Consider the following 72,089-nt stretch of genomic DNA (forward strand, 5'->3'; position numbering starts at 1 on the left):
AAATCATCTCTGCATTTTGCTGCATTTATTTCATTATTTTTCTGTGAGAAAGAGTGTATACACTAAGTGTGTTCATTGAACAAATAAATTGTAGTGCTGCATTTATTTGTTGTTGATCATTTCATCCTGAGAGATAGACGTCCATATTCTGAAAGCACCAAGGAGAGGACAAATCTGTCTTAAGGACACAGTCTCAAACACTGGACTTGATCAGATTATTATTCGAAGAAATTAATCAAATAAGTTGTTTAATTTATTATTATGTTTTATTTGTTTATTAAATCATATTTTAATTTTGGTTTTGTAACAAAATAAAATATGTTTTTATTTATTTAATTTTATTTCTAGTTTGATTTTTGTAATCAAACAAATTTCTCTCATTTCCTTTATTTCTTGTATATTCTGTTTGTTATTAAGTACACAAACATAATTAATTAATTACAGTGAAAATTGTCCAACAGTATCTTGTTAGAAAGAGAGAGTGCTGCAATTGTCAATTTTAATGTTTTATATATTTATTAAATTTATTTTTGATTTCTTCACATTTTGTTTATTGTTGTTAAGTATATCTAGATCATATACATTTAAAATATAAAAAATTATTTGGTCAATACTTGAAAACTAAATAATTTTGTGAAAACTTGAAACCAAACAAGTTTTGAGTTTTAAATTTTGAATTCAAAATGAGGCTTTTAAATGTATTAAAACTTAAAATCAAACCAGCTTTGAGTTTTGAGTTTAAACAATTGATTCTAAAACTAAATCAAACATCTAATAAGATTTTAGTTTGGCAAGATAGCTCCAAGCATGTATTTTTTTATTAGCTTTTTGGTGGTAATGTAATTTTTTTGGTAATGCAACTGGCAACAATATCTTTTTGAAGGCCTAACCACATAGGGATAACTTTTATGGTTAGATCCTATAAGGAGCTAATACCCTAGAGGTCATCTATAGGTCGTTGCGACATAGCAAGACCACTCAACCATGTAGCGGTAAGTCACGAACTCGCACAAAGGCAAGGATTCGAACTCACACTCCTGACACTGGGTATGGTCTATCCAAGCCTGGAATGTTTGTCCTACCAACCATATGTGTTATTGTGTTGTAGTATGTGTGAAGTTAGAGTCTCACATTGGATAAAGAGTAAAAAAGATGGGTCTTAATATATATTAGATGAACTCTTCACTTATAGGCTTAAGCTTTTAAGCGAGTATAAGTTTTAAATAATGTATTTTGGGCCTTGATGTGATATTTGTAGACTCTAGAGTTTTTCCATATGGATTGCACCAATATTGCTGGGCACTTGTGGGCTCTCTAATTACCTAACAACTGGTATCAGAACTGATGACAAGCGATTTATGGGCAAACTCTCCTGACGCATTGATGTTGATAGACTTGGGCTTGCACAAAAAACTCTAAATGGAGTAAAAAAAACCATAATAACTCTTGATGGTGCAAAGAAAATTCCTATGTGGCAAAGGTTAGATCGCGACAAGGTGAGTCTCAATAGAGTATGGTGACTCATGATAGAGTGTGTCAAGGGTTAGATCGCGACACTATTCAACCTTGTATTTGAATTAAATTTTATTTTGGTTGTTATTGTTTCAAGTTAAAGAATGTTAACCTTAAACTTTAAATCTAGTTTAATTTAATCGTGTAGTCTAAATTATTGTCAATTTTTTTCTACGTATACTCATGTGATTGACATATGTTAGAAATCATTAATTTGAACCTTAAGTTTGGACGAAAGGACTAAACGAAACTTACCTTAAAGTTTGGATTAACATTATTCAAATTGGAAAAACTAGAGGAAGTGCAGTCAAACTACAAGGATGAAAAAAAATTAATTTACTTTAAATTTTATATAATAACATGAAATATTTTGATTAAGTCACATTGCAAGGTAATACATTCTACTATAACTCAAACCAATTTAATTTTTTTTTTTTTTTATGTTTCGTGTTCGTATTTTTTTGAGATATTTTTTATTTTTTATTTTTGAAAATGTTATACATTCGTTTAGGACAATTGAGAATAATTATCTTATTTAAATTTGGGTTTGGATTTGGGCTTGGGCAAGCAAATTTAGACAAGGGTCAGGTTTAGGCTTGAACAAATTCTTATACAGTTAAGCATAATAATGAACAGACTCTCATAGTCTTAGTGACTTTTAGTTATATCAATTTTTTCTTTTAATGTTTATTTTTTTAGAAGTAAGATTTGTGATATACCAAATTGAAATGTGTAAACAGATGGGAACATCAATAAAGAAAGTAGTGTTCACTGAGGAAATGGTTAAAGGTCTAAAAAGATGGAGAGCCAAGGCCAAGAAGAACATAGCCAGAAGGAACACCAGCTCGGCACTTCACTCCTTGGATTCTTCCATTACTTCTCTTGACACTTCACTTTCTTTCAACACCCTTGATCGTTCGCTCTCCGTAGACTTCGATAATTTGTCAATTGATGGTGATTTTGTTGCCGCTGAAGTAGAAAATGAAGACAATGTTGTCGGAAAAAGAATAGAACACCATCAAAATTTTGGATCATTCAGGGGTTTTCACTTAAGTGAAGCATTGTAATTTTGCCTTTATTTTTTTTGTATTTATTTTTTCTCCCTAGTTCGGTATAACGGAAGTCTTGTGCATTGGATTGTCATTTTTTTTTTTAATGTTCTTTATTCATTTAAAAGGGGACATTGGTGGGGTAGATTTATATAGAACATGTATAATTATTGAAGCTTCACTTACTATGTTATTTTTTTTATTATTAATTTTAAGTCCAAGCTACCAAATTGTGATTGATTGGTTTCTCTCTGTCATTGTATTTTACTTTAGGAAAAGTCTACATTGTTACATAATTTTTAGAAAATTGGGCACTGAGAGAAAAAAGATAGTGGAGTTGAGTTTCCAGATTTACAATTATGGTAACACAATGTAGAGAATCTATAGAGATTAGAAATGGAAAGAGCAATATGTTAGGCTTACTATTTGGTTTGATAATTTATATTTATTAGCACAATAGATCACATATACATAATATTAATATTTAAAGGTTAATGAAATGTGTTGTATCGAATTGTGAAAGTGTGACCATAACATTTTTGAACTATTAAAACAAAAAACTAGTTTACAATTAACTGACGGTCTGACGTTAGGTGCCGATGACAAAGAGTCACCTGTTGAAAGATCGAACACATTACAAGATCACTCTGCATTTGATACCATGTCAATCATGAAGGAATGAGAAAAAATTGTTATGTGATCTCTAATTATTACGATAGAAGCCTATTTATAGATACGACAATGCTACGTAGCTCAAATGTTGTGATATTTTCCTTATAGATTTATAATGGAGTGCTTAGCAAATAACCAAACTGTTAATTAATCAAGTCATTTAAGAAAAGAAAGAAATAAATAAATAACAAGATACAAATACAATCTTACTTTTGTTGGGAAATAATGGTTTCAACAACCTTAACTCAAAATTAAAATGGAACCTAACTTCCGGTTGAGGTGAGCCTGAGTAGGGTTATATTATCTTAAGTGAGAAAATTATAATATAAAATAATGAGCCGAAACTATTAGGTTGTGAATGAGAATTGTCTCATAAAATGGGCATCAATAAAAGTTGGGCTTAGATTTGGACTTTAGTCTTAGTTTGGACTGGGCCTAAGTTTATGCTTGTGCATGTGCTCAGTTTGGTCTTGGACTTGGATTTGGACTTAGACTTAGACTTAGACTTAATCTTAAGCTTGGGCTGGGTTGTGTTGTGTTGGGCTTAACTTGTGTATGTGTTTAAGATTGGGCTTGGATCGGGTTGTGGCCCAACACCCGTATCTGTTTTGCGACTGATCTAGTTTGATTATTTAAATAGCATTATATATATATATATATTAGGGGTGCTCGCGGTTCGGTTTTAGATGGTTCGGTTTACGGTTTGGACCCGCCCGTATATGTGTGGTTTGGGAAAAATTGAACCTGCAACCGCCTGTAGTCCGGGTTGCGGTTTGTGCGAACAGGGTTTGCAGATGTGCGGGCAGTTTCCGAATTGGACTTTTTTCTTAAAATTTTTTTTTCCTCCAGTTTTCTAAATATTTATTTTGGGCCCTATTCCCCTATTTGCTAAAATGCTCAACATTAATAATTAATAAATTAAAACTTATAAAATTAAAAACACAACAAAATCAATTCCTAACACATGCAAATCATTTGAAATCCTAAACTTTTAAATAAAACCCTAAACTATTACAAGCACATCTTTCAAATCCTAAACTAAATCATCAAAATCATTCACTACCCAACAATAGAATTAAAGTAAAATCATTCAAAATCCTAAACTTACCTAAAAGTAATTATTTATTAACTTTTACATTCATCCAAAATATAATAATAAAATAACAATAAATAGTTGTCAAATTTCATCCAATTCAAACCCATTAAATAAGATAAAAACATTTGCAAACTTGCAAACTCCATCATAAATCACACCCAACTTTCAAAAATTCCAATTCCATGCATATGTTTGATGAACCCTGCACAAAAACAAACTGAAAATATATATAATTTAATCTTCAATCTTCATAATTTCTTTTGACAAAAAAAGTGTAAAAGAATAAAGTAATGAAAAGATAAACAAATGTGTATATATTGCATCTTAATGTAGTAAGCAAATGTGTTGAGTATGTGAAAAATTTACCAATGAGTAAATGGATATATTCTAGGTTAAAAAATTAAAAAAAAAAAAAGTCTAAGTGCGGGTGGGTTATTGCGAGTGCGGGTAAAACCCGCAACTCGCAATAATGCCATATATTCCAAACTGTATCCGCCCGCATTGTGTCTGCGAAACCCCCATTTGTATGCGGATCGATTCAGATTAGGTGGATTGGGCAGTTCAGATAACCCTATGCCTAGGAGATTTTTAACCTTTGTAACTCTCATCTTTTGATGATGGAGTTGATGACCATATTAGTAACTACAGGTTTTGAACCTTTGTAAGTCTAACCCTAATGGCTAGAGTTAATGGCCTTGGTTAATAGAATTTGATGACCCCATTGATATTAGCGCTCATGGCTAAGGCTTTTCTATACTAGTATAAACAGAGGCATTTTCCCTCCAACTTAGTAGGTTGTTTTAGAGAGATTTTTTGTGATGAAAAATGAGATGGTGTTTTGAGATAATAAAGTTGGAGATGATTTTTATACCAAAGAATTTTTTTTCTATATTCTTTGTGCTAACTGCTTTTTTGGTTCTTGTTAGAGAGAGAATGCTGCCATTGTCAAGTTCGCCGAAACTATTTAAAAAGTGTTTCTACATGAGTTGGTTTCGACTGTTGTATCTTGTTAGAGAGAGAGAGAGAGTGCTACCATTGTTAATTTTAATGTTTTATATATTTATTAAATTTATTTTTGATTTCTTCACATTTTGTTTATTGTTGTTAAGTATATCTAGATCATATTCATTTAAAATATAAAAAATTATTTGGTCAATACTTGAAAACTAAATAATTTTGTGAAAACTTGAAACCAAACAAGTTTTGAATTTTAAATTTTGAATTCAAAATGAGGCTTTTAAATGTATTATATGAAAACTCAAAATCAAACCGGCTTTGAGTTTTGAGTTTAAACAATTAATTTTAAAACTCAATCAAACACCCAATATGATTTTAGTTTGGCAAGATAGCACCGATCATGTATTTTTTTATTTTTTTTTTTGGTGGTTTTTGGTAATGCTACCGGCAATAATATCTTTTTGAAGGCCTAACCATATAGGGATAGCTTTCATGGTTAGATCCTATAAGGAGCTAATACCCTAGAGGTCATGTTTAGGTAGTTGCTACATAGCAGAACTGCTCAACCATGTAGCGATAAGTCACGAACTCATACATAGGTGGGGATTCGAACTCACACTCTTGACATTCGGTATGGTTTGTCCAAGCCTGTTTGTGTTGTAGCATGTGTGAAGGTAGAGTCTCACATCAGATAAAGAATAAAAAGATGGCTCTTAATATACATTAGATGAACTCTTCACTTATAGGCTTAAGTTTTTAAGTGGATATAAGTTTTAAATAATGTATTTTGGGCCTTGATGTGATATTTGTAGACTCTAGAGTTTTTCCCTAATGGATTGGACCAATATTGTTGGGCACTTGTGGGCTCTCTAATTACCTAACAATTGGTATTAGAACCGATGACAGAGGATTTATGGGCAAACTCTCCTGAAGCATTGATGTTGATGGACTTGGGCTTACACAAAAAACTCTTAATGGAGTAAAAAAATCTATAATAACTCTTGATGGAGTAAAGAAAATTCCTGGTACACGTGGCAAGGGTTAGATCGTGACAAGGTGACTCTCAATGGAGTATGGTGACTCATGATAGAGTGTATGCAGGTGACACAAGTTAAAATTGATGTTGGAGAGTTATAAATTAAGATTAAGAGAGAGTGTGTAATACCCAAATTACATTCGATGTTGGAGAGTTATAAATTAAGATTAAAGAGAAGTGTATAATGATCTAAGATGAGGTTGAGTTAATATCTGGATTAATAATAATATCTTTTTGATATATTAATATGTTGGAAATTTGTCTATCTTCTCTGACAAGATATAATTGTACACCCATACATAGCTATATAGAGCTATTTATCAGTAATACTATAAAAAAATGTTGTAATAAATTTATGTTTCATAAATATAATAATTTTTTTAATAAATTTAAATTTCACAACTACAATAAAAAATTTATACAGGGAGAAAAAATATTAATAATGAAGTGTCAATGACATTTTTAAAATTATGAAGACAGTGATAGATTGTATTTTGATTGAAAATGAAGTAACCAGAAGAAGTTATACTATTCCATAAATAATTTTTATAAAAATTGTATTGGAAAAATTATTTAAAAAAAAATCCCAGGGTTTGAATCATGTAATAAAATAAATTCTAAATTTTTTATTTGTTTTTAATCTAAATTGTTTGTCTATTTTTGTTAAATAAAACGGGCAAAAAAAATTATATTTAATCATTAAACTCAATGTAAGTATATGGAAAATATCTAAAATATAATTTATGTCGAATTTAATGGCTAAAATATATATATATTTTTTCATATTTTACTTAACAAAAATAGGCAAATGGTTTAGATTGAAAGCAAATCAAAAGTTTATAGTTTAAATTGACAAAATTAAAAATTTAGAATTTATTTTGTTACAAGATTCAAACTCTTGGTTTATTTTATTATAATTTTTCCAATTCTATTTGTATGTCATTACTCTCGAATAAGAATGGGAGATTATTGCATTATGTTTGATAAGGATGCCCTAAAAAAAAGGAATTTATTTTTTACTATTAATTGGATAGAAAGGAAAAATTTGAAGTGGCATAAAAGTATTTTCAACAAATATATTATTTTTTAGGTGACTGCCTAAATAATATTTATTTGACATTTTAAATCTCTAAACACTCCCATAAAATTCTTATTTACTTAAGCAACATTTGGCATTATCCTATCCAAAACTCACTTAAACTTTAACCCCCCCCCCCCTCCCCCCAAAAAAAAAAAAAACATTAATCATTTGTCAAATACATAGGATTTTTTTTAGCACTAATAACCTTATCATAAGAAGTAAAAAATTTAAAACTTTACTATAAGTATTAAAATTAGCTCAAAAAAAAATATTTGGATATTATTTGTCATCATTGAATAAAATATAAATATGAATATGACAAATTTATGGACAATAGTTTATTATCATTTCATGTGTCACAGTTTTAGTAATTTAATGGGTTCCTGCTCATATTTATTATGAATAGAATATTAATAAATAATAACTCAATTTGGTATCACCTGTAATTGAGTTTTTATGATTATAACGCTTTAGATTGTTAGTTTCAAAGAATTAAAATAAGTTCTAAATTTGTTTGGTATAACTTTTTATATTCTATTTAAAAAAATGTTAAACCTGTTATATGCAAATATCTAACATCCACTCAAAAAATATAATTAAGACAAAAGAAATAGAGTTATTTTGTCCATATAAATTATGAGTCTTAAATAAGTTTCAAAAATTATATTTTACAACTTAAAAATATATCATTTTTTTTATTTTTCAAATTAGTTGAAAAAACACAATAAATTATAATCTAAAATTGCAATCAAACACAATTAGTGAATTTTTTTTATTAAAAAATTGATTTGTAAGTGTTATCAAAAGAGACAAAAATTACAAAAAAAAATATAAAATTATGAAATTGTCCAAGCAAAATAGAAAAAAGAAAAAAGAAAGAAAAAGAAAACACAAAACACAAAATAGGGGCAAAAGTGAAAAGAAAAATAAAAGCCATCTTGGCCGGTAAAAAGTAATAAATCCCTCTTAGATATATATAGAAACATGACAGTCATTTTGCATCCCAACAATGTCAAGTATCATAAAAAAAAATTTATGAAAATAATTATAAAAATTTTGTAACTTTTGGATTATATTTAGAATAAAGTATCATACATTAATTAAGATAATCTAAAATTCATAAATCTTTCATGATCATTTTCATAAAAAAAAATTTCATGATCTCTAACTTTTCTCTTCACACTCACTATATACTATATATGTGCGTGAATTTTTTCGAAGATTTCCATTCTTCCTAAGTTGGACAACCTCGGTAATAATTTTGCATCCACAATTTCCTTTTTCTTAATATATATAATACTATATGTGTTTGTATATTTTCAAAGATTTCCATTCTACCTAAGTTGGATAACCACATCATAACTATAGGCCCTGTTTGGAAGAAAGTTTTGAACTAAAATAATTAATAAAAATAAATTAAATTAAAATAATTAACAAAATGAAATATCATATTTAAATTGTAATTATTTTATTTTTCTCACAATTATTATAAAAAATTAAAAAAAAATTATTCAAATATAATTTTTTTAATCAAATTAAAATAATTAAAAAATTAACTAAAATAGCATATTTTCAATCCAGCTGATAGTATTGTCTGTAATATTTTTTTTATAAAATATTTGAGACTCCTTTTTTTGAAACTTTACAATCTCTTTAGATCTTAATTATTAATATATGTGTGAAATCCTCTTAAAATGTAAAGAGATTGTAGGGTCTCCCAAAAAAAAAAGAAAAAAAAGTCCCAATCATTATTGTAATTGTTGTTATTTTTATTTTAAAAATATATAGAGGCGGTCTCAATTTGTAGACATTTCGGGCATGAGAGACATGGGTGAAGAAGAAGACTCCACACATATTGTTCCTGAATCTCCTCTGATTCCAAGATTTGGAATGGGAATTGAATTGATTGGAAAACAAAACAAGGAATGGGACTGGGATGCATCAAAGACCATTGAAGAGCTAAAGAAACAAGTCTGGTTAGGAGGACCTCTAGTTGTGGTTAGTTTTTTGCAGTATAGCTTACAGATGATATCAGTTATGTTCATAGGCCATCTTGGAGAACTCTCTTTATCCAGTGCATCTATGGCTATTTCATTTGCTGAAGTAACTGGCTTCAGCTTCTTGGTAAGGCTTATTCTTACATGCTTTATCCCAATTTGTTGTGCATCTAGCCTCTTAAACCCTCAAGCTTTCATTTGATTTTATTTTTCATCTCTCTCTCTCTCTATTCAATTGAATCAACAATCTTTCTTGAGATACCACTGCTCTAGTGCATAAACCATGATCATTTACCCTTTTTTTTTTCTTTTATTTATTTTAAATTTGAGATAAAAAAATTCAATAATCAATAACAATAATATAATACAATTTTTTTGATTAATAGTAGCACAAAACACAAATTTTTCTTACAATATATATATATTTTGCAAAAATATGAAAGTGAAAAAATAATATTATAAGTTATTGGTTGGTTTAGGGCAGTGCCACGTGGCGCTCAACATATATTGTGATTGGTAGAAATGGTGAGATTTATGATTTTGTGTTAGGTGATTGAGGAATATAAGGGCACGTTGTGATTGGCTCAAGCATATGGCCATGTGGTGTCTCAGACCAATCAATAATTTTTTCAACCTTATATTGTAAACAGACATAAATGATTATACTCATTCAAACAATTTTGTAGTGATAACTTACATGGTATTTCAAATATGATATAAAAATGTAATTGTTGTAGCATTATTGATGTGCAAATTACACACATGGTTTATATATTTTAAATTGTATGTCAATCTCCAAATAACTTTGAGGAGAGTGAATAGATTATTTTTTTTCTTAATTTATTAATAGCCATTACTAATTGTATTAAATTGACATAATGTGAAAAATTAAAGAATAAAATTGACGTAGTTGGAAGTATATAATCAAATTGACAAAATAGACAATCTACAAGGACTACATGTGTAATTTCCCCAACAAGAAAAATAAGAGAAAAGAGAGAGAAGAGAAAAAGTGTCATTTTTGGATCCAAGATTCTTATTCAATTGTAACAAATCAAAAGGTGATACATAACTAGTCATTGTAAGTAAATTGTGAGACTTAAATTGTGAGTCTTAATCTTTTTCCAATTAAGAAGGGCTTTTAAGTATTTATTTTTAAAGGATCTTAAATAAATTAGGGTAGGCACAATTATAATTTTTCAGGGACTAAATAAAAATACTTTACATATATATAGGTAATAGTGTAATTATAAAAAATTGAGGAGGGGCATGTGCCCTCCCTAGTCCTTACTTCCCTCCGTCGCTGGTGGTGTGAGCCACACCCAGAATTAATCCGGTGGGCATTAATTCCTATAGCATTTACCACAAACTACATTTAAGAATGATTCTGTTGTTAGTGTCTATAACCACTATTCTACATATGTGAAATTTTAGTTATTGTCTGTACATGAACAATTGTATGTGGTTGAGCCCATGGCCTCTTCTTTCCGTAAGCATATATTAATATCTCTAAACTTCATGCTGATTAGCTTGGAATGGGTAGCGCTCTAGAAACATTCTGTGGACAAGCCTATGGAGCAAGACAACATCATATGCTTGGTGTACACATGCAGAGAGCTATGCTTGTTCTCCTGCTAATGGGCATTCCTATAGCATTTATCTGGGCCTTCACAGGGTATGTTTTCACACTTTGTGGACAAGACTTGGAAATTTCTACTCAAGCCGGGATATTTGCACGCTGGCTGATCCCTAGCATTTTTCCTTATGGCCTCCTTCAGTGCCAACTCGGATTCTTACAGACTCAAAATAATGTAAAGCCAATGATAATAAGCACTGTGTAAGAAATAGATGTATTATTGATTGATTGTGTTGTTTCTTTAACAATGTTAGAAGCTCCTTATATAGGAGAGGATTACAAACCTGAGTAGGAAAGTAGCCGAAAGTAGCCGAACACTAACTTAAAGTAATGAATAATAAAGACAAGTACTAACCTACTAACATCATTATAAGCACTAATATACACTAACAGCCCCCCTCAAACTCAAGGAGGATAAAATTAACCAACTTGAGTTTGGAGAGAGTAACAAAATAAAATAGGAAAATAAAATAGGATAGGAGACACTGTATGGTCGTGTCGAACCGTTGGTGAAGACACTGTATGGTCGTGTCGGACCGTTGGTGAAGACACTGTATGGTCGTGTCGGACCGTTGTAGCAGATAATGTCTGGACAGTTTACGAGGTCATGCCGGACCGATGTAGAAGCCAATGTTGTGACAGTTGACAGGGTCATGCTAGACCGATGTAAAAGCTGACCGGAATCAATGTCGAGACAGTTTATGGGGTCATGCCAGACCGTTGTAGAAGCTGACCGGAATCAATGTCGGGACAGTTTACGGGGTCATGTCGGACCGATATAGAAGCTTGTGGTGGTGCACCAAGGAGGCGACTTAGGGAGTGCGCTATGGGGGGGTGGCTTGAGTGGTTCGTGGTGGTGCACCAAGGAGGCGACTTAGGGAGTGCGCCATGGGGTGGCTTGAGTGGTTCCCATGGTGTGTAACCATGCTCACCATGATATATGTATAACCCCCCCTCAAACTCAAATAGGTGTGAAGATAGAAACCTATTTGAGGTTGAAATAAAGTGAGATAAAGGGGATCAAGACAGTTTACGGGGTCATGTCGGACCGATGTAGCAGACACTGTGTGGTCGTGTCAGACCGTTGTAAAAAGTCGCACCCTCAAAAGGTGTGCCCAATCTTTCAAAAGGCGTGCCATCAAAAAACGTGCCCAATCCATAAAAAGGTGTGCCGGACATGATGGCGAGGCGCGTGATTACCTTGGCCTGCGCGCCCGTTTTGTCGTCTGGCGTCAAGTGGCGCGCAATGCGCGGATCGGCCCTGGCTATTTAAACCAAGGTTGAGGCGGAGGCTGTGCAAACCAGTCTGAAACCGCTGAACATTTTCATTCTGAAATATCTGAATATTTGTATTCTGAAACATCTGAACAATGGCCTCTTCTTCCCGTTCAGCTACCCAGAATATGGCCTCTTCGTCCCGTGGTCTACTCACTCTCTTTCCCGACCTCAACGAGTCAACAAGAGAGATAACCAGTGCGGTGGCCAGTGAACCTCAACCAAACACCTCTGGTTTTGCTCCGTTGAACTTTCCGATGCGGTCTGTGGAGCAAAAAATGGCGGTGCAAACTGATATTGAGGCCAATCAGTATACTTTGAAGTCATGCGTGGAAACCATGACTGCGGTCACAAACTTGTCGCACCGGCTGTAGAGTAGGACAAATGAGGTGCAGCAGTTAAACGCCCAACTGGCTCTGCTCCAGCGCATGTATAAGGATGCGCGAGCAGAGATAAGTGTGCTAAAGGCAGAAAACAAAGAGCTGAAGCGGAAGGCCACCGTGATGTTCCGATTTGGAGGTCCACCATATGCTGTAGTGGAGGAGCAGGGAGTGAACGTGCTCGGCGGTGTGGGAAACACGGAGGCAACACCGGCAAGGAGCGCCCAGGACGGAGGCAAGAAGAAAAGACCGGCGGCAGAGTAGAGAAGAAAAATCCCGCCTGTGGATGAGGTTGTTGTGTGTGGATTATTATTATTATTTTTTTATTTTTTTATTTTTTTTTTGTGATGTAAAAGTGTGATCGGGGTTGATCCCCTGATATGAATAAAATGACAAGGTTGTGGAATGTGGTTGGTGTTATTTTGTGGTGTTGTTTTGTTTAAGAAGAAAAATAAAATAAAAGAAAACAATGGATAAAGAAAATAGAGAAAAAATATTTGTGGATGGGTGATAAGAAAAAACAGCGGTGCGATTTTTTTTTTTTTTTTTTTGTGGAATATAAAAAAAATAATAATAAGAGAATGGAAAACGGGTGATCCGCACTAACAAGGAATAGGGAAAATATATTATAATAAAAATATATATATATATATATATATATATTAAAATAAAAGAAAAGTTTGAAAGAACATGGGTGGAATAAATTAAGAGAAAGGAGAGATATGATTAAAGTGGGTTTGAAAGTGGGAAAAGATGAGAGAGAGGGATGTCGTGCATGTGTGTGTATGGGGCAGTGTGTTGAGTGTGTGCCCATGTGCATAGTTCAAACTAGTGGGAGCCTTCCCAGTGGATGTTATTCGTATAGATCTATTTTGTTAAATTCTAAATGCTAACCCTAGTCGGTTGAGCATCAAATGGCGACCGAAGAAGCAGTGGTTGTGGCGGTGGAGTCTGTTCCTGATCTGCCGCTGGTGGTGGCGGCGGATGAGGCGGCGGAGGTGGAGCAACCGACTGCAAAGTCGAAGAAGGCGAAGGAGCCCAAAACGAGGAAGCCTAGGAGCCCTCCTTCTCATCCCCCATATGTTGAGATGGTTACGGAGGCAATTGTGACATGGAAGGAGAAAAATGGATCGAGTCAGGACGCGATCACGAAGTTTGCAGAGGAAAAGCATAAGAATCATCCGGCGAACTTCAAGAAATTGTTGTTGTTCCATTTGAAGAAGCTAGTTGTATCTGGTAAACTTGTGAAGGTGAAAGGCTCGTTCAAGCTTCCTGCAACTCGGCCTTCTGTGCCGAAGCCTGTTGCTAGTGCTCTAGTGAAGAAGAAGCCGGCTCCTGCGAAGCCGAAGACTGTGAAAGTGACGTGGCTTTTGTTGGAATTGTACTGAAGAAGCTCATCGTCCTGTGGACTGTGGCACTGTGTCAAAGTGGATTTTGAAGAACAGCGCAGAATCTGAAAACATGAATTGGATACTAGCTAATTCCAAGCCTTGTCCGAAGTGCAAGCGACCAATTGAAAAAAAAAAAAAAACCAAGGCTGTATGCACATGACGTGCACACCCCCTTGCAAATTTGAATTCTGCTGGCTATGCCTTGGTGCGTGGTCTGATCATGGTGAGCGGACAGGCAGTTTCTATGGATGTAATCGATACGAGGCAGCTAAGCAAGAGGGAGCGTATGATGAATCCGAGAGGAAGAGAAGAGAGAGAGCTAGTGTATGCATGTATCTGTGTGTGATCAGGGAGAGAGAGAAAAATCGGAAGTGTGTATTGAGTGATGGCAACAGTGAGGTGCCGAGAGTGAGAGTGAGGTTTGAATTGGTTGAGATCCGGCGGGCGGTCAAGGCAAGGTTGCCGCCCGCCGGAAGGCGAAGAACACCAAGATCTTTAACCTATAGCTCTGATACCATGTAAGAAATAGATGTATTATTGATTGATTGTGTTGTTTCTTTAACAATGTTAGAAGCTCCTTATATAGGAGAGGATTACAAACCTGAGTAGGAAAGTAGCCGAAAGTAGCCGAACACTAACTTAAAGTAATGAATAATAAAGACAAGTACTAACCTACTAACATCATTATAAGCACTAATATACACTAACACACTGTATTTACAACTTTATTCCATGTCCTTGCGTGTTGGACATTGGTTTTTATAATTGGCCTTGGCCATAAAGGCGCTGCTCTATCCATTGCCATCTCTTACTGGGCCAATGTCTTGATTTTGGCAATTTATATTAACTTCTCCCCTGCATGTCAAGAGACTTGGACAGGATTCTCTAAGGAGGGTGCCAAAGATCTTGTTAGTTTTCTTTCCGTGGCTATTCCTTCAGCGCTTATGGTTTGGTGAGTGTACATCTTCCTTCACAAATTAAGAAACCTAAGGCATTGTGCAATTCCTGGAATTTAGTTATACAGTATTGGTTTTCTCTTTCTTCTTATGAAATAATAATGTGATTGTACCTGTTACATGAATCAGCTTGGAAGGCTGGTCATATGAGTTTCTCGTTCTCATGTCTGGCCTTCTGCCTAACCCAAAGCTGGAAGCATCAGTGATGGCAATCAGGTTTGCATCAATATTTTTGCATATTAACGTAAAATACATCAGTAGTTGGATTGAAAGAATCTAAATTGGATAAACGGACCTCAATTTGGGCCTTTTGTTCTACTGCATATCAATTTCTGATAAAGTTTCTTCGGCTTTGGTATGCAAGACAAGATTCTCATTACTGAATTATTATTCATAACAACTTTCTTTCACAAGAATATTGAATTCTCATTTATACTACTCATATAAGGCATTCTGACAAGCGCGTTTTTTTAATTTTTATTAATATTTCTTATTACCTTTGATTACTTAGAAAATGGGAAAATTATATGCACATTAGCTTTTTTTCTATCCTGCTACAAATTTGGCATGCACATGACTCCAATGGCATTTGTATAGCTACTCCATTTCTAAATTCAATTCTCTTTCTATCAGCCTTGATACAAGTGCATTGATCTTCATAATCCCCATTGGTTTTGGCAGTACAGTAAGGTACACTTGGTGAAACCCCTCATTAACTATTCTCCCTTGACATATCTTGATAAAACTTCTAATTCTCTCTCTCTCTCTCTCTCTCTCTCTCTCTCTCTCTCTCTCTCTCTCTCTCTCTCTCGGGTTCAAAGCACGAGAGTGTCAAATGAATTAGGAGCAGGGCAACCTCATAATGCCACACAACTTGCTGTAAAGGTTGTGATGTTCTTGGCTGTAACAGAGGGCTTTTTGGTAAGCTTAATTTCAATAGCAGTGCGAGACAAATGGGGCTATTTTTATACTAATGAAGAGCAAGTTGTGAAATTTATGGCTTCCATAATGCCACTGCTTGCCGTTTCTAACTTCATGGATGGAATTCAAGCTGTACTGTCTGGTTAGAGCTTCTATCATTATCCTTCTCCCAATTAGACCACAATGTTTCGGATAGATATAACTACTTTCTTTAAAGGGTTTTCTTTAGTTTGTCTTTTAAAGAATATATCAAAATGATGAAAATTTTTGAGTTGAAAACAGGTATCGCAATAGGATGTGGATGGCAGAAGCTTGGTGCATTTGTGAATTTAGGAGCTTATTACCTTATTGGCCTCCCTTCCGCAATCATCTTAACTTTTGTCTTCCACTTTGGAGTAAAGGTATGACGTTCATCTTTCTCAAAGCATGTATTAGACATTCATCCTAGTGTCATTTAGCCAACATTTTTGCAGGGCCTTTGGATGGGAATCATGATTGGGAGTGGTCTACAAGCAATACTGTAGATTGGGAGCATCAAGTAAAACAAAATCTTCCCTTCAATTGAGTCTTTATAATGTTTTCATGGACCTAACATATAATTAATTTACTTTTCATTGTTCTCTGAGTTTATTTATTCCAGGCAGGGAAGGCCAGGGACAGCGTGTGTGCATCCTACATCCCAGTAACATGAAGCTGCTTTCCTCCGCCAATCTTCTTCATATGAAAACTCCCTTAAAGAACCTTTTATAATACATATAATCGAGAGAAAATATCGATTTCTATTCCCAAAAGTTATCAACCATCCTCAGTAGAGTAGGAAGCAGAAGGTTATAGCAGAAGAGCTACTGACAGAAAACTTCATGGCTCCAAACATCCGGCAAAATTGCAATATGCCCAGTAATCCCCTTACTTGTCATCTGTTGTTAATAAGTAGTTTTGCTAGAGCTCTAGAGTTGATCACAATATGGAAGTTTTCATTAAAATAGCACTGAAGAGGTTTTAGTTAAAAAGTTAAAATGTTTTATAAGTTGTTGAATTATTTGTACGTATTTCCATAAAAAAATAAAAAATTATTTTAAAAAATTAATTTTGAAATGAACCCTAAGTGAATAGTAAAGAGGCTATTTAAAATTTTTGATCATATGAGCCTCTCATTTGAAGATTCTATCACCGGAAGGTTAAAAGATGACATTAATACTTGATCAAATGTGAAATGAGCTAAATATCACAATTAAATGAGGTTATGCCTAGCATATGAGCCTTCTGTTGTTTTGGGCTTTTTTTTTTTTTTTTTTGAATAAATCCGTTGTTTTGGTTTTAGGATTGCTCTTTTGTGAAGTGTCTCACATGATGTTCAAAACTATACTTATACTTCAAAATCTCAACCTTTAAATTTTAAAACTGTATTGAAATGATGAATTTGGATAAGAATTTAAAAATAGAGAGAGGAATGAATAAAAAAAAATTAGTTTATAAGTGAAATAATTTATTCACACAATTTGTTTCGTCTGAATATACATAATTGTGACTCTGACCGAGAGAAAATTTTACGAAGATTTCTTTTTGGTCAAAATCTCAATTGTGTGCATTTGAGCAAAACAAATTGTGTGAATGTAGCGATACTATTCACATTTATATCATTTTTAAAAAAAAATTATATCTAAATGCATAATTCAAATGTAACATAAACTTAAGCCCCGTGTTATTAATTTGGCCTTAAACAGGCAACATTCCTCGTCTCCTCCAATGGACGGCCAAAATGACAACATCAAGAAATGGGTCCCTCAAGATTAATCAAATGAACCTTTTCATGAATCACATTATTTATTTATTTTTATTATTCTTTTTTCTCTTTGAATCTCAAGCTCCATGAATCACATATTAGTTTACGACAAAGTTAGCAAGTGTGTATATAAACGCACATATTCTCCAGTATCATTCTCCGACTCTGCGTCACTGTGGAAGCAGGGCCGAAAATTGTCAAATTAGTGGGCCATGCTACATTTATCCCAATTATATAAATCAACATAATTTATTCTAAATTTGTGAAAAATGTTATTCTTAACTTTTTCCTAATACACTTTAAAATTTGTTTTGTAAGCGTATTAAGAATTGTGTGCTGTGTGCTATATTAAAAGCTAAAAATTTGCAATAATTCAGTCCTGATGTGTACACTTTAGCACATGACTCTTAATAATTAGTCAAGCAAATAGGATTGAAGTCGTTATAATTGTATTGGTTGAATAAGTCATTTTATCTATTATTAATATATTAATAATAACACAATACATGATTCCCTAATTGTTGAGTATACTTCCTTATTGGAGTGTGGAACCCAATTGATTTTTGAAAAAAAGTTTAATTTGGTTTGCTATTAATTATAATATATTATTATATATTATATTTGTGGAGACCCAATTCAATTTGAATACAATTAGGGTTTGATTACAAAACTCAATACCCAATTATATATATATATATATTGCTCAATATTTGAGATATATATATATATTGGTTTTCACCAAAAGGTGTTGTGCGACTGCCATTCTTGGTTTTTGTTTCAAAAGGTGAGCACCCAGCATGATGATCATGGTGAGAAGCTGCGGTTTTGATTCGGTGGTGGCGTGGTTTTGGCAGCTTTGGTGAAGTTGATTTGGGTTAATTATTTTGAGTCTTCTTCAACTCTGGTTCTGAAGATTTTGGTTCATCTATTTGGTGAGGTCTTTCCTCTTTGTTTATTTGTGACTATTTGGAATTCACCTAAGGGTGGTTTTTTGAGATCATTAGTGTCTCGTTTGTAATTGTTTGGAACTTATTTGGTTGATAATGGAATCGGATTTCGATCTCGTGGATGTACCTCACATTGAGGGAACCACGTAAAAATTCTTGTGTTGCCTTTGATTTAATTTTTCCGCAATAGTTTTTATTCCCATTGATTGATTTACTTGTGGGGAATCACAGATTTTCCCTAACAACTGGTATCAGAGCTTACGGTTTAATTGGGTTTAATTATTTGTGTAAATCAATGGAGGGGAATGTGGGTCGTATGTCTAGCTTCAATGGAAGTAATTGGGAACTTGGAAAACTAAAATGGAGAACCTATTATTTTGTAAAGATTTGTATGGACCCATTGAGGGTGATAGTGGCAAACCCGAGGGTATGAAAGATGATGAATGAAATAGGCTTAATCGAAAAGCCGTTGGTTTTATCCGTCAATGGATTGATGACAGTATATTTCATCATGTTGCTACTGAAACTTCGGCACATGATTTATGGAAAAAATTAGAGTCTTTATGATAGAAAATCAGTCACAAATAAAGCCTTTCTGTTTCGTAAGTTGGTTAATTTAAAATATAAAGAGGGCAGCCTCATTCCAGAACATCTGAATGAAATAAAGAGTATTGTTAACCAACTTGCTTCTATGAAAATTGTTTTTGATGATGAGTTGCAGGCTTTGATGCTACTTAGTTCTTTGCCCGAAAGTTGGGAGACTTTGGTTGTGACCGTCAGTAATTCGGCGCCTGATGGAGTTGTCACAATGGGCCAAGTCACTAGTAGCCTGTTGAATGAAGAAACTAGAAGAAAATCAGCGGGTTCCTCTCATTCGGAAGCATTCGTTGTGAGAGGCCGAAGCAAAACAAGAGGGAGGAGTAAAACTCCTCATGGTCGTGATCATAGCCGTGATAAATCAAAAGATGGTTCTTTTTCAAAGAAAGACATTGGGTGCTATTATTGCCATGAGAAAGGGCACATGAAGCGAGAATGCCGAAAGCTCAAGAATAAGGAGAAAAGGCGTGACAAAAGTGTGAACAAGAAGCAAGAAGACACAACGGCAGTTACTACCAATGGTGATCTCATGGTCGTTTGTGAAGATGATTGTATCAATTTTGTGGGCCAAAAGAGCAATTGGGTGATTGATTCTGGTGCTTCTTTTCATGTGACTTCTCGAGTTGATTTCTTCACTACCTACACCGAAGGAGATTATTGTTTTGTTCGAATGGGTAATGAAGGTTTGTCCAAGATTATTGGCATGGGTGATGTTTGCTTGGAAACAAATTTGGGCTGCAAGTTGTTGCTTAAAGATGTGAGGCATGTTCCCGACATTCGCCTCAATTTGATCTCTACTGGGAAGCTAGATGATGAAGGCTACAATAACAAATTTGGTGATAGAATATGGAAGCTCACAAAGGGTTCCTTAGTGGTGGCTAAGTGTAAGAAGACTCATACACTTTATTCGATGCAAGGAAAAATTTGTAAAGGTGTTGTCAATGCACTTCAAGATGATACTTCTACCGAATTGTGGCACAAGCGGCTTGACCATATGAGTGAAAAGGGACTGCAAGTTTTGTTCAAGAAAGAGCTTCTACCCAGTTTGAAAGGTACACATCTCAAAATTTGTGTTCATTGTTTGGCGGGTAAACAAAATAGAGTTTTTTTTCATAAAAATGTTGCTTCTAGAAAAGAAAATGTTTTGGAGCTGATTCATTTGGATGTTTGTGGTCTTTTAAAAGTTAGAGCACATGATGGTGCACTTTATTTTGTTACTTTCATTGATGATTATTCAAGGAAAGTTTGGGCTTTTCTACTAAAAACTAAAGATCAAGTTCTAGAAGTATTTAAGCATTTTCAGGCCATGGTTGAAAGAGAAACAGGGCAGAAATTGAAGTGCATCCGATCAGACAATGGTGGTGAATACATTGAGCCATTTGATGAGTATTGTCGCAGCCAAGGTATTCGGCATCAAAAGACAGTTAAGAAGACTCCTCAACAAAATGGAGTTGCCGAGAGGATGAACCGCACCATTGTGGAAAGAACAAGGTGTTTGCTTTCACAAGCTAAATTGCCAAGATCCTTTTGGGGCGAGGCATTGAAGACAGCGGTTGACGTGATCAATTTGTCTCCTTCCTATCCATTGAATGGTGATGTTCCAGAAATAGTTTGGACCGGCAAAGATGTGTCTTATGAGCACTTGAAAGTGTTTGGTTGCCGAGCTTTTGTTCACATTCCAAAAGATGAGAAGTCCAAGCTTGATAGTAAGTCAAGACAATGTATTTTTCTTGGCTATGGGCGTGATGAATTTGGGTATAGATTGTGGGATCCGGTCGACAAGAAAGTCATTCGAAGCTGTGATGTTGTGTTTCTTGAAGACCAAACAATTGAAGACTTTGGCAAAGGTGATCAACCGGAGCCAAAAACTAGTGATCTCATTGACATGGATCCATCTCCTTCATCTTCAGTTGATGATGAAAATGGGGGAGATGTGTAGCCACCTATTGAAGATGTAGAGGATGATACTAATCCTAATGAAGTTGAGCCAGAAATTGAGGAAGAGCATCCAACTCAAGAACTGCCACCACAACTTGAGTTAAGAAAATCTACAAGAGACCGACAACCTTCAAGAAAGTATCCTCCCAATGAATTTGTGTTGATTTCTGATCAAGGGGAGCTGGAGAGCTACCAAGAAGCAATTGAATATGCAAAGAAAGGTGATTGGAAAAGGGTCATGGAAAAGGAGATAAATTCCTTACTTGAAAACTAGACTTATGATTTAGTGAAGTTACCTAAGGAGAGGAAAATTTTGAAAAATAAGTGGGTCTTCAAATTGAAGAATGATGAAAAGAATCTGAGGTACAAGGCACGTCTTGTTGTGAAAGGCTTTGGGCAAAAGAAAGGTATTGACTTTGATGAGATTTTCTCGCCAGTTGTAAAGATGTCTTCTATTCGGGTTGTACTTGGCATGGCTGCAAGTATGAACCTTGAAGTTGAGCAACTTGATGTGAAAACCGCATTTCTTCATGGTGACCTTGAAGAAGAAATTTACATGGAGCAACCGAAAGGTTTTGTAGAGAAAGGGAAAGAGAAATTTGTTTGCAAATTGAAGAAAAGTTTGTATGGTCTCAAGCAAGCCCCGCGGCAATGGTACAAAAAATTTGACTCTTTCATGATGAATAATGGTTTTTCTAAAACCACTTCGGACCATTGTGTGTTTGTAAAAAACATTTCGGGTGGCAAATTTATTATTCTTTTGCTTTATGTTGATGACATGTTAATTGTGGGTCAAGATTCTACCATGATAAACAGGTTGAAATTGGAGTTGAGCAAGTCTTTTGCTATGAAAGATTTGGGACCAGCAAAGCAAATTCTTGATATGAAAATTATTCGTGATCGCAAAGAGGGGCTGATTTGGTTGTCTCAAGAAAGCTACATTGAGAAAGTTCTTGAGAGGTTCAATATGGATAAAGCGAAGCCGGTTGGTTGTCCACTTGTGGGTCACTTCAAACTTAGTTCGAATCATTGTCCTACAAGTGAGAAAGACAAAGAAGAGATGTTGAAAGTTCCTTATGCTTCAGCAGTTGGTTCTTTGATGTATGCCATGGTTTGTACAAGGCCGGATATTGCTCACGCTGTTGGTGTGGTGAGTCGTTTTCTCTCTAATCCGGGTAAAGAACATTGGGCAGCGGTAAAATGGATTCTAAGGTATCTTCGAGGGACTTCGAATGTGTGTTTGTGTTTTGGGAATGGTAAGCCGATGCTTGATGGATTCACAGATTCTGACATGGCTGGTGATGTTGATTGTAGGAAATCTACTTCGGGGTATTTGATGACTTTTGCAGAGGGAGCTGTGGCATGGCAATCTAAATTACAAAAATGTGTTGCTCTCTCAACTACCGAAGCTGAATTTATTGCCGTTACGGAAGCTTGCAAAGAAGAGTTATGGTTGAAGATATTTTTGCAAGAGTTGGGTTTAAAACAAGAAAAGTATGTGCTTTATTGTGATAGTCAAAGTGCTATTCACTTGAGTAAAAATTCTACTTTTCATTCGAGATCGAAACACATTGATGTGAGATACCATTGGATTCGTGATGTGTTAGATTCGAAATTGTTACAACTCGAAAAGGTTCGCACGGATGATAATATTTCGGATATGTTGACTAAGACTTTGTCGAGGGACAAACATTTGAAGTGTCGAATTTTGGCAGGTATGGTTGATCTCTCCACCTAAGTCGGTAGGGGGAGAATTGTTGGGTATACCTCCTTATTGGAGTGTGGGACCCAATTGCTTTTGGAAAAAGAGTTTAATTTGGTTTGGTATTAATTATTATATGTTATATTTGTGGAGACCCAATTCAATTTGAATACAATTAGGGTTTGATTACAAAACTCAATACCCAATTATATATATATATATATATATATATATATATATCGTTCAATATTTGAGATATATATATATATTGGTTTTCACCAAAAGGTGTTGTACGACTGCCATTCTTAGTTTTTGTTTCAAAAGGTGAGCACCGAGCATGATGATCATGGTGAGAAGCTGCGGTTTTGATTCGGTGGTGACGTGGTTTCGGCAGCTTTGGTGAAGTTGATTTGGGTTAATTATTTTGGGTCTTCTTCAACTCTGGTTCTGAAGATTTTGGTTCATCTATTTGGTGAGGTCTTTCCTCTTTGTTTATTTGTGATTATTTGGAATTCACCTAAGAGTGATTTTTTGAGATCATTATTGTCTCGTTTGTAATCGTTTGGAACTTATTTAGTTGATAGTGGAATCGGATTTCGATCCCGTGGACGTACCTCACATTGAGGGAACCACGTAAAAATTATTGTGTTGCCTTTGATTTAATTTTTTCACATTAATTTTTATTTCCATTAATTGATTTACTTGTAGAGAATCACATATTTTCCCTAACACTAATTTGACAGGCCTGTATGTTCTAATTCAACCTCCAAGTAACGTTTCTTAGATAGCAATGCCACTATCCAACAAAGCTAATTTAATACAATCACTAATGAAACCTCCAACTCTTTCTATCCTGACGTCATCCCAATGATATTGATTCCAATTACTCCACCTTGAACAAAAATTACAAAATAAATAAATAAATAAATAATTATCGCATTATCTCCACTTCCATTAACTCTGGTAAAGCTTCCCGTGTAAGTTGAGGTTCCTACAACATTGGCGACACCTAGGCGCTGTCTGGGAAAGAGATTTTTTGATTTTTTTTATTAAAAGATAAATTGGTTATAAAATATAAAAAAAACAAATTCAAACAAAATATCACATCAAATTTCATAATCATTTCACTTTTTCTCTCATAAACATCACATTTAACTACAAAAAAACCCAATATCTTCCTAAACACAATTTTTTTTTCTCTAATAATATCTTAAAATTAAAAGAATTTATAAAAAAACTCACTTCCCAAACACCCACTAATAATCATATCAATACTAGTAGAGTTATCATAAATGTTTCCAACAATCCGCAACTCACGAAGTTTCTTACCAACGAGTTTATCATTAAAAACTGCCTAGGGTCTACTTGGTGACGAGTTTGGTTGGAACTCCAAGTATGAAGCATATTCTTAGATGGATTTTTGTTACATTTGTTCATTACTATTGACGAGTGAGTATCAAATGTGTTGTTTATTGGAGTGAGAAAGAGAGAGAGAGAGAGAGAGATTATGCACTACACAAACACTAATTCTTATGTGAAGGGGTTGGATGTGAAACAAGTTGGATTCAAGCCTTGGGCCGGTCCAATCCTCTAGGTCCAAATCCAAGTGGGTCAGATGAATATGTGGGCAAGCCAATTAGGTCCAATTCTATGATCAATAGTCCACCCAAGTCCTCAAGCACTTGCGCCCAACTCGTAGTGGAAAGGCTAGTCCAGCTGCGATGTTGAGCTGTGCTGAGTTGCAAGATTTAATCTATGAACCAAGCTAATGAACTGAAGCCCATCATCAGAACCAAAAGTGGGTTAAGCCTATACAAAGATATTCAAACGGGCTAACTCGTCTCTACAAATAGTCCCACAAAGGACTGAGTTGGGACACAACGGTACCGAGCTGAGAGAACCTCTCAGAGAAATGTGGAAGCTATGAATGCATACATGTGCATACTGCCACCTCAGCTGGTCTCTTCCCCCCAGAATCACGGAAATAGTTGATCAAGGGAATGTGGCCTATTATAAGCATGGTTACAATGAGTATATGCATCCATTGTCAAGTACCCGATGGTCCCCTACCTTGAGCAATATTATAGGGAGCCTGGCAGCACCAAAACTTCATGAAACCAACGTGGGTAACAAGTAACAAGTAAGGTGTTCTATATAAACTCTACTCACTTCACATTGAAAGTAACTAAGTTGAGTTGAACTATATTCACTAAAACACAACTAAATACACTCTACATTTTCCTCTCTCTATGCTTAGAGAGAGTTTCTTATCTTCTTCGTCCACTTACTCCCACACTGGAGGGGTTATCCTACCAACCCTGGCCGGGCAGCTCTAACGGTGCTCTCTATTGCAAGGGCTCAATTCCTGGATAGACCAATCGGGTGAGGAGCTCCGATTCATAATCATCTAGTGCAGTATTCGGTATGCACATTATGTACTACACAAACACTAAAATTCTCAAGGTCCATTCTTTCTTTTTTTCTGCATACCAAAATTATAAAATTTCATCCCAAAAAATGTGAAATTTCACAATTTTCACTTTGAAACTCCAATTTAAAATCATGTACTTTCACACTATTGAAATTATGAAATTTCATGATTTCACAAATTTTGAAACTGTGAAATTTTATGATTTCTTTTTTAAACATTTTGAGAGTGAAAATTCAAGTATTAGAAATTAAAATTGTGAAATATTGTGTGTTTGGTTTGTGTTTTGAGATAAATTTTCAAAAAAAAAAAAATTGAGGAGAAAGTTTAGAAATTTTTTTAGTTTGTTTGGTTATATTTTTTGATAATAGTTTTGGCGTTTGGGAGTTTGGGATGATTTGATATTTTGTTGTAGTTGAGTAGATGTGTGTGAGAGAAAAAGTTATTGAGAATGAGAGAGGAGAGAGAAAAAGTGATTGATTGTGTAGGAGAGAGAGGGTGATTTTGAAAATTTTTTGAGAAAAATTTCCTATAAACAAAATTTTGAAATTTTTTTTTTTTTTTTGAAAAATTGTGTTTTGAGAGTTAAATCAAGCCCTTTAATTTTGACCATATTAACAGTGAAATTTCACAGTTTTGAAAATAGGTTTTGTAAGTGTCAAGTTTTGCAAGTATTGGAAATTGAAATTGTGAATGTTTGTGGTTTTTTTTTTTTTTATTGTTTTGAAAATCTAAATTGTGAAATTTTTTTGAAAAAAGTTTTAAAAGCATCAAATTTCAGAATTCATTTAAGGGTTGGTTTGGGAAGTAGGTTGGGTTTTTGATTTTTTGGTTTTTTTGGCTATTTTAGCCTGGGCTAAAAAGCTTGGTTTGGGAAGGACTTTTTGGCTTTTTGGTTTTTTTGACTCTTTTTATGAGAGAATAATGTAATGATTATGGGTTGGATGTGATGTTTTGTTTGTTGTGGCTAAAATAGCCTATTTTTGTCTTTTGTGGCTAAAATAGCCAAAAAAGTTCACAAAATCCCTTTCCAAACGGAGTGATGAAATGTTATAGCTTTTGTATTCAAAAGTAATCTATATTTTTTTTTTATATAGTTTTATATTCAATATACATCTTATTTAATAATCCAGATAAAGTGGATCTAAATTTAAAAAGAAAAGGAAATTAATTAAAATATGAAAAAATTTACTAAAAATTTAAAAATACATATTAAAAACTTGAAAATTGTTTATAAAAATTACAAAACCAAAAATTCTTTATAAAAAGTTTGCTTAAAATATTTTAAAAAATTCACTAAAAGTAAAAAGATATGAAAATATAAAAAAACTCAATTTTAAAAAAATTAAATTTAAAAAATTAAAATCAAATAAGGTGTTGTTTTTAAAATTTTTATATACTCTTATCTTAAAATACTCCTATTTATTAAATTATATTTTGATATTATCATATTTTAAATTTTTAAATATTTCCAATAATTATAAATATTTTGAGATAGAATAACTAAAAAATGTTCAAGAATAATGAATCATAATTGGCCACACTGGAATTGTAGTGGGCAGTGAGCTCAAGGTAATCGGTGGTCGGTCGAGAGTGGTGGAGACTTTTTTTTGTTTTTTTTTAGGACAAATTACATAAATAGTCCTTATAGTTTAGGTCTTGTGTCACTTTGGTCCCTGATTTTTTAATTATGACACATTTGAACCTGAATTTTGAATTTTGTTCTAATGAAGGACAATTGAATATATAATTAGATTTTTCAAGTGTCAAATTGTCAGTTTGATAAAATATAAACTAATTTGACAAAAATAAATGTCAAACAAATATTTTTGAATTTTTAAAAATCATTTCTACCTACTAAAAATAAAATTATGTAAAATCAATAAATCTTTTAGACATTTATTTATTTATTTTACTAAATTAATTTTTATTATATGCTTGGATGATGATCATGTAAAATTAATTTAAAAAAATTAATCATGTAATTTTTATTAATTTTACATAATTTTATCATTGGTGGATAAAAATAATTTTAAAAAAAATAAAAATATTTTTTTGACATTTATTTTTGTCAAATTAGTTTATATTTTATCAAATTGACGATTTTACCCTTGAAAAATCTAATAATATTTTCAATTGTCCTTATTTGGAACAAAATTCAAAATTTAAGATCGCATGTGTCACAATTGAATAGTCAAGAACCAAAGTGATATAAGTCCCAAACTATAGGGACTATTAATGTAATTAACTTTTTTTTTTTTTTTTTTTTAAGAGGGTGGCGACTCTTCTTGGTTTGAAACGTAAACACGAGTCCACTATGATGTGATCAATTCTTGTAAGTGCACTATGATGTGATCAATTCTTATAAGTGCGCTAGCGGAGTTTGAGATGTATTAAATAAGTATATTTTTTTTTATTTTTTATAAAATATGAATTGGATATGAATTGAGTTTAAAGTAGTATAATAAAAAAGTAATATAATTTAAATAAAATGATGTGATTTAAATAAGATTGTGATTTTTTAACTTTTTAAATTTTTTAATTTATGTTAAACAAGGCTTTAAATCCATTGGGTCCCAAAACTCAATTAAATTTTTTATTAAACCACATTTGCGATTTACATATATATGTGAATTTGTATGAATTTTATATGAAAGATTTGATAAAAAAATTTAACAAATTATTTAAGATTTATAATATTTTTCATAAATTACACTTTACTATTTTATATTTGACCACTTTTTTACTTTGATTTTTAAAATTCATTTTTTTTTTAACTTTGATTATTCATATTTCAAACTTTTTCTAATTTATTTCTAGAGCCAATTTCTATTAAAAATTAGAAATAAAATTGGGAGTCATATGTCATAAAAATATTTATTATATATAACTTACATTTCTTACACAAAACGTAAAAAACTTAAAATATGAAGAGTTAAAATGAGAAAAAAAAAAACTTTAATGATCAAATTGAAAAAATGACTAAATATAAATGGACAAAGTATAATTTAACAAAATAACATATAATAAAAAGGAAAATTCTAATATACATATGTTTCTAATTATGTCATTTTTTTAATTAAGATTAATTTTATTTTTTAATTATGATATTATTTTAATTATGATTTATAAATTTTTCAATTATGTCTTGTGATATGTTTAATTATGATATTTTTTTATAATTATATTTCAAAAAAATTAAATTTATATTATATCTTTTTTGTTATAAGACACATAGATTTCATTTGGCAACTTGGGTTGGGTTAGGTTGGGTTGAGTTGTGTTGGATTTGAGATTATTTTAGTCATAAAAAGATAAAATAAATTTTTTAACTTAAGACAAAGAAGTGTTTTAGGAAGATGGTTAAAAGTTGTTTTTTTATTTTTTTTAAACTTTTTTGTGAGAAAAGAAAGTGGGTTAAAAGTTAGGAAGTAGCTTTTAACCCACTTCCTAAAATAGTCCAAAATATCACATCTAATCCATAATCATTACATTCTTTTTTTTTTACAAAAAATCAAAAAAACCTATCACAAATAAAAATATTTGACCCCAAACTAAAATAAAAAAATAAAAAAATCAACGCCAATTCCCAAATGAACTCAGAACATGTTTTGCTAGCAAAAAAGTTGAAGGCCGTCGCCAACTGGATATCTTTATCTATGCCACCCAACCCACGATGCAACGCCACGTCAACAACAGCATCTGTGACGTAAATCCATGCGTCACTGTCGTCGACGTTAGAGTCATCACTTTCCACCACCAAACAAAAAATCAGTATAAAATCATCGCCCCAATCCCTCTCTCTCTCTCACACCTCCACTCTCTCTCTCTCTAAAATCTATATGCAATGCAACAGGCAGTCCCATACAGAACTTGGGTTCCTTCCTCCACCAGCGCCTCCAACTCCGGCGAGTCTAGGACAAAGCTGGTGGCGGAGAATGCAGTGATAGTGTTTGGGCGTCGTGGGTGTTGCATGTGCCATGTTGTGAAGCGGTTGCTGTTGGGGCTGGGAGTCAACCCTCCTGTGGTGGAGGTGGAGGAGAGCGAAGAGGCGGCGGCGATCGACGAACTCTCCAGAATTGGCGGCGTAGGTGTGGAGTTTCCGGCGGTGTTTGTGGGTGGGAAGTTTTTTGGTGGGCTGGAAAGAGTTGTGGGTAGTCATATTTCTGGTGAATTGGTTCCCATTTTGAAACAAGCTGGTGCTCTTTGGCTTTGACTCGCCACCCTTCTAACCACTCTCTCTCTCTCTCTTTCGTTTGGACTTGAAGTTTTGGAGAGAGGAATGCAAATAGGGTTTTTTTTTATTTTTTATTTTCTTTTCCCTTGTAATACAGTGTTTGGAATTGAAGCAGTTGAAATGACTTGTGAGCATGTTTTTGTTCAGTACATAAATAACAATGGAAAATTACATCGGTATTTCTTAAACTGGTTTGTGTGATTTTGATTTTTAATTAACTTGATTTTGTTTTAAATTTATAAATTTAATCTAATTAATTAGTGTTTATAACATTTCTCTTTCACTATGTTGATTTTGATTGAAGCTGTCCAATTCCTTTTCCAAAAATATATATCTATATAATAAAGTAGGATGATTTTTAAATTTGTTTTACACACATTTGTCCTACTAGGACATTTGGACCGTTTAGATTTATTCATATTATAAAACAACGGTTAAGATATATTTTTCAAAAAATATCCTACATGTATATTTTCTATTTTCCCGCTTCTCTCTCTTACTTTTTCCATTTTCTCACCTATCATTCCATGATCCGATGATGCCACCTTCCTCTCTATTTTCTTTTTATTTTTTCTCATTTTTATTTTTCTTTCTATTTGTTTTTTTTTTCTTCTCCTTTTTGTTCACTTATTTTTATTCATATTATAGGGAAAAGTCTACGATCTCAGAATTATGAGCTAGATTTTACTATGTGTAGTGGAGATTAAATTAATGAATTTTATAGTCCATAAATTAAATGACTTTGAACAATTAATTATTATTTTTAAATATATTGAATACCTGATAGAGTTCATAAATTTAGACCTTATATGAATCTTCAACATCTATATAATAAAGTAGGATAATTTTTGAATTTGTCTTACAAACATTTGTCCTACTAGGACATTTGAACGACTCAGGTCTATTCAAATTATAAAACAACGGCTGAGATATATTTTTCAAAAAATATCCTACATATACATTTTCTATTTTCCCGCGCCTCTCTCTTACTTTTTTCTTTTCTCGCCCATCCTTCCATGATCCAATAATGTCACCTTCCTCTCTATTTTCTTTTTATTTTTTCCCATTTTTATTTCTCTCTCTATTTGTTTATTTTTTTTATTTTCTTATTTTTGTTCGCTTATTTTTGTTCATATTATAGGGAAAAATCTACGATCCCAGAATTATGAGTCAGTTTTTACTGTGTGTGGTGGAGATTAAATTAATGAATTTTATAGTCCACAAATTAAATGAATTAGAACAATTAATTATTATTTTTAAATATATTGAATACCTGATAGGCTTCATAAATTTAGACCTTATATGAATCTTCAACATCTATATAATAAAGCAAGATGGTTTTTGAATTTGTCCTACACACATTTGTCCTACTAGGACATTTGGACGGCTTAGATCTATTCAAATTATAAAACAACGGCTGGGATATATTTTTCAAAAAATATCATACATGTACATTTTCTATTTTTCCGCTTCTCTCTCTTACTTTTTCCTTTTCTCACCCATCATTCCATGATCCGATGATGCCACTTTCCTCTCTATTTTCTTTTTATTTTTTCCCATTTTTGTTTCTCTCTCCATTTGTTTATTTTTTTTTATTTTCTCATTTTTGTTCACTTATTTTTATTCATATTATAGGGAAAAGCCTACGATCCCAGAATTAGGAGCCAGATTTTACTGTGTGTAGTGGAAATTAAATTAATGAATTTTATAGTTCACAAATTAAATGAATTATAACAATTAATTATTATTTTTAAATATATTGAATACCTAATAGACTTCATAAATTTAAACCTTATATGAATCTTCAATATCTATATAATAAAGCAGGATGATTTTTGAATTTGTCCTTCACACATTTGTCTTACTAGGACCTTTTAATGGTCGTGATTCATTTCTGTATTTAGATGGACAGCTGAGATGAAAACATTCTCTCTCACTCTACCTGAACTTCCCGCCCAAGAGCCACAAACTTTGCAACCACCCATTCTCATCTATCACACCTCACCTTTTCACATTTTAAATTTCAAAACACACCCATCCACTCAAACAGAAGAGAGACCCACGCTCATCAACCTCTTTCTATAAACTCTTATTTTTTTTCTTTCATTCTCACTCCCAATTTTCAAATTTCAACAGACCTATGCATCTCTTTCCGACAACTCTCTCGCGACCCAGCCGTGGTGCTGCTCATCACCTTCTCCAGTCATCGCCACTGCACAAAGAGAGAGAAAGCGAAGATGGGTGGAGGAGGAAGAGATCACGGACACCACGGAGATGCAGCACACGGCGGAGACTTCAGAAACAAAGTATGGAGCATGACTGGTGGTCCGTACTGCAGACCCAAGCACTGGAAGCGCAACACTGCCATCGCTGTGGCTAGTATCTTTCTCATCTGCATCCCCATCGCCATGAAATCTACCCATCTCGAGGTCCTCTCTCTCTGTCTCAGAACCCACATTTCATTTTGATTGTTTTACTTTGCAAGATCTGAGTTTTTATTTCGATGATACAATGTTTAATTGCAATTAGGTTTTGGGTTTTGTTCAAAAAGCTATTCTCGATTTTTCATGATCTGGGTTTTGCAATTTTTATTGTTGTTGTTATCAAAATTGATGATGAGTAAAACTTTATAGGATTAATTATCTGTTTGTGTTCGATGTCATCGAGATCCTCTCTCTTTGTCTCAGAACCCACATTTCATTTTGATTGTTTTACTTTGCAAGCTCTGAGTTTTTATTTTGGTGATACAATGTTTAATTGCAATTAGGTTTTGGGTTTTGTTCAAAAAGCTATTCTCGATTTTTGCATGATCTGGGTTTTGCAATTTTTATTGTTATTGTTATCGAAATTGATGATAAGTAAAACTCTATAGGATTAATTATCTGTTTGTGTTCGATGTCATTGTTTCAGTGTACATTGATGCAAGTTTTGGTGTATAGAAATTGGTTTAATACATAGGTCTATTTGGGAGTAATAAAATCCCATGTTATCAAAATTGATGATGAGTAAAACTTTATAGGATTAATTATCTGTTTGTGTTCGATGTCATCGAGATCCTCTCTCTTTGTCTCAGAACCCACATTTCATTTTGATTGTTTTACTTTGCAAGCTCTGAGTTTTTATTTTGGTGATACAATGTTTAATTGCAATTAGGTTTTGGGTTTTGTTCAAAAAGCTATTCTCGATTTTTGCATGATCTGGGTTTTGCAATTTTTATTGTTATTGTTATCGAAATTGATGATAAGTAAAACTCTATAGGATTAATTATCTATTTGTGTTCGATGTCATTGTTTCAGTGTACATTGATGCAAGTTTTGGTGTATAGAAATTGGTTTAATACATAGGTCTATTTGGGAGTAATAAAATCCCATGATATTGATATGAAATTACTATACACTTTCGCTAATTTGTTTCCATTTAAGGTTTTTAATGGCCTGTGGATGTAATGAACGGTTTTGGAAGTTTTTCTTTGACTATATTAGCTTTAAACAAGTCAACTTTGTAACTTGGTAAGACCGTAAGAAGAAGACATCTGAATGCCAAAAAAGTCGGGTCGGGACTATATTGAGGATAGAGGGTGCTCTCATAGGAGTGGTGTAAGGTTCAAATCCACTCATTCCAGCCTCTCTCTCTCTCTCTCTTTAAAAGATCTGTAGCATATTTGATGCGTGTGTTCTGTTTGTTTTTTATTTATGTAGATTTTTTTTATGTAGCTTATGGATTTAGATTTAATTTTTTAAAAAGTTTTAGGTATGAAATAATAATTGATCTTTATAAAATGGGTTTTAATTTTATAAATATATTTTTATTTTCAGTTTGATTTATGAAATGGATTTAATTTCTTAATGGACAATGAGTGTTGATTTTTTATGGTTTTGAAAAAAGCCTTTGAAATGGGTGTTGATTTTTTTTTATTTAACAAAATCAAATCACAAATTTAAGATAAAATAGAGTGGAAAAAAAAAATACAGAGGGAGGAAGATCAAACAAAGGAAATAAAGGATTTGTTATTTGAGCTCTAAGAGGAGATGTAGTGTTTGTTAAGAGATGAGAGATGATGAGAGGAGGAAATGAGAAAGAGAGACGTTAGAGAGAGAGAGAGAGAGAGAGAGAGAGAGAGAGAGAGAGAGAATGAGAATGAGTATTTTAAATACTATACTTTTTTAGATGGTGGAATTCTATAAAAAGTTCAATAAAAATTTCAAATACAAATCAATATTTTAACTTAAACTTTTAGTAATGAATTTGATAAATTATATTTTAATTTAAATGAATTGCCATTGTACGATATCTTGAACTGATTTATTATAATTGATCTCTATAACAGTGAAATTATTATCATTTTGAATTTATTTTTTTTATAAAGGATGTGATACCAATATTAATAATTTATGTTAATTGGATTTTATAAAATATGTGTGCCAATATTATTTATACCGTACCTTCAGACACGGACATACGCTAGTGTACATATATATATATATATATATATATATATATATTTTACAAATAAAGATATCTATTAGGTAATGATGAAAATTCGTTTATAACTCCTTACTATGACGTCATGATGATACAAAATTTAACAAATGCTATAGATTTTTTTTTTTTTTTGGCACATTTAATTTTGTCCTAGCTTGTGGAGTCTTGCATGTAACAAGATTTAAAATTTTAGTCAGCACTTGGTGTGGGTTCAATACTTTTCTATTGTGCGAGTCCTGACTTAAGCGGAGCTTATCTTGAAAGGTTGGGACAAGTTCCTAGGTTATAGTCTCCTCGCTCGGAACGACTAACAGGACACCTTGGTGATCTCTGCAAGGAACACTGCCTTGGACCTGCGGGAGAGTAGGGAAGATTTTCCTGTAACCAAAAAAAAAAAAAAAAAAGATTTAAAATGTAGTGGCTTTGGCTAGTTGGTTTAGGATGTGACTTGTCTGTATAGTCCATCAAGTGAATTACACGGTATAATTGGGCTCGCGAAGCCTATAACATATCTTGCTTTGGTGATTTAAAATTGTTTCTCTTATTAGTTCTTGTGTAAATCATCAATAAAAAAATAAAATTGATTCAATAAAAAAAAAATCTATTTTAAAAGCATACATACCATCTTTTGATATATATATATATATATATAAGAAAAATGTAATAAAATAAAGTGACTATTACTATTAGAATAATTTATTTTTTAAAATAAATGATCTAAATAAATGGAACAACTAGATAAACAATTTAGATCATTGTAGCAAAACTTGTTGTAGATTTATGGATTTTATTTCATCATACAATCTACCTAATTAAATTACAGACATGCTAGATTCAAGTTCTAAATACTTTGAACCCTAATAATTCTTGAAAACGAATAAATGAATAATTTAAATTATCATAATAAACTTGTTGTAAGGTCACATATCCTATTGCATAATACAATCCACCTAGATAAATTGCAGACAAATTAAATTCAAAATCTAAAAATTTGAACTATATTAATTTGCATTGTAGTTTTTTTTTTTTCTTCATGAATACCCATTAACATTTTCAAAATCGAATCTCAACTACCATGAAACTGAAAGTGACAAACATTTTTAGATAATCAATATAAATAATAAATTTGTTTAATCTTAGTGGGCTTGACTCTTGAACACACAAGTTATCTCTTTGTTTTTGTGGTTGAAAATTGTGTAGTTGACCAAAATGGTGTAGCTAGTGGTGGTGAGGGTTTCATTTCATAGTGCATCTTCACTATTCATATGCATGATAATAATCAACTAGCTAGGCAAAGTGGGTTTTTAAATTGCCATTGGCTCACTTTCTTATCTGACTAACATTTGATGGGTACTTAAAGTCAATTCCAATTGTCATTCCATGAAACAGTTGAATGATGATGCTAATGATGATGCATGCAATAGGGGGAACCCCTCTCTCTCTCTCTCTCTCTCTCTCTCTAGATATTCACCATTCAATATGTTCATGATTTCAGTGCTTTGATTAAATAAATAAATAAAAATTTAGGCATTATATCTTTGCAATATGCGATGATGTAGTGCTGTCATTAAGGATTTTTTTTTGAGTTAGCTAGATTTATCGATTAAAAACAATCTTGTAAAGAAATTAATACTATAAATAAAAAAATAGTTATTTTTTTTTTTTGTTTTTTTTCCCTTAAAGTTTCTTACATTTAAAAAAAGAACTTATTAGACATATATAAGACGGACCTAAAAAGTAAAATTTTGTAAAAATATCACTAAAGATAAAAAAAAAGTTTAAAAAAAACATTTTTACTTATATACCAAACTCACTCTTAAAATATTAAAAAGTCAAAAAATCCTAATCCTTGCTAATAAGAAGAAAATTTAGTCATAATATGATGATTTTGAACCTATTTACACTAGATAAGAAGTTTATAAAAGGCATGCATAGGCCCGTTTCAGAGTTTGGATTTTTTAATGATGTTTTGATTTTTTTTTTTTTTTTGAAGTAAAAAAAAAAGTAGTTTAGAATGTCTTTTTTAATTAATTAGATAGTTGTGAGGAAAAAAATGATGGGTTGATGTGTGAATATGACATTATTTTTTTACTTTTTAAAATTTTTAATCAAAAAGTTGAAGGCCAAACGGGCCTTATAAAGGTCCATGGAGAGAGTTTACCTTCGTTAAGAGTTGAGTTGGGCCTGAATTTAAATCTCGAATAGTGCCTGGGCTACCCATTGTTGTAGCAAGGAAAGTTTGATTCAAGCTTTCTAATTAATTATGTTTATTTTATTTTTATTTAAAATTTAAGACTGTTATCTATCTGTATATATAGTCACAATCAGTTATATATTAAAAACAAAATAACAATTATTACATTTGATTTATTAAATGAGATGAGACCCTAGGCTTGGATTCCCTTATGCATTACATTAGTTTGCTAGTGTCTTTCATTGGTTTTGCAAGGTTATTCGGATGCTTCTCAAGTTATGGGCCAAGCCAACAAATAGTTGGTTTTTTTTTTTTTTTCCTGTGTTTAGTGATTTTTTTTTCCCTTCCCAAATATGTTACTTTTTGTGTGTATCTAAGAATAAAAAAAATGTGACTAAAATATGAAAAAGAAAAAAAAAATCACTAAAGACAAAAAAAAAAAAAAAAAAAAAAACAGTTTAAAAAACTCATTGTTTGAGGCCAAGCCCAATCACTAGCCCAATTTTTTATTTTTTTTGTTTAGTAATTTTCTATTTTTAAATTTTTTCATAAAAAAATTTATTTTGATTAAAATGTATCTAAAAAGTAAAACAACATGACTAATATGGAAAAAAAATTACTAAAGAAAGACAACCTAAAACCAAATTTCAAAATCGACCAAACAAAGGTGAATATGTTTTCATACCAAACAACATGCTGGTGAAGTCACATCATCCTAATCTTAGTTTCCATCCATTTCATGTATATATATATATAATTTATTTATAAAAATTATCGAGAAATTAGCTTAGGCACGGTCATTTAGACTCTCACGTCAGGTGTATAAATTCGGAATTCAGAGATCATCAAATAAACTTACGAATTGAATAAACCAGATAATGAGAAGAGAGTTGAATCTCTCAGTTTGTTTAGGATGAAATAGATAGAGAGTGATGAAAATAGAAAAATAAATAAATAACTTTCATGAGTTTGTTTAGCTTAAAAGTGGTGAAAAGTTATTAAAAAATAAATAAAATTAATTTTATTGTATAATCCATATTAATATTGTAATTAATTTTTAATTTCTTGCCAAAAAAGAAAAAAACATAAGAAAAATTAAATGTATAAGTTATTTATAATTAAATTTTTAAATTTTACTATATTTTTCTTATAAAATCTTCATCTTAATCAAATATTTGTAAGAAAATATTTTTTCTATTTTATTTCTTTTCTTTTACTTCATTTTTTATTTTTTTTTTCACTTTCGCTTTTTATCAATTTTTTTTTTTTTTTTTTCTTCTAATCAAATGTAATCTTTGACTTCTTAGGCGACTAACCATTTAAGCTACTCTCACGAGTTTCAACCAATTCACTTGGCATGCACTTCTTAAGTACTAATAATTGCAAAATGAAAATTTGAGAAGACACAAGAGAAATCATATGCGATCCACATCAATATATAACTTTTAATTACAAATTTACAATCTTATAACATAGCTTCTACAGTGGTAATTCTGTCTGCAGACATGAAATTAATTCGACATATATACATACATACACTACCCGTATACTATCAAACTTTAATCCATCATCCATTTTTTTGTACAACATTTCAATATGGATTGAGATGATCATATTATGTTTATATTCAAAATAATAATAATAATAATAATAATAATAATCAATTAACAAAATTATACTTATTGCTAATTTTTTGAAGACATGTAATTTGATCTTGTAATTACCAATCGTTTTTAATTTTTTATATGGATCATGCTACGTAGCTCGAAAGGAGCTGCCCCCGAATCCCCCTAAAGAAAAAACGACGTCATTTTATTGTTTGAATTTTTTTTTTTTCCCATCAGAATAGAAGAAGAAGAAAGCAGAAAGAAGAACGAAGAAGAAGAAGGAAGAAGAAGAGAAGAAGGAGGAGGAAGAAGAAGACAGTTGCGGCAGGCGAAGGCGGAGGGGGCGGCGGGGGCCGGAGGCGGATGCAGGGGGCAAATGCAGGGGTGGAAGTAGAGGCGAGGCAGGGCTGCGACGATCGGGCAGAGGCGAGCGGAGCTGCTGCTGCGACGATCGGAGCTGCTCGACGATCGGTCGGTCGGCGGCGGCAAGGAGGGGCCCTCTCCATTCCCTCTTCCCTTTCTCTCTTTCTCTCCTCTTTCTCGCCTCTCGTTCCTCTGCTCTGCATGACTGAAAATGGAAGCAAAAAAAAGAAAAAAAAAAAAGAAAAAAGCTAATGCCCAAAACGACGTCGTTTTGGGCATTAGGGGGATTCGGGGGACCAATTTTCGAGCTCTCAAACATTATCCATTTTATATATAGATAATCTACTTAGAAGATTTTACAAGATAAATAACTTATATTATTGATGTAGGTCCTGAGATGAGCTTACCAAGGCCTGAACTACTTTTCACTTGAAAAACCTAATGGGAGAGTATCTCAATCTTCTCTCTCTCTCTCTCTATATATATATATATATACGAGACTGTTTTTTTTGTTTTGTATTTTTTATTTATTTTTTTTTTTTATGAGATGTATATACAATACTTGATAAGTAATGTATGAGCATTATCATTAATGCTAATTAATATGAAAGACATAGATAAATTTTTGCAAAAATAATATGCATACCACCCAGTCTAGCCCTACCATATGGGTGTGGACCATTGAACCAGTATACGGATCCACACCCACATGGTACAACACCACCAAGAATTCATCAAGAAATAGGAGCAAAGAAATTGTTGCCATCAATCAAACAAGCATAGAGCTCCTTATCCAAGTGATGATCATGATCATCCACTTTGATGATGGATTGATGATGATGATCATGAATGAAGCTTGAGCTTCCAACTTCATCACAAGAGTTTGACAATGAAGAGTTATTAGTCGTATTATTCATGTTGTTGAATGAGAGCAACATGTCTTGAGCCTTGTCCAACTCTTGTCTAAGCCTCTCAACTTCCCTCTGAAGCCTTTCATTATCTTCCAACATATTCTCTAGCTTTTCATGGAGTGACTTGTAGTCTGCCTCAAGACTCTGGTTCTTCCATCGGGCACGCTTGTTCTGGTACCAGATCGCAACTTGCCTTGGTGGGAGTCCGAGCTCTTCGGCTAGCTGTGACTTGCGATCAGGGTCGAGCCTGTTGTTGAAGTTGAAGCTTGTTTCGAGGAGCCTGACCTGTTCTTGTGTTAGTCTCTTGTTGCATTTTAGAGGGTGTTTTCTAGTATGGGAATGGGATTGGAAGTAATCCATTTTACAATTTTTTTTTTTTTTTTTTTTGGTTTTTGGGAGTGCTTAGGACTAATGTGTGGGAGGGTTATATAGAGATGTGGATTAAAGTTTTTGAACTTATAATTGTAGGGTACAAAGAGAGAGAAGAGAGAGGAGGGGATGGGGTTGGGGCATACAATACAAGTCATTTTCAAATATGCACCTGATCATCACATGGGCGTGACCCACTCTTGACAATGTGCGAAAGAATCGCTCTAATAATTGAATTAGATGGTCCTTAGCAATGGCTTTATTGGAGACATGCTACAAAGCTTCAAGGATGAGCTCTTTTATATCCATATAATTAGATTATAAAATTTTATATAATATTTTCGTATGGTGTGGAATCTTTATATATATGATGGGTTTTATGTCTTTTGAGAAGGTTATGTCTAATTTTGTGATTAGATTTTGTATAACTTGCTGCATGTCATGTAATTTTTTTAGAAGTTAAATTTTTGATGATATTCAACTCAAAATTAAGTAATGATGAGATTTTTTGATTATATGAATTCAGTTTGGATGGCTTAAAAATGCAAAGCATGGTAAGTTTTTAACACTCCCTCACACGTGCAGTCAAGTCGCACTAGGAGGCGATAAATAGAAGAACGAAATAAGAGAAACATACCCCGGAGTGAAGACTTAGATTATGAGCACTCAAAACTTAACTCTAATACTATGTTAGGGTTCGGAGGCATTCAATTCAAAATCGAATGAAGACGAATAAAGAGATTTTAAACTATATGAACGAAGTTTAGATGGTTTAAAAAGATGATGTTTTCAATTCATTTGTTAAGAGATTGAATTGATCAAGTTGACATGAAATTGGGTAAGTAGTAGCTTTCAAACTAGTTAGTTTGGGTGAAAAAAAATGAATCAGGAAAAAATTACTTTGTTACTTGTGTTAATCAATAATTGTAATTTTAATTGCATCAATTTTACTTTTAATTTTTTTTATTTATAAATATTTTGTCAATTTAGTACAATTGATAACATTTATTAAGAAATTAAACAAAAATTATGAAACAAAATAGTCTATTTATTCTCTTTAAAGTGATTAAGTGATTGGTTTTATTCCTTTTTAACTTGGGTCATTTTACCCTTGATTCCTATTTCTTAACGAATGTTATCAATTGAATAAAATTGACACAATGTGAAAAATTAAATGCAAATATTGATACAATTGAAACTACATATGACCAAATTGATACAATAGACAAATTACAAGAAAAAACGTATGAAGCCTGGCTAAATGATTGGAAAATTTTACAATTGACTGGTTGGTTGGCTAGAAAAGACTTTGAAATAATTTTCACGAAATTATCTTTGTACTCTGTAGCACTATTGAAGTGAAATTTTAAGTTGAACATATGGATCAATTCCTAGCATCCTAACAATACCTAGTTGCAACGGTCAATTGTGCAGTTTGATATAAAGTTTTGGTGCTCAGAATCTAGACTATGAATCTGAAGCCTTATGATTCAAATTCGGATGAATATGTAGACTGCTTATTCAACCTTAAGATATACGGATTACATTGAAAAAATTTCTAACTCAATCCGTCATTTTCCCAATTCTCAAAATTTGGTGTGTTGACTGAATATTTTAATGATTTTAAATAAACAATTTGAAGGCAGACTGATTAACAGTCACCACAGCTCCTCTCATTCCAAATCAAACTGAAGGGTCCTGTTGGATTTCCGTGGGCCTATAATGGAATTTGCATCGATAATTCAAACTATTTAATGTGTAGAGTTCGTTCAGTATTTCATCCTTACAAAAAATCATGTGAATCGAAAATCGATAACTATTTGATCAGATTATATTTGTGTCAATGGTAAGTTAAAATAAATTGTTTATACAAATGTAATCTAGTTAAATGGTTATAGATATCTGATCAACTTGATTTTTCATAGGGATGAATTATTCGACAAACTCCATATATTGAACAGTTTAAATTATCGATGTGAATTCTATAGTAAGCCCACAAAGATTCAATAACACCCTCCACTAGAGGATCCTCTCCCATTAATAACATAGAATGGGAAAGAACGTATAACTTTATTTTTTTTTCAATTTCAATTTCAATAAATTATTATTTATTCTAAATCGTAACACAAAACATACAAAATAAATCAATGTATGATATATTGTTTCAAATCATATTTCACACATCAATATATAAAATAATCAAATTAGAAAAAAAAATAAATAAATAAAAAAGAAAGGTGAGTCTCATTTAATTAATAGTATTATGTGTAAAGAAAAAATTGTGTGGGTGCAAGTGCAACATAATTTTGCCCATACAGGTACGTTAGGTCTATTTATAAATGGATTGATACATTTTAAAGAGAGGATCAATTTTTATCATATAACTCAAATAATTTAAGAATCTTAAATGGAGAGATTGCACTTCAGTATAACTTAAAAAAAAAAAAAAATTATAAATCAGTGATAAAATTTATTAATTTTAATAATTAAAATTATACATTTTTCATGAATATGTAATAATTTTTTGATAATACCACTTATTAGTAATTTTCCCATCTTAAATTGCACATATTGATTTGAGTAATAGTGGTTCCCCCTCCCCCTCAACAAAAAAAAAAAAAAAAAGAAAAGAAAAGAAAAAGAAAAAAGAAAAATAGAAAAACGAAAAAAAAGTGCAGGTAGGAAAGAGCAATTCAAACTAGGTGGTTAGGAGCCAAGGCCAAGCTCAAGCTCAAGCTGACTTTGCACCCAAGACATTTGGAAAGCAAACTTCTTATTATCTCTCTTTCTTGTTTTTAGCCAACAAATTTTAGATCATCATCAAAGTCTAAAATCCTTATGAAATCCTACTTATGCTGTGTTGGTTAAAAAATTTGAAAAGAGATTTGGAAAGGAAAAAATAAATGGTAGGTGAAATATGAATAAAATATATTTACATTTCTCTTAATTTCACGCACATTTTTTATTTGTCTTTCCAAATTCATTTTCAAATCCCCCAATCAAACACAACATTAGTATTCTATGCGTAAATAAAGGTCAGCTAACTCTCATCTGTCGAGGTGATTTAAATCGTTCATTTTTAAACAGTTAGTTAAGAAAATCATACATGTAGAAATTTAATTGATCAGATATCAATAATTACATGATTAAATTACATTTATTATCTAGTTTTTTTAAAGATAAATATAATCCGACTATATGAATGTGAAAGTCTGATCAATTGATAGTTTGGGTTAATATTTGGTTCCAATTATTCTACAAAAGAAATGCTTCCGATCATTTCAACAAACCTTTGTTCACAATAGGCACTCTAAATCCCTATGGCAAAATTATATTTTAAAATAAGTAAATGTTGTACAAATTTTAAAATAAGTAAATGTTGTGCAAACTAACAAATTTAAAAATTATTTATTTATTAATATGACATCTATCTTATTATTGAATTGAATTTGATTATCACATAACACATTAGTTAATAAGAAAAACTTATAAAATTTTATTAATATATATATATATATATATTTTAAAAAAAGGATCAAAAGGACACCATCAATAAGCTAATTCCAATTTTTCAAGTCAAGAACGCTCACAATAATGACGTTACAACAACTAATGCATATTACCTTGACAACATTGCAAAATCCAATACTAAATCTAAAACACTATTACAGACGTTTTTGATTGATTGACAATGAGATCATGTCGTTTGGAGAGGGTTCGTTGTTCCCCACTCAAACACACTCTTTATATTCATCTCCACTTTGTTTGGTACAAGTAAATGTTGTACAAATTGTGTGATTAACAAAAATAAATAGATTCATATTTACAATTTGAATATCAAAATAAGAAATATGCTGAAAAATTACAAGTAGATGGAACAAAATATAGAATAAAATAAAATGGCAAAATGAAGCAAGCCAAAGCCTGTACTAGATAGTCTCTTTAAAATAGATTCGCCGCCTCACCAGTTGGGTGCTAGAGGTTGTTCGATGTCTGTCTCTCAAGATACGACAGTTGGATCAACTACAACAGGGCACCTACTGAGTAGTTTCGAGGAACAGAACTAAGGCAACTCTCTCATACTAGGAAGAATAAAAACTGAAACTTTGGAAGAAAAAAACGATAGCAAAAATTTCTGAGTATAAAATTGAAGGAGAGGGGTCTCCTTTTATACACATGGATGGGGAGAGAGGAGGAGCCTCCTGCAGAAATAAATCTCTAGAAAACTACCCAACAAATGCAGCAACACTGATGGGACTTTATGTGTGCGAGTTACACACTTCATATATACATGTGTGTATATTTGCAACTACCAACCTGGCTTGGCCCAAAAAGATTAGGTTGGTGGACCACTAACTCGGCCCAGTCCAAACCTAACCCATTCTAGCAAGCCTCAAGCCTAGGGATGGCAATTTGAACCCAACTCGATGAGGATTCGGCCCCTCGACCCCAATTAGAACGGTTTTTTCCCGAAAAATACCCCCGACGAGCCGGGGATGGTATTCGAAGATGAATCCCCGACAAGTTTTGGGCCGGGGACGGTGATACGTTCCCCAGCCCGTTCCCGTCTCTGTCCCCGTCCCCGTCTTTGTTTTCCTGAATTGAAATTACTATTATACCCCTATATATATATATATACCAAACCCTAACACAACCTCACACACAAGTCCAGAAGTCGTATCTCATCTCTCTCTCGATTTTTTTTTCTCTCTCTCTCTGTTTTGATTCTTCAACTTTGAAGATCAGAGATGGGAAAGCAGACCAAGCCCAAGTCTAGAAAACCAGAAAGTTGTGGCAAAAGAAAAGTCACTCTAGTCAAAATCGCATTCATCGTGGACCAATATCTCTCTGACAACAACTTTTCTCAAATTCTCTCCATTTTTCGCACCGAAGTCTCCAATCTCATCTCTAAATCTCGAGTTCAAGAGGTATTTGTATCCATATTATGTTTTGTATCCACATTTGGCTAGAAAAGTTCCAGTTTCTGATCTAACCTGGTGTAATCAAACTCTCTCTCTCTCTCTCTCTCTCTCTCTCTCTCTCTCTCTCTCTCTCCCTCTGATCTAATCTGTGAGAACAAGTTAATCTTTTTTTCTTTGTTAAGGTTTGCATAACAACTTTTTTTGTTAAGGCTTTCTCAAATCTTTTTTTTTTGTTAGGGTTTTTTCAGATTTGATAGATACATACATATGTGTGTGTGTGTGTGTGTGTGTGTGCAATGAACAAATCTTTAGTTGTTGTTGATGGGATCCCCAAAATTGAGCCCAATAGTGATCTTCAGCATGTTGTTGAGATCAAGACTCCGGAGCAAATTGAGTGAATGAGAGAAACTCGTCTAATTGCCAAGGAGGTTTTGGATGCAGCTAATCATGTTATTTGGCTAGGTGTGACTACTGATGAAATTGATGACGTGGTTCATGAAGCAACAATTGCTGCTGGTATGTTGATTCATTTATGAGCTCTACAAAACACATTGATAACTCTTCTTTTCTTGTTGATTTTATGAAGTAAACTTTCAACCAAGGTAAAGAAGAGAGGTAAACGCAAAGGGCAAATATTGAGATTACTTTCTCTCTTTGATTTTTTTTTCTTTCATTTATTTTCTCTTGGGTTTGCAAGGATTCCAAACTTTTTTTTATATTTTTTTTCCTCCTCCAAATTCTATACAGCTTGGCCGCATTACTATTTTAGCAAACCAGACACCACTAATATGTTTGCGTCAAGTGTTGATGTTTGTGTTGCCTTCCCTACACAATATTTTTATGTTTAAGAGACCATCATTTGTCATATCCCATATGAGATTCACACCTATTTCTATATCCTTTCTATGTTGTTTGATTACCACTGATTTACACATACATATGTGTGCATAACAATTTTAGATCTTTTTTTTTTAAAGAAAGTTGTTGATAATTGTTGTTGATGATGATGACGATGGAATATACAAACAGATTAAATTTTTTTTATTGATCTTGTGTTGAACAAAATTCAAAAAAAAAAAAAGTTAGGGATTTTTCGAGGTCGGGGAACCCAATCCCCGTTAGGGGGGCAAGGGGTGATAGGTTCCTCGCTGGGATTGGGGACAGGGATAGAGATTTTTTTACCTTCGAGGATTGGGGACAGGGAGTGTAATCCCCAGCCCCGCCCGGCTTGTTGCCATTCCTACTCAAGCCTCAAGCCTAAACCCCAAGTCCCAAGATCCACGATCCACGTACCTGGACCTGGGCTTGGCCCCAACACGGTCCGATCTGGACAGGATCCCAAGATCCAGGACCCATAGACCCAGACTGGTCCGGTCCGGGCGGGTGGGCGGGCAGGCGGCTCACGTGTATGCATGTGGCAAGTTTTACATAACCAACTTGGACCATAGTCTTGGCCCAAGTCCATCCTTGAGACATCCATAACTCCCTTCCTATCTCAAAGCTTTGTTATAGTGCTTGGTTGATGAAGACAACGTGTTTGACAAAAAGTAAGGTGAGTTCCCTCTTGTTTTGATTCTCTTTTTCGGTGGGGGTTTAAAGTAGCGATTGTGCACTGGGTATTGATTTTGGGTATTGAACGGCTAATGCAATTTTGATTTGTAAAAGCAGCCAAAGAAACATTCTGGCATGAGGTGTTTTCAGTTAGTAATAATTTATTGCTTTAGAAATGAAATGGACATTTGAAATGGACTTTCTTTTTGTTTGCTTTCACTAATGGTGATTTTTTTTCCTTCATTTTTTTTGCTAAGGTAAGATGTAGCATTTGATGAGGCCTCCAAAAAATATTTATGTTTGAATGAATTAACAATTTTATTAAGCGTAAATTACACTTTGTATTCCTGCACTTTGTACCAAATCTCACGTTGGCCCCTATAGATGAAATCATAACAGTCAACCCCTTACATTTCTGATCAAATCCCACTTTGGTCCCTACACATGAAATTGTGATAGTCAACTCCTATACTTTTGGTCAAATCTCACTTTAGTCCCTATAAAAGTGTCAATATCTCCTTTCTGTTACTCAATTGTTTAAATCTTTAACAGAATCTATTCATGTGATAAGAATGTGACTACGACTTGAGAGTAAGAAAGAAAAATCATCTATATTTTCCACCAATACACACTTTATCTCAAAATTTACATCAAAATATGACTGTATTAGACTAAAATAAAACACAGATTATGAACAATTAAGAAGATGAACTAGGGTTTTGCATAAATTGAAACATAGTTGTCTATCTGTTCATCTTTCTTTCTCTTTGATTTCTTTGCTGTATTTTTTATTTTATTCAAAAACTCTACTTTCTTACATTTTCGTCCCAATTTTTACCATAGGAACATATATATATAATTTTTATATGCTTATCATGTAGGACAAAATGTATTGGTGGAAAACATGAATGATTTTTCTCTCTTACCCTTGCAGAAGAGAGACATTGATACTTGTGTAAGGATGAAAGTGAGATTTGAATAAAAGTGCAGAGGGTTGGAGTGCAAAGTGTAATTTACCATTTTATCAATTGAAAATGATTTAGTTGATAAATCAGATCATGCAATTTTGTAATTAAAAATGTGAGAATAGTGATATTCAAGAGATATTTTGTTATAATTTATTTACTTTTTATTTAGCCTTCGTTTGGTATTGACTTTTTTAGCTGTCTTTTTTGTGTTGGGACTTTTTTAGCTTGGCTTTTTTAACCTCGTTTGGTTTGACATTTTTGGCTTTTTTGGGAAACAAAATGTAGTAATTATGATTTGAATGTAACATTTTATCTTATTGGCTTATGTAGTCCATTTTGTCTTTTTGTGCTTTTTTAGCCTAAAATCTATAGCCAAACCAAGCTTTAGTATTTAAATTTGGATTATTTTGATCATTCTTTTATTGCAAGCTTTATTATATAGTTAAGTAATAAATTTTAATAATTATATATAGAAGTAATCTTTTATAAGTACTGTCAAAAAATTGCTAGAGCAGGCCTTGCATTTGATCATCACAATAGTTTGTGATTTGTTGATCAATTGATGCAAATTTTGTTTATGATAGTTTTGGGATGATGACCAATGAGAGAGGAAGATGGTGATTGAGGGGTGGAATGGGTGATTGAGATAATAGGGGGTGCACCATGTCCGGGATATGCACCATGTCCTTGATGAAAGTCTTAAGTGGTTGGGCAGATGGAATTGCTTTGGTCAGTGGTGTGGAATTAGGAAGTCTAGGGAGAGAAGGTGAGGGTAAAATAGACATATTTGAAAAATTAATTGCTAACAGAGAAAAATCTGTTAGTTGAATTAATAGAGCAGGGCGAGTCAAGTAACAAAGGGGCAATATGTAATGGGATTTTAAATATCAAGCAGGGAGGTATAATTTTTAAAAGGTCGGAGAGGGAGATGTAATTGGAGCAAACTTTTAGGGTTGTCAATGTAATTTACCCTATAATTTAATTATTTACGAAAAAATTTATTAATTAATTTAATTTTTTATACGTAAATAAATATATTTATTTAAAACATTAAACATAAAAAAATAATAAATAAATGTCTCATTATATCAATTATTAAATTCGTCAATTATATTTAATATAAAATCTTTATTTATTAACATTTTATAGTACAATTTAGACCCCACGCATTACCCATATGGGGTCGCATTTTTCTTGACAGGAAATAATTGGGTACATTATGAAAATGTTTAATTTAGTATGTACTTATTATGTTGTTTCTCTTTATAAGCATTTTCTCCCAAAACAGATGGGATGGAAAATTCATGTCAACAAACTCTTTTGTCCTATAAATTATTGCAAGTGGAGAAAACACATAATGGAGAACAGATTCTCCTCTAAAATAGATATTGTGAATATAGGTGTTTGTCTAATGACTAAATGAGATGATAGATAAGATGATGGAAATTAGCAGATTAATAGCTTTTAAAAATGTCGGTCTTCGAAAGCAGTCAATAGGGTCGTCCCCACAATTTAAAAGTTAGATCTGAAATAGCAAGCAAAAACTAAAACCAATAGTGAAAGCTTATGCAAATCTTAATGTTCCTCCCTCATGGATTTGATGTGCATCTATGCTTATTTATAAACTCTTAGGATAAAGATTGTTGGATCATTCAAGTGAAGAATTCCCGTCATAGTGTCATATTTATTAAGAATGATATGCAGATTGATACATAAATAATAGTATATTCAGTAAAACTCATTTTCCACTAAACAAATAAATAAGTCATCATCAAATGTCACGTATTGTTTTTTTACTCCAAAAATGTCATAGTTACTGTGGGGATATATTTTCTGAGTACCAACACATGGCCAAGGTGACGCCGATGTGTCAGCCGAGGTGCCACGTGTCCTGGTCATGACGCCGAGGTTATTTCGGCAAGGCCGAGGTTATCTCTGAAGATATCGGAATCTGAGATAAGGGGATAAGGCACAAGATTCCTAGAATGATGAGAGGACTCAGCCTGGATAAAGATAAAGCTCTTAGGGAGTTCATCTCTATCTATTGAAGAGTCCAGGATAAGCATTGAGCAGAAATCCATTGAAGCTAGGCTTCTATGGAGATTAGGATTGAGTTAACTATAAAAGAAAGGCACCCTCGATGGGTCTAAGGTACGCAATTTATATTCTGAACAGTGAGTTTAGCACTTTTGATTATCTTTGAGAGATATACTGACTTGATCGTCAGAGTGCCCCGGCTAGACGAACCACCGCCGTAATCTTCTCTTTCTGTTGCAGGTTAGCCAGGTGTCATCTATTCTGCCAGTACTCTCCAGCTGAATACTAAGTTGGCAGTGTGATCAAAAATTCACTCACACAATTTGGCGCCATCTGTGGGAAAGTAAGGTGAATAGATGGCCAGCGACGGACAGAAGGATAAGGTTGGGGACGAAATCCCTGCTGGGAGTGGAAAACACGTTAACCCAAACGTGGAGGAAGATGGTCGCAATGAGGAGGCTCAGAACCAGAATCACGGCAAGAAAGGCGTCGGCCAGGATGGTGATGTGCTAAAGAAACCAGATCGAAGCAGATACTACAACGAGGACGACCTCCAAGTATGGAAGGCTAGATGCCTGCGGAGGGACGAAGAGGTGAAAGAGATGGCAAACAAGTTGGCAGACCTGCAATCGGTCGTCAATTTTATGATGCAAAATAACGTCATGCAGCCACCATTCCCGCTGTAGGACACGCCGATTCCAGCGGCCAATGCCCATAAGGGAGGGCAGAAACCAATCCCAATAGCCCCTCAGCACACTAGGAGTGAAAGACACTCTCACCGGCCTTCAAGGGAGGTCGGGCGAAGAAAGTCGAGAAGGGAAGAATCACGGAGGACGCATGTAGACACCCCATTTTTGACCGTCCTCAAGACTTGGACGTCACCACTTGGAACACTCGGTGATTATCCATGCTTGTGTTCGTTTGGAGTTCCCGGAAGTCTCGGCTCGCGCGCCCTGCCTCAGGATCTCCGAACTTGACCGTTTAGTGTCTGGTTTCACACCGAACACTTATGTTTTGCCTTGGAGGGGCAGGGAAGGCCTTGTGAGGCATCCCCACACACCACCGGCAGTGGCTAGAGGCCACCGACTGGTTTTTTTCTGCCATCGGCACTATTTGTTGCCGGTCGGCACTCTTTTTTGTCAAAATGACATTTTTGGGCAGCCGACCACTGTTCATCTACTTTATAGAGATATTTTGTGCCAGCTGTGATAGCTGGCACCAACTCTGCCTCCCTCCATACACGTGTATGGAGGGATCTCCCTCTAAGCAAGCTTGTTGTATAAGCTTTGCAAGAGGGAGTCTTATAAGAGGAAGGGCTCTCCTCTTTGATCTAGGTTAGAAAACTTAGAAGCAAAAACCAGAGCTTAGAAATATAGATACATCCTATCTCTATATTTCCCTCTCTCTCTCCTCCTTTGTGTGTGATTTTTGGCCCAAAAGTGTGTTTTTACCTTACTTTTGCACCATTACACACACTATTACACCTAGCTCCGAGATTGAGGGACTTGGGGGGTTGATTCTTGAGTTTTTGGACTGATTTTGATCAAAAGAAGAGGGCTGGACCATTTATTCTTCAAAGGTTCTTCAAGGGTGAGCATCTTGCTTTATATTCCCCAAACTTGCAATAGTCTTTTACCTATCTTGCTTGTTGATTTAGCTTTTGTGTATAACATAAAAAAGGCTTATATTTTCATGCTTTAGAACTTTCATTAAGGTTGTTTTGTGTTTTGAGTGCAAACTCACCCTATTAGGCCTTGTTTGGCCTCTTTTGTTGCCTCTTTGGTAAGGCTTTGTTTACTTCAGTGTTTTGATCTCTTCACCACTGAAAACCAGTGTATTTTTAGTGGTAAGGAAGATGGTTTGAAGTCTTTCATAGGGGAGGGACACCCCTCTCCCTTCATTGTCTTGTTTCCTTGAGTTTTGGCCCAAAAGGGTAACATGCATGCTTGCTTGTTCTTTTGCCTTATTTCAGAACTTTTTGGGTGTTTTTGGGTCATATAGGATCTTTGTTTTTGGCCGGATCTATGGCCCTTTGCATGCTTAGTATACTTGCTTCATACTCCCCCATTTGGCCTAGAATCGTGTCTTGTGTTTGGGCCTTAATTCTTGCATGTGTTGGCTTGGTTCCATGAAGATGTTGGCTTTATTTTATCATGTTTAAAGTCTGTTGGCCCTTCATTTCAGTCATGCTTGCATGGTTTGATGTCCCCCCTTTGTGTTTTGGCTTGTAAGCCTTGAGCATTTCGACCTCTAACATGTATGGCTTGAACTATCTTCATGATTTTGGCATCACTTAGGACCTTATTTCAGCCCAAGAATTATGTTTGTATGTGTGCATGTATGATCTCCTTCATGCCTTGATGGTGTGCCCTCTTGTGCCTACACATGAACTTTGATGCATACACTCCTTTGGAGTCATTTTAGCTGCCATATTAGGAGGGTTTGGAGTCCTATTTTGTCTGCAAAAACTCTGTTTTTACTTGTCTAAACCATGCCATGATTTGGTCTTGTTGTTAGAAATGAAGTGGCCCTTTTGGTGCCTTAGCCTTGGGTCTATCGGCTTGCATGTTGGCATGAGAGTTGTCCGTCATTTTGAGCACTTTTTGGTGCTGTTTTGAGGTGAATTAAGGCCTGCACCTTTATCATTTTAAGACCCTCTTGCATGCTTGTCTCATGTTTGTTGCATGATTGTTTCATTAATGTGTAGTCCCATGCTAACTTTATGACAAATTGGTCCATGTTTGCATCACATTTACACCTTGCATGCTTAGCATTGCATATTTGTCATGATAGTTCCATAACATTTGCCATGACTTGAACAATTGGCATCATGTTACATTTGTAGTTCCATAACATTTGCCATGACTTGAACAATTGGCATCATGTTACATTTGAACCATGTTTGCATAACATGCATTGCATTGCTTGGTTTGGGGTGTCAAACCAAGTGTGAGTATTAAGGAGTGTTCATACTACAAGTGATGAAACACGCCTTAACTCTCGGTCGCTGGGGCCTTTGACTCCGACATGATGAGGCTTTGGATCTCATTTGTATGTTGCATGCATCTTTACATTAAGTGGCAAATTTGATCCCTTGAGTTATCATGCACCATTGATGGCTCGAGGATCGAAGGTCATACTTCCTTGAGTTCAAAGCATGATAGGAAGCATGACCATGCTCACATGTGCCCGAAAACCCCATACCATGCACTGTCTGTTCTCTGTTTGCTGTCAAAACTGTCTTCTGTAGGAAGTTTCTGCCGACCGGCAGAATTCAGTGCCGGCCGGCAATCTTTGAATGGCCGATAAATCAAAACAGTGCCGATGGAAATCCTGGAATGCCGGTGGAAATTCTGTTAAGCCGGTGGTACACTGCAACATTCAAGGAACCTGTCCTAGGGTTTTGGCGATTTTCAGAAAGACAGGGCAGTGTAAAGAGAGGTGGCAGAGATATGGTACGGGTTTTTCAGGTGAGCCGGGTTTCGAGCACGCATCATTCGCGCATCCCGAGGCAGAGACTGCGGCCACCCTCTTCTTTTTTTGCATTCTTTCTTTTTAATTAATTAGAAATTCTGTAATAATTTTATTTGCTTATTATTTGGGACTGTAATATTTATTTGTATCCTCCGAGTGAGGGCAATTGTGTAATAAGTGTGTGTGAGTGTGTGTATGTCTTCCAACCCCACGTCTTCCCTCCCTTTTATTTACCCGCTTATGATGGTAGAATAGGGCATATTTAATTTAGCATACCTTATGCTATGCATGCGTGCATCCATGCATTTGTATTACATGCATTGGGCTCGGTACATCATGCTAACTGCATTTGTATTTCAGTTCCAAATTGAATACGTGCATCAAATTGATCGCATTTCATATGCCATGCTTAGGTTAGCCGAGTCTATCTAATTGCATCCTGTATGTGTTGCATTAGGCAATTTAACATGAACTAGGACATGCATGTTTGCTAACTAGTTTATTGTTTTGGCACGGAGTACGATGTAAGTATTTTTGCTTTAGCATCCCGCATGCGTGTGAGTGTTGCCATGACAGTATGCTTGCCATGTGGCTAAATGCTTATCTGATAAACTGATTGAATGCCTGTGGGTGAAGGTTGGATTGTTTGAGTTGGAAGAACTCATTGAAATCCGTGTTTTAGTCTACTTGCGAGTAGCAAATTCTAAAGCACTTTTCAAAACAAACGGATATGCAATGCTTATTTCCAAATTAGGCAATCTAGTCTATACTTGTTTGTTGCACGCATAATATAGTAATTCTAGGCTAATAAATGGAATAAGAACACATAATGTTTTCAAAAACGGATATCATAGTTAGTAGAGGCCGGTCTTCGGATCGGGCGAAAGGGGGTGCTCATAGCTGACCTTCCCCGATCGTACCCAAGCTCCCGAGCCGAGACAACTCCGGTGATGACAGACATGTGGCCTTCGGCACCGAGTCAGGGTTTCCTAAATTTCCCCATTAAAAAATATTTAGGTGGCGACTCTGTATCTGGCAAAGCAGTCCATGTTTGGCACTACTTTTTCAAAAAAATCTGTTTCTCAAAACGATTTGCCAGATTTGGACTCTTTGGTTCAGATTAAGAACCGCGACAACAAAATCGAGAGTCCGAACTGTAGTAGCGAAGCCCCCCACGCGGGCGCGTCTACAACGCATCGCACCAAGGAAGCAGACCCCAGAGAACATCAGCATGTTCAAAAGCACGAGCTGTGTTTCGACACAACTCATGGAGAAAGGTCGAACAAGGCTCACAACGAAACTGAGAGCAGTGCACCTAAAAGATTGAAATCAGGAGATAGCTGAGCTCCTGGGCGGACAAATGAGGACTTGAGAGATTATCTCAAGAGGAAGCAACAGAATGCCGATGCCGAAGTAACCTCCCCTGATAAGCCGAGAACACCCTTCTCTGTAGAATTGGACAAATTTGAGGCGTCGAAGAGATTCAGTATGCCGAGGTTCTAAATATACGATGGTAAGTCAGACCCAAACTTTCATGTTGGATTATACTTGAACTCAATGGCATTGTATAGTGGGAGCGAGTCATTGCTCTGCAAAGTGTTCCCCTCATCCTTCAGGGAGATTGCATCAGATTGGTTTCACAAACTTCCAAAGGGAAGTGTGAAGACCTGGGAAGGCCTGGCCGAGATGTTTGTGCCCAGGTTCGTAACAAACAAGCTGCAGCCATTAAGGGTGGACGCATTGATGGCTCTGAAGATCAGTAAGGATGATGGCCTAAGGGCCTATGCAAAAAGGTACTATGAGGTGTTCAACCGAATACCAGAGTGTAATTAAGAGATGGCGGTCGTATCTTTCAAGAACGGCCTAAAAGACGACTGTCTACTTCGAAAATCTTTGGCAAAGACATTGCCAAAAAGCATGGAAGAGCTCATGGCTAGAATCGAGAAGTATGCCAGAGCTGAGGAAGATACATCGGGGACTAAGGAGACAAAGCAAGAAAAAAGAAACGGCTCACCGAAGCGAGGCCGAGGTAACAATGGATCCAGCAAACAAGAGATAGGACTAAGGGCTACTCAGGCAGTTACGACTGTGTTCCGAATCCCAATTTACAAAGTCCTGGATAAAATTCGGAACCAACCCTATTTCAGAGCACCAATGAGGGCACCGGGAGAGTTTATGGGAAGAAACCTTAGCAGACATTATGCTCACCACAATGAAGATGGGCACATGACTCAGGGTTGTAGAGCCCTGAAAACACACTTAGAAGACCTGGTGAGGCAAGGCCATCTGAGAGACCTTGTCGATGAGGCCAGGACAAGGGAAGAACAGGCAAGACTGCCTCAGGCACCAACAGCCCCGCCTCCCCCAGCACAACAACCTCAGGCAGGAGGACCTCGGGTAATTAATGTAATTCACTCGAAGGTCAACGAAAACGAGATTCGGGGGGAGACCCAGAAGGTAAAACACCTACAGCATGTCTACCAAGTCGGGGAGAAGAGACATCAGGCAGAGGAGTGCCAAGGACCAGTAGTGTCCTTTACTGAAGCCGACCTTGAGATGGTGCAGCATCCACATAACGATGCCTTGGTAATATCCCTCCAGGTTGGGAAATGCCAAGTGAAACGCATCTTAATCGACCAAAGCAGCTCTTGTGACATCATGTACGTCAGATGTTACAAGGAGCTTGGCCTTCACCTAGACGACATGGAGCAATCCAATAGCCCAATGGTTGGGTTCAATGGAACGTCGACATGGCCACTGGGAACGACGAGCTTGGAGGTGCAGGCTGGCACCAAGAACATAAAGACAGAGTTCACCGTAATCGACACACCCTCCCCTTACAATATCATCTTGGGAAGGTCGTGGTTGCATGCGATAAGGGTTGTTCCCTCAACATTGCATCAACTATTGCGGTTCCCAACAGAACATGGGATAGAGGAGATCAGAGGAGATCAGCTGCAGGCAAAGAATTGCTCCATGGTAGCAATGAAATCCACCTGCAGCATACGAGAACCAGAGAAGGCAGAGATCGAAGGCGAGGATATGGAGGTCTTAGAGGATGTCGGCAAGGAGCCAGCCGAGAAGAGTGAAGAAGCACTGAAGAAAATCCTCGTCCAGGAGGGGGATGAAGAACGCTTCTTCCTTCTCGGCTCGGGCTTAGCCGAAGAAAAGAAAAAAGAGTTGGAGGTTTTTTTTGAGAGCAAATATTGAGGTGTTTGCTTGGACACCTTACGAAATGTCTGGCATTGACCCCAAGGTCAAATGCCATAAACTGAACGTTGATAGGTTGGCAAAACTCGTAATCCAACGAGCAAGAAGACCGACGTTGATACCCATCGAAGCTATAGAAGAGGAAGTAGACAGACTTCTGAAGGCTAGGGCCATTCGAGAGGTAAATTACCCGACATGGCTATCGAACACAGTAGTGGTGAAGAAAAAGAATGGTAAATAGAGGGTCTGCGTTGACTTTACCAGCCTAAACAAGGCCTATCCGAAAGACAACTTTCCTTTACCCAAGATTGACCAGCTGGTGGATGCCACTTTAGGGCATGGAAGGATGAGTTTCCTGGATGCCTACAGGGGGTATCACCAGATAGCCATGTACCCCCAGATGAAGAGAAGGCTGCGTTTATCACCGCAAAAGGGCTGTATTGCTACATAGTGATGCCCTTTAGGTTGAAAAACGCAGGAGTAACTTACCAAAGATTGATAACCAAGATGTTCAGACACCTGATTGGCCGAACGGTGGAAGTTTACATCAATGACATGGTCGTGAAGACCAAAGAACCTGAGGGACATCTGGCCGACCTAAAAAAAGTCTTTGAAATCCTTAAAACATATTGGCTCCGACTCAATGAATCGAAGTGTGCATTTGGAGTTGGATCTGGTAAGTTCTTAGGGTACTTGGTGACCAGAAGGGACATTGAGGCCAGCCCAGATCAGATCAAGGCCATCCTGGAATTGAAGAGGCCGACGTCGGCAAAACAGGTACAAATGCTGATTGGAAGGGCCGCAGCCCTAAATAGGTTTATAAGCAAAAGCTCAGACAAGTGCAAACCTTTCTTTAACTTAGTGAAGAAAGCCACAAACTTCTTATGGACCGAGGAGTGCGAAGCCACCTTGCCCGACTTGAAGAAGTATCTGACCACAGCTCCAGTTCTTTCAAATCCAGAACCTGAAGATGAGCTGTTCCTGTACCTGGCAATTTCAGAACATGCGGTAAGTGCAGTGGTAATCCGAGAAGAAAAATGGGAACAAAGGGCTGTTTATTATGTAAGCAAAACCCTGGCTGATGCAAAAACCAGGTATTTACCCCTAGAGAAGTTAGAGCTGGCACTAGTAATGGCTTCAAATAAGTTGAACCATTACTTTCAAGCTCACAAGATTGTGGTATTAACTGAACATCTATTGAAGTCCCTATTGCAGCAGGGAGACCTAACAGGAAGAATAGCCAGATGGGCAGTGGCCTTGGGACAGTATGACTTGAAGTACAGACCCAGAACAGTAATCAAAGGCCAAGTTTTGGCCGACTTCGTGGCCCAGTTCACACCAGAATCCATTGTACATCAGGCTCCGTTGAGCCGAGGTGAACGATGTCCAAGCAAGCAAGGAGAAGCCCAGCCGAATGCAACAGAACAAAGGAAGAAGGAAAAACTCAGACCCTGCAGCATTTACATCGGCGACTCCTTTCGACTATTTGTTGATGGGAGCTCAAACCGACAAGGAGCGGGGGCAAGAGTAGTACTGGTGTCTCCAGATGGATAGATAGTGGAATAGTCCATTCGTTTGGGGTTCAAGGCCTCAAACAATGAAGTAGAGTATGAAGCATTGATTGCAGGACTGAAGCTGGCAGTAGTAGCTGAAATAGATGAAGTAATAGTCTTCTGCGACTCCCAGCTCATAGTCAGCCAGACAACGGGCGAGTTTGCAGCCCGCGATGAAAGGATGTCGGCCTACGCAAAATAGGTCAACAGGGTTGGTGGCCTTGTTTCAGAATTGCCGACTACATCAGGTTAGCCGAGATGATAACAGTCACGCTGATGCACTGGCTAACCTGGCTAGTGCAATACAACCTGGAAAAGCAAGGATGATAATGGTCGACTACTTGTCGGGCCTGAGCATCGAACCACTAACCACAGAGCGTGAAGCAATGTGTGTGGACTTGGGACCAAGCTGGATGGATGCAATTATTGCATTCCTGAAAGAAGAAAAGCTGCCAAATAACCACAAGGAGGCACACAAGACCAGATTGAAGTCGGCAAGATTCAGTCTGACAACAGAAGGACATCTTCACAGAAGATCCTTCACTGGACCCCTTTTGAGGTGTGTACATCCCTTACAAGTTGAAGATATTTTATATGAAATACGTGAAGGAGTTTGTGGAAGCCAAGCTGAGGGCAGATCACTTGCCCATAGGGCCATTACTCAGGGGTATTGGTGGCCCTACATGCAGAGAGATGCAGAAGCCTATGTGAAGAAGTGTGAAAAGTGCCAAAGGTTTGCACCTCTGATACACCAACCAACAGCAGACCTAAACCCAGTATCCAGTCCTTGGCCGTTTGCCCAATGGGGCATGGATCTCGTTGGGCAACTGCCCCAAGAAACTGGACAAAGGAAGTACTTGCTGGTAGCAACAAATTACTTCACCAAGTGGATAGAAGCTGAGCCTCTAGCCAAGATCCGAGATATGGACGTGAAGAACTTCATATGGAGGAACATCATCACCAGATTTGGGATTCCAAGAGCAATAGTTGCCGAGAATGGAATACAATTTGACAGTAAGCTAATTAAGAACTTATGTGCAAAGTTCAAAATCAAGAATTACTTTTCGATCCCGAGTTTTCCTCAGAGCAATGGACAAGCAAAAGCATCCAACAAAGTCATCTTGGATGGGATTAAGAAGAGGTTGCAAGCAGCAAAGGGAAAATGGGTGGATGAACTGCCAAGTGTACTTTGGGCATATCGGACGACGCCGAGAAGATCAACAGGGGAATCCCTCTTTGCCATGGCCTATGCCACAGAAGCTGTCATTCCGCTGGAGGTCAGCATACCAGGGATCAGAACCCAGGGAGTAGACAACGGGACTAATGATGTACTCTTAGCCTGAGACCTGGATTTACTAGAAGAAAGAAAGGAGAGAGCTGCAATTCAGCTAGCAGCATACCAGCAGCAGCTTGACAGGACTTACAATAAAAAGGTTAACCCAAGGGAGTTCCAAGTCGGCGACCTAGTCTTGAGAAAAGTCATCGGTAATAAGAAGGATCCCAGGGAGGGCAAGCTTGGCCCAAATTGGGAAGGACCCTACAGAATCACTTCGATATTGGGCAATGGGGCATATCGGCTTGAAGATAATGAGGGCAAAGAGTTGCCAAGATCATGGAATACTTGTAATCTAAAATTTTTCTATCATTAGATTTTCCTTGTTTTTTGCCGACGTAATGAATAAAATTTTAGTAGAATTCTTCTACATTTATGACCGATAAGATACTGGCCGATATTTCTAGAATACATGCGTAATGAGAACCCAAGTGGAACTTAAGTTCACATTAGGGGGCAGAGAGTTGGAAACCGAGATTATGTTTAACACTTGTTGAAACTTGAGAAAAGTTTACAAGTTGAGGTTAAACCGAGATCATATTTAACACTTGTTAAAACTTGAGAAAAGTTTACAAGTTGAAGTTAAACCGAGATTATGTTTAACACTTGTTGAAACTTAGAAAGTTTACAAATTGAAGTTAAACCGAGATTATGTTTAACACTTGTTGAAAATTTAAATGTTTGCAAGTTGAAATTAAACCGAGATCATGTTTAACACTTGTTGAAACTTGAGAAAAGTTTACAAGTTGAAGTTAAACCGAGATTATGTTTAACACTTGTTGAAACTTAAAAAGTTTACAAGTTGAAGTTAAACCAAGGTTAAACACTTGTTGAAATTTTATGAAAAAATTTACAAGTGAAACCAAGGTTGTACCAAGAAAGATACTTGGGTACTTGTCGAAGTAAATCATCAGTTTGTATAACCAATGTGTGTCACCCCGAGAAGGTTGTACAAGATTGAAGTGTCTATTAAAGATATGCAAAATATTCTAAGTATGGAATCATACAAGAGTAGTAAAGAGAAGGCAAACATATAAACAATCAAAACAAAGAAGTTGTATTTATAAGAACGCACTTCGGCCATATGAAGAGCTTACACTGTTTTCAAAAGAAAGACAAAAGTACAGAGAACAGAAGAAAGAAAAAAACATGAAATTAAGATTCTTCAACATCATTAGCAGGCTGGGTTTGGACCTCAGAGGACTGCTGAGAAGACATCTCGGCGGCCTTCTTAGCCGCAAGCTCAACGTCAATTTCTTGAAGGGTTAGATCGAGGCTCTTATCGGCAAGAGGCATGTCCGATGACGACTTCTCAGGAGTGGCATCCTTGGGAACTTCCTCACCCTCCTCATCTTGAGTCAAGTCCAGGACTTACTCATTCAGAGAAGGGGACTTGGTCCCAGCAGCCTCCTTTGATTTCCTCACCAAGGTCTCCTCCTCGGACTCAGATTCGTCGTCGGATTGAGTTGGAATTGGAGGGAATGGAAGAGGAATGACGTCGACATTCCTGAGGGGCGAGTCCTCGGGGACTTCGAGCTTTTTTAGAAGAGACATCTAACCCAGGGTGAAACCCTTGTTACATGCCTGCTTCACTTGCTTTTCATAGTCAACCGTGACATCGGCCACCCCCTTATTGTAGCCCTTCTCATCAACTGCCTTGAGCTTGGCGTCCTTCGTGGCCAAGGCTTCTTTCAGTTCTTTTTGAGCCTGGGCCATCTTTTCCTCGACCTCTCTCTTTTCGGCTTCAAGAACCTTCTTGATGGCCTCAGCGGAATCTGTCTTTTCTTCGGCATCATTTTGAGCTCTGATAGCAGTCTCGGCTTGATCCTCCAAAGTTTTCATCTTTGATTGCAAGTTTTTATTAGTCTTTTGTAGACTAGCAGCCTCCCTCTTCTTGTCGGCCAGCCCCTGCCGATTCTCAAAGGCTTGAACTGAGAAAGAATGAGCATGCTGGATGGCCTGAAAGTGAATAGAAGTTATTAGAAAATATTATGAAGAGAAAGAAAGAAAAATTACCAAATAAAGACACTTACTTGCACAGAGCGCTGGAGCATCAGAGCATAGTTTTCATATTCGCTCAACTCGGCGTTTCGATTGAGATCGCTGGGAAGAAGCAGAGCAGTACTAAGGGCAACGCCAACATTAATGTCATCAGCGCTGTCTCCAGCCCTAACTGGCTTGTCTTCCAGTGCGATTTTGGGGACCCAGGGGGCATCATGTTTTAGGGACCCCGAGGTGGTTGCAGAGGATGACCTCAGCCTTTTCGATCTGGTGGATTCAGATGGTTGTGTTTCAGCAAACCTCTTCTCGGCGACAGAGGTGGTCTTCTCACCCTCAGACAATTTTGAAATTGGCAAGGTGTCCTCAGAATCGATCTGAGTCACCGTTGCCTTTGGCTAAGCCTTCTTCATCCTTTTTTGCTTTGGCTTTGGAGGCTGGGTTGGTGCTGGTTGAGCATCAACTGAATCAGGAATGTTGGCCAAAAGATCCTTAGCAACTGCTTTTTGACGGCCCATCTCGACAACAAAAACGGTTCGTCGCCGGCGTTGGCGTTGGGATATTGGGATCAGATATGGAGCCGAAGTTGACGGCTGCTCTGCTGGATCATAAGTTGATCCTGAGTCTGGCTGAGATGTGAAGGTAGCTTGAGGAGTTGTGGCGGAAGGAGGAGACAGACTCTTCTTTTTCTTCTTTGGAATATTGGGAAGAACCGACTTATAGGTCGGGATAAAGTTGAGTAACAGGGGAGCTTTGCGCTTGTGGACTGGAAGGTCCAGTAGCTTCTTCAGACCTTTACTGGGGAAAAAAGACTTTCAGAAGCCTTTTTCTGGTTTTGGAAGAGCTGCAAGAAAAAACAGACATAAGAAACAAACAAAGTATTGAAGACTTTAAAAACAAGTTAGTATGAACACAGGGCTCTTACCATTACCCTCTATAAAAACTGTTCAAGGAAGAGGGTAGAGGTGGAGGTCCTCGTCTGGAGCGAACTCCCAGTTTCCCGAGGTGATGAAGTAATCATCCCCAGCTCCCTTGTTGGAGTCTGGGAGGTCGGCAATAATTTTGTACTCTGTGAACCTCGGTTTGAGGTAGTAAACATAGCCTGTATCTTTTTTGAGGCCACACATGGTAGAGCAATATTGGATGTCGGCTAAGGTAACCCTAACATTTTCTTGTTTGGCTAAGGCAATTATACCATTTATGACTCGGTAGGAATTGATGGCAAGTTGCATTGGGTTCAACTTGTAATAATGGATTATCTCACGAAAAAGGATATCGAGTGGGAGCCGAAGTCTGCACTCGATGAAGGCTACAACTGGGAGGGACATAGAATCAACTGTGGGCATGATAGAGTCATCCTCCCTAGCCAACCTCAGATTTACGTCGGCAGGGATGGAAAACTCTCGCCTAAAGTATTTTAGCTTGGTCGGGGTGTCTACCCTATGCCTCCACATACCCATAATATCGGCTTAAGTGAAAGGTGTGAGACTTCGGAAAGGAATGTTTTGTGATGATCTCGAATGACCTCGACTAAAATTGACGACTGAATACGTTTCAGTTTTTCCTAAGAAATTGTGGGCTCTACAAACAAATTCCAAATTTAGATCTATGGAAACAAAGATTGAAGGCAGAAATCTGGAAAAGACACAGAAAACAGAAAACAAGAACGTGTTTCAGAATCAAGAACAAGGATGAATTACCAAGAACACTGTGATAGAGTGTGTGCAAGGGTACAAGGTCAAGAACAGTGGCAAAAGTGCAGAAAAGTTGTGAGCAGTGCGTGTATTCAAGACATGGGCAAAGAGTAAAGTCATGAAATAAACACACTCAGATACATGACTCATGAATCAAATAATTGAGTAAAACAGCAATGGCGATTAATAATGAAGCAAAACTTCTTGGAAAGCGACAAGAAATAAAACCAAGAGGAACAGTGGCTTACCAGAAAGAGGGAAGCCGGAATGGGAATTGCCGAAGTTTGATGACAGTTGCAAAGGCGGAAGATCGGTGAAAATTACGCCGGAAGGGGTAAATGGAGCAAGTTGCAGAGCTATGGAAGTTTGAACAATGGAGGATTTGAGAAAGCTAGAGAGAGAGAGAGAGAGCTTCAGAAACGATGTAAAGTGAAGAAACGAAAGGAGAAAGAGGTTTTGTTAAAACTTGAAACGGCAGCAAAAAGAAAGCAATTAATGCGCCTAAAATGATGTATGCGTCAGACGGCGCACGCAGGTACGAGATGACTTACAAGCGCGTACGGAGTACGATCCAATAAGGGGAAAACGCGTGGTTAAGACGGTTGATGTATTATACTTGACAACTCATACGCATGAGGGAGCTCTTGAAATTTTTGATCATTAAAGAGATATGTCGGCTGGGAATCTCTAAGCCAATGTACTGGTAGGAAGTACCGATATAGGTCCCATTACGTCAGAATGCCGAGGTAATAAAACCTAGGGGGCAGTTATGGGGATATATTTTCTGAGTACCAACACGTAGCCAAGGTGATACCGACGTGTCAGCCGAGGTGCCACGTGTCCTGGTCATGACGCCGAGGTTATTTCCGCAAGGCCGAGGTTATCTCCGAAGATATCGGAATCCGAGATAAGCGGATAAGGCACAAGAGTCCTAGAATGATGAGGGGACTCAGCCTGGATAAAGATAAAGCTCTTAGGGAGTTTAGCTCTATCTATTGAAGAGTCCAGGATAAGCACTGAGTAGAAGTTCATTGAAGATAGGCTTCTATGGGGAGTAGGATTGAGTTAACTATAAAAGAAAGGCACCCCCGATGGGTCTAAGGTACGCAATTTATATTCTGAACAGTGAGTTTAGCACTTTTGATTATCTTTGAGAGATATACTGACTTGATCGTCGGAGTGCCCCCAGGTGGACGAAACACCGCCGGAATCTTCTCTTTCTGTTGCAGGTCAGCCATGCGTCATCTATTCTGCCAGTACTCTCCAGCTGAATACTAAGTTGGCAGTGTGATCAGAAATTCACTCACACAGTTACTCACTAAACTCAAGATAAAGCTTGATTCCATATCTTTTGGTCCTGCCTACAACAAAATGCATCCAACTTGTTTAAACCAACAAAAGAAATAAGAGTTCAAGTGAAAAAAGATAAGAAAACAACACCACTCAAAAATAATAAGCTCTCTGCTATGGAAATATCATCAAACACATACTGTACAAAGTTTTACCATACTAACAAACACCAAGACATAACATTGGCAAATCCAAAATTAGTCTAACAGATTGTGTGTGCCTATAATTTAGCGAGTCACTATTTCACAGTGTTTACTTGGTATTTTCAATTAAGTACATTGTCAAAAAAATTACGAGTAAGATATGATGACTCATTTTTATCAAGTAATTGAGAGATAAAAAATGATTCACTTAGAGTAAGTTTGGAATCAGCCTAAAAAGTTTTTTCTTTTTTTTTTTGAAATTTTTTGTCTTTAATGATTTTTTTTTTTCAAATTTTTGTAAAAAAATTTACTATTCAAGCCTATTTAGTGTAAAATAATTTAGGAGGTAAAAATATATAAATATGTATATAATTGAAAAAAAAGTCCACTGAAGACCGAGAAAAAAAGGTAGTAAAAAAATTTACGAGCGGATATGACAATTCACCTTTATCAAGTAATTGAGAGACAAGATAACTAACTTAGATTGAGTTTGGAATCAGCTTAAAAGAACCACATTTTCTTTTGAATTTTGTTATTTTTAGTGATTTGTTCATTTCAAATTTGTGTAAAGAAATTTTACTATTCAAGTTTGTCTACTATAGAAGGATTTAAAAAGTATATATATAATGAAAAAAAATTCACCAAATATATATATACTAGTGTATACCTGTGCCTGAAGGCACGATGTAAATAATGTTGAGATTAGAATATAATTGTAATCCCAACACTATTTAATAAATTATCAATTATTAATTTAATATAATTGTAATCCCAACCCTTCTTGTCTTAAAAATAAAATATGAATTATAGAGATGAAATTATGCCTTCAACCTAAAAATCCCTGTTTCTATACCAAGAAAATGGCATAGGCAAACAACCATTGTTGAGCTTTGGTGACCCACCATGAAACAAACTCAAAAACATCTATCTAAGTTCACATAAGCTGTGGGAGTTTCCAATCAAATGAAGGGATTTGAAATTAAACTTTATAAGAACATAGGCGAGTTTTCAAATGAAATTCAATTAAGGCCCAAATAGTTATATTTTAGTTTAATTACGTGTTTATGTGATCTTTAAGTTGTTGTTCTGTTCTTTCATTTACAGTCAACAATAAAGCAAAAAGTTTTGCGAGCAGGTAAAGAATAAAGTTTTCCAACAATCAAAGCACATCCAAACTCAATGTTTGAACTTTCAAGGAAGGAGAAAAAAAGAAGCTTGAAAACAAAAACCTATTTGGTAATTTTTTGGCAAATTTTCTACAAACTTAAAAGCCTAGAAATAAAACGTCCACTGTTTAATTATGGAGATGGGCTCAACTCCAAAATACATTATTATTAACTCCAAAATTGGACATATCACTATAAAGTTACATGTCAAATAGAAGGCTAACTATTGCAAAAGGGAAGCACTGTGTGCTGTACACGAAATCTTAAAAGTAATACAAAATATTATCAACCAACAAATCCAAACAACAAATCCTTCAAGATTCAGAATTCAAACAACAAATCCAAACAACATAATCAACCAACAACAGTGATCAAGAGCAAAGAAAGGGAAATTCAAGAGACAATGTAAAATACCTCTATTTTGGTGTTGAACAATAGGTCTTGAAGCCACTGTTGGGAAATTAAAAACATTAAAAAAAATTTGAGTTATTAACATAGAATGGTAAAGCTAAAGGAGCCTCAAGAAGGTCTATTAGTGTGTCCCCAATCTGGGAGTCCTTTGCATTATATATAGGACAATCAGTAGTGATGGGTCATCACTCATGTCCATCTATGTGTGTCCATCTCTCACTTCACTCTTTGCCTTCTTCTATGCAAACATTTCAACTGTCATATTTGTAATCTCTCAATCTCCTCTTCTGTGTATCTTTGTTATTTTCATTTTACCCCTTCAAATGCCAACTAGCAATCTTATCATTCTCTGTAATAATTTTTAGCGTAATAATCTTGTAATTTAAACATCTAATTGATTGTCTTTTGGGGTTTGAACTATCCTTAAATCACCCATGCAAGATTATTATACATTTTTTGTGTGTGCATAGACTCCGAGTATCTATATATACACACATAGTGAATACATTGCTTGATTAATCACGATGACTTCAAATGAGGGCACGTCAAAAGATTGTTCACTAAATAATTTGACCATTTCTATAATAGAAGCGCGACAGGATATGAGTTCCTTTTTTTGTGTGCTTCAATTACTTAATAATTTCTTGGAATTTTGTTATCTCATGAAAAGTGGATGAAGATTTACATTTATCAATTTGGAACTATTTAATAGTTTGGTTGAAACTAATTCTTTTCTATTATACTAAAATTGCTATAAATTAGAGGATGATTAGTCAGTTGCAGATTTCTGCATGGCAAAGCATAGGGTTGCCGAACCAAAAAAAATATTGCAAATCAAAGAGAGAAAAAAAGGTAAGTGTGTGCATGTTTGATTAGCAAGCCAAAAAATTAGATACAGAGACACAATTAGCAGAATTACTATTAAAGGGTTTTGACACATATGTACACAACTAACCAATGATGAGCTTGGAATGTGTCCTATGCATTCACAAACACTGGAATGTAGCCCATGCATTAATAGAGAGAGAAGACCAACAAGAAAAGTTTATGGGATGAAAAGTTTCTGCAGTAAGAAAAGTTTCTGGGCTGATGAGAAAAAAATAAAATATTACCTGGGTTTCTTTGTAAGGCTATGTGCTTTGTTGCAGAGGAGGGGCTTTGTTTGAGGTTTCAAATCCTTAGACTATATCACATTTACACAAATAGATAATCGTATCAAAACCCAAATAAAAATGCTAGATTCTCGCACCCTCACATTTACACAAATCATATCACATTTTACACAAATAGAAAACCCAAATAAAACTCCTTGATTCTCACACCATCTTCCAAAAAAAATCTAACCCAACATGGTACAAATGAAAATACAACGGAACAATAACAGAATAGGGAAAAAAAAAAGGTGAGAATTTAACCTTCTACCTTGGAGCTGTGTGAATTGAACTGTATAAAGGAAAGTCAGATGGTGTTATTGTGGTAGAGAGAGAAAGCTTGGGATGAGGAAGAGGTGTGGTTGGAATGAGAGGAAGAGGTGTGAGAGAGAATGAAGTTTCAAATTTTGAAATCAAAACGAGGGTGAAAGAGAGAAGATGTCTGTGACATGTTGTAGACACCCCATTTTTAACCGACCTTAAGACTCAGGCGTCACCGATTGAGCGCTCGGTGATGTTGCATATTGTGCTCGTTCAGAGGTCGCGGAGTCTCGGCCGTGAGCCTTGTCTCCGGACTTCCAGACTCTTTTGTGCTTTGCCTCGGTTTGCGAACCAGGTCCCATTTTCTCCGTTTTCTCTTCCCGAAGGGAGGGAGAGGTCTCGTAGATCATCTCTCAGTGGCTGTAGGCTACGTTTCGTGGTCGTAGGCCGTTTTTCCTGTTTCGGAGCCCGGTTCCCGATTTTCGGAACCGTCGACCGTGTGCCTCGGTTCGGGACCGCTTAACCACCTCCGTTTGCTCTGGTTTTTGGTATACACCCCACCACCATCCATTCCAACGACTTGGAGCTGTTTTTCAGAGCTTAGGAGCACCATTTGTCAGACCAAGAGCTGCTGGTCCATTGGTCTTCAAGGGTAAGCTTCTTTTCCTTTTTTTTTGTTCCTATCTTTCTCTATATCTAAGCCTTGCTTGAAAGCATTTTTGGGCTCCAACCCAAAATGTAAATAGTCATATTTTGAGCTCCTTTTCATATTTGATTAAGGACCTTTTGCTGTTTGAGATCTCCTACTATCACTTGCCTCTTTAACTCTTTTTTAGGCCTATTTTTGCATGGTATTTTAGGCTTATTTGTGAGCTGTTTTGTGGCTTGATGTAAACTATAAAGTGTCTTGTTTTAAGCCCCTCTTCAACTTTGTTGAAGGGCTCTCTTCAGTTTGAGACCAGCAGCTACCACTTGCCTATTTATCTCTCTTTTAGGCCTATTTTTGGGGGGAAATTTGAATTGATTTTCTCCCCCATTTTCCCCCCCTTTTCCTCCATTCCTCCATCTATAAAACCAGCAGCTCCAGCTGCATTTTAAAAAATTTTTTTTTTTGTTTAAGCCTCCTACATTTAATTTCTCTCTCTCTATTTTCCAAGCATCAAAACCCTTTTGTTTTTTTTTGCCCCTTTCTACACCACCACATAGCACCACCTCCCCACCATCCTTTCCAACACTTGGAGCTGGTTTTCCAGAGGTAAGGAGCACCTTTTATCAAGCCAAGAGTTGTTGAAGCATTGGTCTTCAAGGGTAAGTCTTCTATCCCTCTCTTTGGCCCTATTTTTGCTCAATATATTAGCTCCTCTTGCTTGCATATTTGGGATCCGACCCTAACTGAAAATAGCATTATTTTGAGATCCTTTTCATGTTTGTTTAAGGGCCTCTCCCTATTTGAGGCTTCCTTTTTACACTTGCTTCTTTACCTCTCTTGTATGCCTCTTTCTTGCATAGTATTTTAGGCTCATTTTTAAATTGTTTTGAGCTTGGTTATAAACTGAAAAGTGGATTATTTTGAGCCTATCTTCAACATTTTTGAAGGGCTCTTCACTGTTTGAGGCTTCCTTTTTCCACTTGCCTCTTTATCCCTCTTTTGGCCTTATTTTTGCATGTTTTGTTAGCGCCTTGTGCTTGTATTTTTGGGCTCTGACCCGAACTTCAAATAGTCATATTTTGACCCCCTCTTAATGTTTGATCGAGGGTCTTTTGCTGTTTGAGGCCCCTTTTTTACACTTTGTGTTTAAGCCTTCTTTTAGGCCTATTTCTTGCATAGTATTTTAAGCTTACTTGTGCACTGTTTTGGGCTCGGCCATAAACTGTAAAATACCTTGTTTTGAGCCCCTCTTCAACTTTGTTAAAGGGATCTTCATTTTTTGGGGCCAGAAGCTGCTACTTGCTTCTTTATCTCTCTTTTGGGGCCATTTTTGCATGTTAACTTGGCCCTATTTGTGTTCACTTTTTGGCCTTGCTTAAAACTGGAAATATGAATGTTTTGGGACTGGCTTGATTCTATCTTTATGCTTCATATTCAAATAATGCATGCTTTGTATAGCTAGAAGTCATTCCATGCGCCTAGTTTCGAGTTTCGGGTCTCATTTCATACATCGGGTGCCATGTTTCCATGTTTCGGGGCTGTTTTGCATCATATTTTGGTACTGAAATTTGCATGTTTGCATATCATGTTTCATACCTTGCCATGCTTTGTTAGAGTGGCATTTGTGCCTTAGGTTCGGTCCTCGGTTTGCGTGCACGTGTACACGCATCTCGAGTGCCTCATTTTCATCTAATGGCCATTGATGTGAGTGCGGCTGAGGTCCACTCATGTTGGTGTAAGTCCATCGTGCATTGTGTATGCCATTTCAATTCATAGCATTGCGTATGCTAGGTTGTATGTTAGAGCATCGTGTATGCCATGTTATATCGCGCATTATGTATGCCATTTCATTACGTTGCATGTTAGAATTGCATTCATGCATGTCATGCATATTGCATTGTGTTTGGGATAGGCGTTAGCCCGAGCACGAGAAACGAGGGACGTTTCGTACTCTGAGTGACGGAACGTGTCTCAATTCCCAATCACCGACACTCCGGATTATCCATGATGGAGTTTAGGTCTTGTTGTGTTTATATGTGCATTCATTTCATATTGAGTCGTGCAATTCAACTCCTCGGCCGTCATGCATCGATATGCGTGATTGGTGGCACGAGGATCGAGAACTACACTCCTTGAAGAGTAGTCATGCATACATATGTGAAAATACTTTGCCATGCCCCTTTGTTGCTCTCTGTTGCAGCAAATCAGAAATCAACAGCCTTTCGGAGCTTGGCACGCATTCCAAGAACAATTGCAAACAGAGGCAAACCGGGACATCACGAGGGATTCTCCGCATAAGGCAACTCGAGCATACATCATTCATCATTTGGAGCAGATTTGAGGCAGTCCTTGGCTTGCATGCCAATTTATTGCTTTCCTAATTTATTTTGTTAATTAATTAGGGTTTTGTACATATTTGGACTGTAATTATTTGGGACTGTATATTATTTATTCGGACCCTCCGAGCGAGGGCACAACTGTAATAAGTGTGCGTGTGTGTGATGTATGTCTTCCAACCCCACGTCTTTCTCCCTTTTATTTACCCGCTTATGATGGTTAGATTAGGGCATATTTCAATTAGCATACAGTATGATAGCATGTTTGCATTCATTCATCTGTTTTGCATGCACCGGCCTCGGCGCATCATATTAACTGCATTGTATTTTCAATTCCAAGTTGAATACATGTTAGCTGTAGCATTTCATATGCCATGTTTAGAATAGCCGAGCCTGCTATCGTTGCATTTTTGCATGTGTTGCATTAGGCATTTCTGTATAATTAGGATCATGCATGGATTTCTAATTAGTTTTTGTTTTGGCTTGGAGTACTCGGTAAGTTTTATGCTTTAGCATCCTTGCATGCGTGTGAGTGACTGCCATGATAGCATGCTTACCATGAGGCTAATTGCTTATGTGATATAACTGCCTGAATGCCTGTGGGTGAAGATTGGGTTATTTGGGTTGGAAGAATTCATCAAATGTGTGTTTTGAGCCCACTAGATAGTGGCAAAATCATGTTTTCTAAGCGTACCTGAGGGTGGCAAATCCACGTCTTAGCCTACTTGCGAGTAGCACCATCAAACCATTTTCAAACAAACAAACATGAAATGTTTTGTTCCAATTCAGGCGATCCAGTCTATACTTGTATGCTGTACGTATCACATAGTAAATCTAGGCTAATAACCGGAATAAGAACGCATAATGTTTTCAAAAATAGATATCATGGTTAGTAGAGGCCGATCTTTGATCGGGCGAGCGGGAGTGCTCACGAAGTGAGCTTTCCCAATCGTTCCCAAGTTCCCAAGCCGAGGCAACTTTGGTGATGACAGACACGTGGCCTTAGGCAAACGAGTCAGGGTTTCCTAAATTTTCCCAAAATAAAATATTTAGGTGGCGACTCTGTATCTGGCAAAGCAGTCCATGTTTGGCACTTCTTTCAAAATCTGTTTTCTCAAAAGGATTTGCCGGATTTGGACTCTTTGGCTCAGATTTAGAATCGTGACAAATTAAGAGTCCGAATTGTAGTGAGCCCAACATTGAACGGAACGGGGGTTCATCCCCCCGGGGCGTTCGAGGGACGTCTACAGTTTCTGGCGACTCTGCTGGGGATTTAGAGAACTTGACTCGAACTCATGATATCTTGTTTTGATTACACTTATGTGTTTCTTTGCATTGCATTTGCATTGGTGCGCCTAGGACACTGTGTTTGCCATCTGCTATTCCTGAACGGTTTGCCGGAGGCTTGTCTTGTCAAGGCATGACCATAAGGCTGACCGGTTGTGGGCTCTGTCAGTATGGGAACACAAACCCCGGTTTTACCGAGGCACCCTTTTGACCATTCGACCTAGTGCATATTCGGAATCCGTAATGACCATTCCAAGCTAGGACAGGTTGCTTACCCGATCGTAGGTTGTTTGAAACTGCTACGTGCGTAGTGAAACCCTAGCTCCTGACAAAATAGGACAGGGAAACCCTACCCCAACATAGGGGTGTTTTGGCTCTTACTTACTTGCTATGTGTTTTTAGAGTGCGTCTCTACAGGAATGCATGTATCAGTTTACAAGTCTGGTCATCAGGCCTGCGGGCACCAATTCAGTATTTTGGGATTCAGTTCACCTGAGGGTATCAGTTTACGGGCAGAATTTTGGGCAGAATTCTGTAGGAGGCACAGTCATTCAGCTCTGCTCATATGGGTTATCGTGAAATCAGGCTCAGATGCTGCATGTTTTCTCTTTTGCTAGGTAGTCTGGGAACCATAGCTTCAGAAGGCTCCGATATCCCCCGTGTACATTGAACTAGTGCTGATAGACTTTGTTAGGTCAGAGATTCAATTCAAGGGCAACCAATGTTCTTTCGCTAAGGCAAGGCAAAGAAGGGCCAGACAAGGCTCATTGGTTCATCTGATCCGACAGTCACCAGTCACATCATTAGCAGACCTGTGATGGCACAGGGTTCGGAAGAATTTGTGGCCATGATAGCAGCGTTAAATCAGGGAACTGCCATGCAGGCTGAGACCAGTATTGAAACGCAGTGCCCATCTGGGGCATCTGCTTCACATCCAACTTTGGGACCCCAGCCGAACTTTGACCCACTTCTGCCAGTTGAAGATTTGCAGTGTCCGAATCCTCGAGAAAGGTTGACTCAAGCTCAGGTGCTCAGACCCCTGGTGCAGCCTAATGAGAGAACTCAACCCTTTCATGTT

The 72,089-nt window shown here is 35.8% G+C and overlaps 4 protein-coding genes across 4 annotated transcripts; 3 read left to right on the forward strand and 1 right to left on the reverse strand.

Moving 5' to 3' along the window:
- The first annotated feature begins 9,202 nt into the window (after positions 1-9,202).
- Positions 9,203-17,046, forward strand: LOC114318664 (protein DETOXIFICATION 16). The gene is made up of 8 exons (XM_082888940.1): positions 9,203-9,527; positions 10,930-11,237; positions 14,792-15,034; positions 15,168-15,254; positions 15,672-15,728; positions 15,860-16,101; positions 16,242-16,360; positions 16,433-17,046. Exons 1-8 carry the CDS (start codon positions 9,222-9,224, stop codon positions 16,481-16,483), a joined length of 1,413 nt encoding a protein of 470 aa, XP_082745066.1. The 5' UTR covers positions 9,203-9,221; the 3' UTR covers positions 16,484-17,046.
- Positions 11,142-14,216, forward strand: LOC114301464 (histone H1.2-like). Its single transcript, XM_082886695.1, has one exon. The coding sequence runs from the start codon at positions 13,606-13,608 to the stop codon at positions 14,077-14,079; it is 474 nt and encodes a 157-aa protein (XP_082742821.1). The 5' UTR covers positions 11,142-13,605; the 3' UTR covers positions 14,080-14,216.
- Positions 17,047-29,150: 12,104 nt separating the features above from the next.
- Positions 29,151-29,779, forward strand: LOC114318674 (glutaredoxin-C9). The gene has a single exon (XM_028265611.2). The coding sequence runs from the start codon at positions 29,202-29,204 to the stop codon at positions 29,568-29,570; it is 369 nt and encodes a 122-aa protein (XP_028121412.1). The 5' UTR covers positions 29,151-29,201; the 3' UTR covers positions 29,571-29,779.
- A 9,192-nt stretch (positions 29,780-38,971) lies between these two features.
- Positions 38,972-39,508, reverse strand: HB52 (homeobox protein 52). Its single transcript, XM_028265899.2, has one exon. It carries the CDS (start codon positions 39,506-39,508, stop codon positions 38,972-38,974), a length of 537 nt encoding a protein of 178 aa, XP_028121700.2.
- Positions 39,509-72,089: the final 32,581 nt, after the last annotated feature.

Source organism: Camellia sinensis, chromosome 9 (assembly GCF_055761805.1).
Source record: "Camellia sinensis isolate YWXY chromosome 9, ASM5576180v1, whole genome shotgun sequence".
In the NCBI taxonomy this organism is placed as follows: Eukaryota; Viridiplantae; Streptophyta; class Magnoliopsida; order Ericales; family Theaceae; genus Camellia; species Camellia sinensis.

Bases quoted from the DNA above. Each gene is read 5' to 3' on its own strand.
- LOC114318674 (XM_028265611.2), top strand. From the start codon at position 29,202: ATGCAACAGGCAGTCCCATACAGAACTTGGGTTCCTTCCTCCACCAGC.
- LOC114318664 (XM_082888940.1), top strand. From the start codon at position 9,222: ATGAGAGACATGGGTGAAGAAGAAGACTCCACACATATTGTTCCTGAA. The intron at 15,035-15,167 runs GTGAGTGTACAT...TACATGAATCAG, and splicing joins CCTTCAGCGCTTATGGTTTG to CTTGGAAGGCTGGTCATATG. The intron at 16,102-16,241 runs GTTAGAGCTTCT...AGTTGAAAACAG, and splicing joins AATTCAAGCTGTACTGTCTG to GTATCGCAATAGGATGTGGA.
- HB52 (XM_028265899.2), bottom strand. From the start codon at position 39,508: ATGGATTACTTCCAATCCCATTCCCATACTAGAAAACACCCTCTAAAA.
- LOC114301464 (XM_082886695.1), top strand. From the start codon at position 13,606: ATGGCGACCGAAGAAGCAGTGGTTGTGGCGGTGGAGTCTGTTCCTGAT.